This window comes from Varanus komodoensis, unplaced genomic scaffold, assembly GCF_004798865.1.
Source record: "Varanus komodoensis strain SLA01 unplaced genomic scaffold, ASM479886v1 scaffold11, whole genome shotgun sequence".
Taxonomy (NCBI): domain Eukaryota; kingdom Metazoa; phylum Chordata; class Lepidosauria; order Squamata; family Varanidae; genus Varanus; species Varanus komodoensis.
Genome location: NW_025335317.1, coordinates 24701865 through 24762812, shown reverse-complemented (window position 1 = coordinate 24762812; position 60948 = coordinate 24701865). Strand labels below are relative to the sequence as shown.

Below are 60948 nucleotides of genomic sequence, written 5' to 3'. Positions count from 1 at the left end.
TCAAAGCGTCTGATGGGGTGGGGTGTCAGAACCTTTCTTTTAAAAAATGCACAAAATGTTTTGAGAAAACTTTAAAAAAAGAATGTACTGTAGCTGTACTTGCACAACTGTGGCAAAGCTTCATCTGGGACAATGTCTTGGGGAATTCTTGCAGCAGATACCAACACTAGACATTGCCAAAATGAGAAGTTCTTTTGCCCCGCTTTTCTTAAGATTTGAAAAAATGGGAAAGTACAAAAGTGCTTCCATGCCCCATTTTTTAACTCCTTTAAAGGGGGAGTTTATAGGCCAATGGAGGCCTTGGGATTGGAACATATGGCGGTATATGTCCCAGTCTAAAAACCCCATTGCCCCATCAAAATCCCCTTTTAACAGGCTCCAGAGTTTTGACAGCTACATGTCAAGACTACTTTTCCCAGGGGAAAAAAAATGGTATCGAAGCACTTTTTCACCTTCCTGATTTTTCCAACTCTCTAGAAAAAAAAAGAGCCCACAACAAACCAAAATCTGCTCACAGTCATGGCAGGAAGAGAGGCTGCCATGTGGAGACTCTGGTGCTGATAGGGGCCTTGATTCACTTGGCCAGAGCAGCAAGAGTTTTTTGCAGTTCTTGCTTAGTGGGTTGATAGACAATCTTGAGCACCCACAAAGGGCTGTTCACCTGTGTTCAGAAAATTTGAAAACACACCCTTCAAAGTGGAAAGCCGAAGACTGTCCAACTGTCAAGGACTGGAAAAAAAGTTAGCTGGATATGCAATGATGGTGAAATTAACTAACTACATTAGCAGAAGGCCAATCAAAGTAGGTTAAGTTAGGTGTATGATCATCACACAATTTGCATGCGGCTTATTACAGTACAGAAGTAATGTTATAATGGCGAGGCAACCCTAATAAATATAATGGGCAATCACAGTATGAAAATGCATTTTGCAATTATAACTGTGTGATGTATGTGATAAATTGTGCTAGAATTGTGTCATACATTCACTGAGATGAAACCAGGGACTTTAAGGTGTAAGAAAGGTTTGTTTTTACTTTTTTAAAAGAAAGTTTATAATGCCACCCCTGCCACCCTGTTTTATTCTCACAACACTGTATCAGCGCACCTATACTGAGCGCCAGTAACGGCCCCACTATGACCTAGTGAGAATCAAGACTGATTAGGGATTTGAACCTGGGTTTCCCCAGCTGTAAATTCAACAGTCCCCAAACCTGCAGTAGTTTTGGATTTTCAATTCCATCAGCCCCAGCCATCATGGGTAATGATCTGGAATTATAATCCAAAAGAACAGAAAACACCAGGACTGGGGAAGGGTGCTCAACTTGAGACATTACATTGGCTTTCCGCTGCTCTTTCTCCTGGTTTGTCCTTTTCCTCAGCTCACCCAGATCACATTACTTAGTGGAAGATAAGGAATGTATGGCCTCTAGTTGGCTATGACCCTTCTCAAAACTTCCTGGATCCCGCATGGGGCCACCTCCTACCATGAAGTTCTTTGAAGGTTCATAGGTTCAGCAAGGCTGACATGCAAAGATGTACCTCTTTAGTTGTGAGCAGACCCCATTTTTAACCCTTTGGGTCAATGGCTTGTGATTAAGAGAGAAAAGAATCACCAGCTCAGGGCAAAACAGATGTTACTTTAAACTTGTTTCTGGCAGCTACCTCTTCCTACCATGTGAATCTAGGGATTGCACTATAGTGGAGGCACAGAGGGACAAATGAAAGCTTGTAGTTGCTTGTCACAAAGACAGAGATCTAAAAGTAATGCATTTAATTATTACATTTCTATACCGCCCAATAGCTGAAATTCTCTGGGTGGTTTAAAGGTTAAAACATTAAAAATACATTAACAAGTCTCCTAACCGTACAAACATGGCACGCGCACACACACATCTATATAAACATAATTTTAAACAATCCTCATGCAAGGCCAGATTAAAATCCTTATCGTGGGCTGCCCAATGCCTGAGAGAAGGTCTTAAGCTGGCACCTAAAGGACAGCGAAGCTGGCGCCAGGTGGGCATTGTCGGGCAGCTCATTCCACGAAGGGCCTGTTTTGAGCCCTTAGGGTGCCTCCTTCGGAAACAGATGCGACATGTTTGGGACCGTGGACCTGTGGCTCAGCTTCACCTTCCTGAAAGGGCTGCTGCGAGGGGGAAAGAAAACGCGAGGGCCAGGGAGCGACGAACGCGCGCTACCCTTGCGGTTTTCGGAGCAAAGGAGTCCTATCAAGACACCAGACGAGCCAGTTGCTCTAAGCGCGTGCGGGTAAGACGGAAGCAAACCCCGAAGAGCCGTGCAGACGACCACGTTGCGGCGCAGATCTGCCCGCGCTGCCACCGAAACGCTTCCTTCTCCGGAGGAGGGCTGGCACCGAGGCCAGGCTCAGCCTTGCCCGACTTGGCACCCTCCAGCTGGGCTGGACCGCAACGCCTATCATCCTCGGCCGCGCGGCCGACCGTTCTACATTCTGGAGAGTTAGGCGGGCGTATGAAAGGGAGGTACGGAAACAGCGCGCCCTAATTCAGGGTGGTGCCGGCGGAGAGGAGGCAACGTGTGCGGCGCGCACATGGGAGGAAAGCCGACGAGGGCTCGGCTCGCCCGTTCTGGAAGAAGCCAAGCGCTCTGCGGCTGCCACCGCCCCCTTCCCATCAGTCCTTCGCTTCGTGCTCGCCCCCTCCTTCCTCCTCCTCCTCCTCCTGCGGCGGGCAGGACGCCTGCGCCCGGCGCTGCCTCCGGAGGGGGATGGTGGTGGCCGCGGGAGAGGAGGAGAGGAGGAGGCGCATCCTGGGCGCCAGGGAGCCGCTGAGCGACCATGGGCGGCGAGCGCTGAGAGTCTCCGCCTCGCCGGGGTCGCTCGCGCACTGCAGAGGAGGACAAAGAGCGGCGGGCGAGAGCGCGAGCGGCCGCCTCCGTGTTGTCGCCGTCGGCGCCATGGGGGACAGGCTGCGGAGCCAAGCGGGCGTCTCTGCAGCGGCGGCAGCCGCGACGACGGCGGCCCCCACCTGCTCGCTGCGTAATGGGCTGCTGCACAACGGCTTCCACGCGCTGCCCAGTAATGGAGAAGCACCGCACCCGCTGCTCTTCCGCCAAGACCTGCCTCTGCCCAGCCACGGCTCGCCGACTAAGAAATGCCGGACGCGACGGAGGATGGACTCGGGCAGAAAAAACAGGCCACGTAAGTGCGGAGCGAGGCGGCCCGCCTTGGGCTGTGCAGTGCATTGCATTGGGTTTTTAGCATGCCTGCGTGGGCCTTGCACGGCGGTTTCAGGCGATGCTGAGCGGGCGAGGCTGCTTCCTTCGACTCCCAGGGATGCGGCTCCCAGCCCCGAGTCTCCGTTCCTCGGCCGTCTGTTCAAGGTGCTGGGAGGCACAGGGCGGCCGAGGAACGAGGTGGGAGCTGCTCACGTGTGCGGCCTCAAATGTGTAAAAGCACCTTCGTGTGATGAAATCCGGAGCTTGAACAAGCAACGGCTTCATTACTCAGCGGGATGCAGATTAATTAATAGTCTTTTTTCAACATTAACCAAAAAACCCTGACAAAAATTGATGGGAAAAGAACCCCCTGCTGATTTCTCCAGCGGAATGTGCCTATCCCATGTTCAAGGATCTGATCCTTCCTCCTGAGGAGTTGCTCTGGCGGTGTGCGCGACAACGGCTTGTTCCACCGCGCAACTATCAGTTCATTAAATAGCGTGTCGGGCCAGCCAATGAGAGACCCTTCCCGGGGAACACACCCACTGATCCCACGGAGGCTGGCCCTCGGACGACCAATCAGGAGGCTGGGAAGGAGTGGGTTTGTCTTGGTTTCTACCCCGCTGGGTGCAGAACGCTAAAATGAGAGATTTCTCAATTTATACTCTTCATAAATGTGACCTTGCTAGTCCAGATAACCATTTGCCAGGATGTAAAAGTCACACTGACTTGGATTGTCAGTCAAGGAAACCTCCTTCTGTGTCTAGTAATAACTCAGAATGAAGCTTATAATTGAGGAGAAAACGTGTAAGTAAATTATTGATGGCTAAATGAAGGATAGTCTTACACTTGTCGATACTGTGCTTCTCCTTGTCTCTGATTAAATGTAGGGAATAATTTGGGAAAAGGGGAAGAGTTGATCAGGCAACAACATCCAACTTTAGATAATACTTGAAAGATACTGCCTTTGGGTAGAAGAGTGTATTTGATTATCAAACCAATCTCATCTGACACTGTTTCTGTGAAATTTCTCTCCCTTTTCACTTAAATTGCAAATATTAACCTGAAGTCCTTCAAAAAAAGTCCAACTGATAGGCATGTTTCTTAGCTTCATGCACATGTGTGATCACCCTATAACAAACTTAAGGAGTTTATCATGCTATGCCATAATGATCCAGAAGAATTCGTGTTATGTTTGTAAGTATGTAGAAAAGAGAGGACTTAGAAATTGTTGACACATGAAATTAACTGCTTGATTCAAAGTTTGTTTACTTAATAGTCAGATGTATTCAGTGGGTCTTCCAGAGCCATGTATTTAGGATTACCTCTATTGAACTACAATGTTCAATATTGAGCTAGTGTATAGTAACTTCATATGTGAGTGTGTTTTGAGGAAGGTAAACCATCTTTCTGGACATCTTGTTGAGACAGAAGTGCTTATTCTTCCTGGCAATGAAGACAAATAAAGATTTTGTGAGGTCATTATATTATGTCATTACTATGCATAATCAGGAAGAACTAGAATGAGAGTTGATCTTTGAAGCATTTACAATCTAAAGCTAAATAAGGGGAGGAAAAAAGAAAATAAAGTGCATATGCCAAGACTGAGCACCTAGGAATTATACATTTTACTTACTTATTTGTTTAACTTGTATACTATTGAATCACCACAGCTCTCCTAGATGTTTACAACAGTTTCTAAACTGGACCATGATACAAACTAGAAGTGATTCTGTAAATGATTACATTCACTAAAAGTACACTAGATCTGAGCAACTGGAGTTTTAACCTCATTCAGACATGGATGTATTTATTATGATTTATGACTTAGGTGTAGAAATTGAATTTGTTCTAAAGATGCAGTTTGCCATTAACATTGGTAAATTTCCTTAGGTGTTTTGTGATGAAGAAATGACCTTTGCAGATGTGCAGCTGTGTTGAACAGAACTATAACAGAACATGTTAGAATTGTGTAGAATGATCCTAGGTATGTTTACCTAGAAGTAACATTTTAGAACCCAGTGGAAGTTATCCCTAGAAGCCTACATTGGCATTATTTAAGGAATAAAGAAATGCGATGATTCTCAAACATGTTCAATTTGAATCAGGAAGAGAAGCCAAAGTTTGCAAGTTTGCAAGTCAGATGCCAACTAGCTCCCCACCCCCACCTCTTTTTTGGAATTGATGGATATATTTTAGTAGCATTGTTATCCCAGTCCAATCGGGATAGATATGAGCTGTTTTATTTTCTAAAGGACTGTACTATCTGCAGCTTTCAGGGGCTGTCCTGTCAGAAGCTTCTTTTCATTTAAGTGCTTAAGGTACAACACATCTCTAATGGTATTACCCAGGAAAAACTTATGCATGGTCCAGTCAATGAGGTTATGCCTGTAGCTCCAACATGCAGTTTTCAAACTTGGCATGAGTAAGCAAAGCAGAAAAGACACTTTCTAATTTGTGAAATTGTTGGTAGTTTCATCATTCAGTAGTTGCTTAAGGAAAATAATGAAATGCAGTGTTCTGTTCTGCCTTCACTTAATATGAAAAATATAGCCCCAGTACATCTTTGCTTATTGCATTAATCCCAGCCTGACATGGAATGCCAAAAATGTTAAGATAATTATTTGTGGTTTCACTCAATTCTTTAGATTAAGAGAAACTGTGGATTTGCATTCATTTTTAGAGAATAGTAGGGCAAGAAATGGTGTAGAAGAGATGATAAGATCCTTAAAACTGAGATACATTGGAAAAAAAATACTTATGTAACTTCCTACTGAGTACTGAAATAAAATAGTTTGCTCTGAACAGATCTGAGTAGAACACAACAATGAATAATCCGGTCTTTCTGGTTTGATGTAGTTATTCAGAGGCCAGTGCTGAAGTGTTCTTAGTTATGTGTGTTAAAGGGTATATTGCAAATTGCATGAACTGTTTTCATGAAGAGAGCTTGTTCATGAAAGGTCTTGACAAAGCAGACCTTGAAGTCAGAACTATATCTTTTTGATCATTAATCCCTTATGTGCACAAAAAGTAATCATGTTTTTTATGTTGGGGGAGAAGAATACTTCCAATTACAGTGCCAGGCCAATGTATTTATGAAATAGATGCCAGATTTTGTTTGGTAGCAAGCAGCTAACATCTTAGCAAGTGGCTAAGACAGATGTGGAGACACTAGAAATCTAGAACATGGGAAATCTAGAACATGGGAGAGCCAGTGTGGTGTAGTGGTTAAGAGCATGGGACTGGGACTCAGACGACCTGGGTTCTAGTCCCCGCTCGGCCAGGGAGCCAACTGGGTGACTTTGGGCCAGTCACAGACTCTCAGCCCAACTTACCTCACAGGATTGTTGTGGGGGTAAGATGGAGGAGGAGAATGATGTAAGCTGCCTTGAGTCCTTTGTAGGAAAAAGGCAAGATATAAATCGAAGGGAAAAAAATCCAGAATCTAGTTCTTAGATTATGTGAAGTAATTTCAGATTAATCTTATTTTTAGTAAAGAACTTTAGCAGATTAAGCACATACACACATTGCTTTGTGATGAAATGTTTGGCACTGGTGCCAAAAGTGAAGTTGCAGTGATGATCTAGTGCTGAACAGCCCATGGGCAGCATTAATTCTTGTTGAGTTGCCAGAGTTTCTTTGGAGAGCAAGTTTCAGTTGTACTGGGAATGTCCTAGTTAAGGAGAAAGAGATCTGAGGCTGTACAAGACCAGCTTTTGGCTGAAATTGGCCATAGCACCACCTGCATAGAAGTGAAAGAACAGAAGAAGGCATCTGCAGTATTAGAATAGGCTTAATTTAGTATCTTGTTGGCACACCCTGAGAATTTCACTTCTGAGAGGTCATTTTTAATGAATTAGCCCCTTGAGCAGTTAGGTGCCAAACCATATGCTTCTCTCCTGCATGCACGATGTATACAGGCAGTCTCCAGGTGATGAACGAATTCTGTGCCTGAGGAAACAGAAATTTTGTCTTTAGGTTGAATTCAGATCACGTATAGTCAGCCCTCCACATTAGGAGCATAGGAAAAACTGTGACTATCTCTAGCCCACCTACCCCCCAAACTGACCAGCACCTGCTCTTGTAACAAGGAAATGTTGGAGAGATTTCTCTCTGGGCATACTTTGGAGGCCTCTCTCTCCTTTGACTTCCTCTCTATCTACAGTGATTCTGCTGTAAATTTTTCAAATTAATAGGCATTATAGTGGCTTGTTCATTAAGTATGGGTTGTTCATAACTTGGATGTTTGTAACCTGGGAACTGCCTGTATAGTAGATTCCCACAGACTGCCTTAGAGAAAAAATAAAAACATGGATTCAAGTTCTGTACCATGGATCAGAGCAGGCATGGCCAGCTTTTTAAGTCTACATGCCTACTCCAGTGGAGAGTATCAGCCATGAATATTTCTGTTCTTTCTATGCCTTGTCACTGCCAGCACTTTGTAGAGTGGCAGCAGGGGGCTGCTTTTTTTCTTTGTGAACATTAGACATCAAAGCAAACTCCTCTTTTAAAGTTTATATGGAATCTGGCTGGAAGCTGTCACATGTTACTAGGCATTGAACCCTCAGTTAGATGATCTGGCTTTACCTAAGTGAATAATTTATGATGTTACAGTTATTAATTTCCGCTTTTCTGCTCAAGGGATATAGTTAATATTGGTATTTCTAGTCAACTACCATTTTCTGTGTCTTTTTGTCTTCTTCTTTCTCTGCCTGATACAACCCCCTGAATAGAGCTTTTTTATTGATGTCGTTCTGTCCCTCAGCTTGTTTAGAACTATGTATGACTTCACAAATAACATAAAGTTTATAAAGAGAAGAATTGATAATAAGACTTCCTAGTGATTTGAAGTCATCGCAAAAGGCTGATTCTGTAGAAATCCCTACAAGCCTCCGGTCCAACTTACCTAAAATACTGCCTCCATCGCTATGTGTTACCATGACATTTATTGTAACAAAGAAAGTTATCTTAAATGTACCATTTATATGCAAAATTTAGTCCACAGGCTTTCCTTCAACATTAAAATGTCCTTCCTGGTGGTTTGCTTAAGACCAGTGATAGGAAATGGGGAGAAATAATGAGCACATTGTTGCCTGACCGTGTTCTTCGGAAAAAACAGACTATAAATTCAGTCTAATAATTGCTCATCCTATCGAACCTGAGCGGTGTTATACTGGGCATTCATGTATCCTGTGTGAAATCATCTAGGATTAATTCTCACATGCATATCCATTAGGTAGTAACTCACTATTTATATATGTATTTATCATATTAATATCCCTTCTTTGTTACTGCAAGAAACCCAAGGCAGTTTATATAATCTTCCTGCTTGTTCCCATTTATCATCACAACAGTCCTGCAAGGTAGGTTAGGCTGAGAGTCAGTGAATGGCCCAAAGTCATGGAGTGAGCTCAACCAAATGGGGACTAGACTCTGGAACTCCCAAGTCCCGGTCCAGTACTGTAACTACTATAGCAACAAACATCACACACAGTGCTATTAAAACAGTTAGGCCCCATGCTGTTCAATAGACAGTTCTTACACTCTGGTGCAAGTTGCCACATGTTGAGATCTCAAGTGAAATAGTTTGGACCCCCTGAAATGTAAAGTAGTATCCTAAATATTTTAAGCAAGTGGTCCCATTAGGACTTAAGGGGAAAACTTTGCCATCCCACATAAACCTGCTCACCTTATGAGAAAGGGCTTCTTACACTTCTGACTTCCTGTGGTTTAGGTGTTGTTGTGCACTGCCTGCAGTTGCCTTCAAGGTGTTGTGCTGCTATAATGGCCTGGTGTGGTACTGTCTTTTAAGTAATATCACATGCAACCTTTTTCTGTGTCATGTCCACATGTTCAGATCCAACAAATGTATAAAACACAATAATACAGTCCTCTGTTGTTCTCTTATACTAGGTTGCTACTGTGCTAAAACTGAGTTGCCCAGCAAGAAAGAATAAGTCTGCAGCTCCTACACAATCTCACAGTTTGCATTATCAAACAGCATGATTAAATAAGCCAGCATGGGCTATGGTATGTATGGGCACCCATATAGAATATTCAACTCCTGGCCACAGCATGTCATGGTGTGTGAACCCAAGGACCATGGGTTATGGGAGAGTCAACCCATACATAACCCTTGGTCCCTGAGTTTGTCCAACATTGAATATGCAAACTTTTTCTGGCACTTGCTGCAGGCTACCATGGCTTTAACAACCAATAGTGAGCCGTTTTGATAATGCAACACAGTCCAATATCTCTCTTTGGAAAGCTGTGATTAATGGGAGAATTATAAACTCCTTGTTAAAGTCATTTAGACTCCCCAACCTACTTTTTCATCAAAAAGTTAAAAACATTCATGCTTTTAATCTTTTACAGTTCTGGAAAATCAGCAGGACTAGTCCAATTTAAAATGCACTTGGAAACTGTGTTAAAGGTGGTCTCACATTATCCATGAATGAACTTTCCTCTGGATTGTTCAGCTGTTAGCATCCATCAAGTTAAGTGACCCTTGTAATCTTTTAGATACCTTATGTTTGCTTGGACTGGCTTCTCGTTGAGGTTGCACATGCATGTCTGGGCTGTAACTCTTTCAGATGAGCATGTGGAGTGCATGTGATCGACTCATAATAAATAAAGAAGAAAGTCCCTGCATGTAGAAAAGTAGATGTTGGACAATGCACCTAGTCTAGTCTTGTCCTTGACAGATTTATTTTCAATGCATAGGAATTTTTCCCTCACGAGGGAGGGACTTAATTGTTTAATGTTGAAATTCAGTCAGAAGTTTTCTACTTAAGTGAATGTTAAGCCATAGTCATTTATCTTTGAACAATAAAAGTGCCCAAATGGATCCTTGGTTTGATTTGCTATTATATCATAAATTAATGCTCAGCACAGTACAGCAGCATTACAGTTTGAAGCTATCGACTATTTTTAAATTTCATTTATTGGGTCGCTAACATCATACCAGGTATCTTATGACTAAGGTTACTGCATCCTATTTTAATATTGTAGTTCCTAGAACTGGGGTGCCTCATAGCAATGTCAGTTTTATAACCAGGCACACCAGCAAGCAACAGTATTGTTGCCTTTCTCTTCTTCTCACCTCTAGAGATTTATTGCAGTGATGGAACTGGGGAGGTAAATTGCTAACCAGTTCTTCTAAACAGAAGAAAATGGGTTCTGAACACTGGCATCTCACTGCAATTATTAAATATCGTGTGATAATTTTAGCTGATGTAAAATATTCAGTGAGTATTTTTGCTTTTGTAAAGACATTTGTAACACAGCTAAAGTTTTAATTGTATCTGTTAATAATGGGTCCACAGTTTTTTTCATAAGAAGCTACAAAGAGTGAGAAAATTGCTCCTAAAACTCTAAATATCTCATAGAGGTAACTGCTCTCTGTTTTAATCCCTTAAAAATCATGATAGATAAATACTTTAAATCCAAGAAGCCTATGTATCTTTAGTTGATTGATATTTGGTGCTGAAATCCACAACTGTGGCTTGTTCTGCTTCTGGCTATTCTGTAAGCATTAGTCCATATGATAGTATTATTCTTGAGCGCCTGGTTGTGATTTCTGTTTGGCCATGAAGCACTGGGTGGCCTCTGCCTTCATGATCTCTTTTCCTAGACAACCACGTGCCTTCCTGATCTGGTAGACAGAAGAAAATGAGTGCACAAATATGATAAGTAATGACAAACCTGCCATTATTATGGCTTGAAAGGAGTTCATCAGCTTAATACTTTTTTTGAAGGACGAAATATTATAAATACAGGGTTTTTTTTTTTTACTTTTGTTGATTTAGAGTGCTGATATCTTAAGGAGAACTTTTAGTTTTATGATCCTGCCTGCATCCTAAGATCTTCAAGGGAAGCCCAGAAAAATGGAGGGGGGAAAACAAAACAAAGCATCTTCCCCCCACAGGGTCTTTTTTTCTCTCTTTGGGGGTGAAGAATGGGGAATACGTTTTGTACTTTGCTGTTCCTTTTCCTCGGCTTTGCATCTCTAAGGGAAACTCTTCTCCAAACTTACATGGTACATTACATGACAGCAAGGGAGAGAGAGCCTTATTCATTGTGGTCCCCCATTTGTGAAGGTGCAACTGGCAGCAACATTATATTGTTTGCAGTTCCAGGTCATCACCTGTTTGTGGTTCAAACATTTTAAATTGGTTTAGGAAGCAGAGTAATGATGCCATGTGTGCTTATTGTTTTAGGGTAAGAAAATTACTAAATTTTATTAACTGCTCTGGTACCTTGGGATGAATGGTGCTAATATAAATATGTTAAACAAACGAACAGAGAATAAATAAAACTACTTTTTTAAAAATACGTAGCCTTACCACATGAACATCACTTTAATCTCTGTGGTTGAACAGATTCTTCAGAAACATTTGCAGTCTATTATTTATTTATTTACCCAATGTGAATTCTGCAAACTTTGCATCTGCAAGTGGGTGATGAGTGGGCAGAAATGAAGCATTTCTTGATGAACGAGCAGTAGATCCGCAGTTGTTTTTAGGCTTTAAAAATGTTCTAATGTACGAAGACCCCATATTGTCAAGAAGGTAATACTGATTTTTATATTGCTGGGAAATCTGGTTTTCAGACCAATTAAAACAGAAGTTATCTAGGGATGAAAGTAAACCCAAATAGATGAATATGCCAAATTCCCTAGAAAACTGCCATGAAATGAAGGAATGTTACTTTTTAAAGCATTGTGTACAACTCTGTGGATATCAATATACATCTCCAAGCCAGTGGAGGAAAATGCCTTAGCACTAGGAAAGGATGCGTTAGTGTGTTACCAGCAAATGTACTGATGGGTAGATGTGGTGCATGCTAATCCACAGCATGAACCAATTAACAGAACTGCAATACCATCAGCCAGTTTCTTGTTTGTGTACCATAATTTCTTTGCTACCCTCATGTGGATTTTAGAGCACATGTGCCCTTGGTAGGTCAGTCATGATTTTCTCTCTACACAGTTCAGATTCCTTTGCTGCATTAATGGCAGCAAGTAGCACAGTACTTAGCCCGGCGCTTTTAAAGCATCTAGCATTTATTTATGCTCTTATTAGCAAGGAAACTGACATCTGCTTCAGGATTTCAAAAGGGAGGCTGTGAAAGTGGAAGAACAAAGCATTTGAAAAGGGGCAGTATGCAAATCATGAGACCTCTATGAAAACCAACTCATGTAAAGGGCTATCTGACAAAACCCACTTAAGGATCACTTAGGCTGGTCTTTAAAAACTAGTGGCAAGATTGGCACAGTTGAGCCCTTGTGCTTCCTGTCCTTGACATACACATTCTCTCTGTGGCTTTTGACTCTTTGGGGAAAACATTCATCTTTCCCAATCTCCCCCTTTGCAGGGCTGAGAAGAAATGCAGGTCTCTTAAAAGTCCCAGCTGCACAGAGCATTCCTGCGTGGAGCAGGCTATTCTGCAACCCATGGCTATGAGCCAGGGATTCCTACTGTGCCAGTGCAAGCTGTGACGTCCAAGACCAAGGTTACAGGGCATAGCTGGGTGGTTTTTGTTTACATTGATCTCTCAGCGCGTGCACGCACATGTGCCTTTCTTCTCTCACATCTTTCAAAAAACAGAAGTTGTGTTTCGGAAATCCTGACTTTAAGAAGTGTGCTGGGACAGTGGAGAAGTACTGAGTTGCAGACATGAATATTTCCACCCTTCTGTACTGCAGATACAGAGCTCTCTCAGTTGTGGCTATAGATTTCTACAGATTAAGACAGAGTTCCCCAGCTCGATGTCCTCCATGTGTTTTGTGCTACATGTCCCAGCATTCCTGACTGTTGACCAAAGTGACTGGGAGTTGTTTGGGTTGGTCCAACAACCTGGAAGGCGGAAGGTTGGGGAAGGTTGGGTTAGGGTGTTCCACTACGTTTTCTCGCTTTTTGTTCTTACTAGTAGTAGATATAAGTAGCTTCCTCTGGCTCCACATTTTGGTAAATATAGGTTTACAGAAGATGCTTGCATTTGAAGGGCTTACATTTGTTAACCACAGATAACTAGGCAGAAATGGCAATCTAGAGGTGTGAATTTGCACCTGTATAAAGGCATATAATTAGAGTTCTCTATAGCTTAAAATCAGGATTTGTGTAAGTCTGTAATGAGATTAGTGTTATGAGCTTCAGTGTGTCTTGGTGGAATATGATGCGAGCCACTTGGCTTGCATTTGCAGTGTTGTTTCATCTGAATATCCTAAAATGCTGTGTTGTTCATACTGGCTTCAAATTTTCCAGGTTTTTGTTTAAAATATAAGATACAAGGTCCTGTACTTGATTAGTCATTTTTTTTGAGAGCTCTGCACAAGAAATACTTCCATACTTGTGGCTCTTTCATATGGTTTGTAGGTTAGTCCTCATATCCAGCAGGATTGCACATGTCATGTAGTTAGATATTTTTCAGAATGTTAACCAAACAGAATACTTTTTCATATTTGTAGAATCTACAGGAACGTAGATTTGTGTAAATGTTGGGATCCAGAAAGCTTTTGAACAACCTAGTTAGCCACATTACCTCTTCACAGGCTTACTTGTTGCAACCAGGTAAGTCTCTGAGAAAGTGCAGTCGGGAGATAAACTTTTGCTGGTTTGGTGCAGATCATTTGTGATTGGAAACGGCTATGCCTGGACTTTTGGTGAAGAATCTTGGTGGTGTTTGCTGGCAGTGGGGAGAATAGCTTACTGTTCTGCATCTCTTAAGGGTAGGCATCTTCCATAGGAAATGAATGCTTTTGTGAAATGGATCGCAAAATGGTTTGGGAGTGCGAATGAAAACCTTTCATTCTCAGGTCATCAATATACAGCAAAAAGACTGGGGGAAAATATCAACCAGCAATCCTCTGTACCAGGATTGGGACACTTGTGGCCAACCATTCAGTTCATCCTACAGCTTCTTGACAACTTTCACCATTAGCTATACTAAGTAAGGCTTATAAAAGTCGTAGGCTAAAACCTTTGGAGGTCCACAAGTTGCACACTCTTTCTCACTTACATAAGCCTAAGTCGTTTTGAGGCCTACCTCTGTGCAAATATTCATGGCTTAGAAACATTTAAACTATCATCTTCTTTCAGTAAAGGGGGTTCTTTTTCATCAGCATTTTTAAAATATTAGCAAGTATTTAAATGTTCTAAATGGCAGAGTACAAGGAAAATTCAAAATGGGAAGCTGCAGAAGCCAACTAGCCCGAAAAAAGAGTTTAACTTCTGAAAATTATGCCAGAATCCATTTCATAACATGGCTAATGTTTTGGCTGTTCCCATCCAGGCACTTATTTTCTTATTATTTCAAAACTGGTTATGTATCTTTTTACATTTGGATAGACATGTGGAGACATGGGGAAGAAAAACCCACAGTTGAGGAAAATCCAAGAAAAAATTAAGGAAAATCCCAATTCCCCCCCACAGAGATTTTAAAAAAAGAAAGGGGGAAACTTCATTTTTCTGGGGTTTTCCCCAAAACCTTCCGTTCATGTAAATATAGATGAAATGTTTTAATTAACTGGTTTGAGGACAATAGTTGAGGTTTGTTATTTTATCTTTATACCATGGCGGATCAGAACAGCTTAGCTATACTAAGAGTTTTCCATTTTTATTTTCTTTCTTTTTTTTCAGTCTGTGAGCTTTTTTAGGGCTTCCAATTTTGCATCGCTGATGTAAGTTACTAGGCTTAGGTTTCCAACCTCCCCACTGGGAAGACTCAGGGAGGGAATTCTGCTTATTTTAAAAAATGTCTTCTATAACGGCCAGCTAAAAATCGAAAGTGGTTCATTTCAGTCCTTCTTTCTCCCACCTTTCATTTCAGTATGCTTCTCTGAAAGAAGGAAAAAAAATGTTTTGCTCTTGCCTTGAAATTGTCCCAAATTTCTCCTTTTCTGCTTTTATTTACAAGACAAGAATGAGCATAACATGGTGCCCCAATTGTTTTATTACTCATGGCTGATTTTAAATATGGGAAGGAAAACCTCTTGGCAATATTGAGTTTCAGAGAAACTGTGGGGAGGGGGACTCCATTCCAGGAGTAAGTGGAACTGAAGGCAAAAGTGGTGGAGTCAAAGGCAAAGGGGGTGGAGCAAATAATTCAAAAAAGCAGCTTAAAGCTCTTGCATCCATTTAGCACAGCAGAATCCACCAAATGATTAGGCATGGAAGCTACTCAGAAGAATTGTCCCATTTCCGAGTTCAGCGCATTGCTACAGATGTAGTACTACAAAGATTCTTTCTGCTTCCACATTCCAGCGCAGCAGCTTTCTGAAATGCACAACTCTTGATAGCTATGCTGCATTAGCACAGACCATTTTAACAATGCCTTTCTAATATAAATCCCACTGCATTCAATGGAACTTGCTCCCTGGTTAAGTGTGGATAAATAGGATTGCATCCTAAATATTACCCCTGCCATATGAGCATGGATCTGTGGTTGCTGGCAACCTTGATGTGGGAAATGAATTATTCAAATTGACCCATGGATTTAATGTCACCCTGTAGTGAATAAAGCGTAGGACATTTCAGTAGCTGTTCATAAGTAATGCAAAGGGCTACTTATTATGGTGACAGACCATAAGATATTGGTAGCTTTTTTCTGTTTGACATGAGGCTAATATTGCCATGTGTTTCCCTGTTAAATTTGGAGCAACTGGTCATGGCAGGCATATTCCTTGCAGGGCCCCCCCTCCCCACAGCAGTTGTGTCAGTGCCAAAAATAGGAGCACACGGAACTATTTTGGGAGCATTGTTTCACAAGGGAGGGGTACAAGGAAAGAGACCAGGAAGTGTTGCTGTTCTCTTCCCTTTTCTTTTACTCTTGGCTCATCCTATTGAGTGATTCTAAAAATAGAATGTGATAGCATGCTGTTGATTTTCTGTGTGATGATACCGTGATCAAGAATTGTTTAAAACCTTACAAGATCTTTGTGATAAATTATTCACATTTGTGCTTTGTTCCTTTGAGTGAGAATACAGCTTAAACAGGTGTGGGCATGCATTTCCCTGAGTACTAGTGGGGATATTGGCATTTTTAAAAGTTGAATCGTGAGTTAGCTACATTCCAGAACACATTTATCAGTTTGCTTTCCTACATAGCCTAATTTGTGTTGTGTTTTACTTCCATCAAGCACAAGCGTGATGGAATCCTGGACATGGTGAAATACCATCATCAAAATCATCATTGTCATGAAGATGGTGGTTATTTTATGATGAAGTTAATGATTGTGGAAGCTGCTATTGGAAATAATATGCAGGCAAGAATGCCTTCCATCTTTCTCATGAATGAACTGCATGCTTGGTCTGCATTTATTTACATGTATTTAGTGCCATCAGTTTGCATGGCAATATACAGAGTACCATTAATCCAAACAGGTTTCTGTCGCAGGGATCTTAATAGTCCAAATTTTGGCAATGTTGAACATAGCAGAGAAAAGTGAAACTAGAGTTGAAAGTATCCAAAGCTTGCAAATACAGGAAAGGATGAGTTCTAACATACAAAGAAAGCATACAGCCACCATACCATGGGAAGCTGCCTTATACCAACTCAAACCTTTGGTTCATCTGTCACAGTGCTGTTGACACTGATTGGCAAAAGATTTCCCAGCCGTGCCTAGAGATGCTGCGCCTGCTCTCCCACTGCGCTACAATGCGTCCCCCATGGATGTCGAGGTATCAGGAGGCCAGGAAAGCCTTCTGTAGCTGGTTGAACTGATCAATACTCTGACCAGTGTTTTAAGCAATTGTATGAGTCTGTGTAAAGACCCAAACTACTCCAGACATGTTAGCTTATAAAAGGATGACCCTGACCTCTGTTGATAGCATTTTTGCTGTTGCTAACAGTGTGCATTATATTTTCAGTTTCCAAACAGTTTCCAAAAGTGTGCATTATATTTTCTTCTGTTATTTAGTGTGCAAAATATCTTCTTGGAATATATCCCAGAAGAGATCTTTTAAACCTTGCTGGGAACCATTGCCCTGCTTGAAATCTCTCTATTACAGCCTGAAATGGCATACTAACCTATGTCATCTGAAAAGCTAAAAACAAACTCCAGAGATTTGGGGTTTCTTCTGAGAGATAGGCAGAATTTTGAAATGTTGGGAACCAATCTTCTAAGTTTCATGTGATCTGTTACTGTTGAATGTCGCTTTCAGAAATTATTTAAATATGCCTAAATTAATCCATATTTCTCTGTTCTTATTCTGCTTCCTTAGCATTCCCATGGTTTGGCATGGATATTGGTGGGACACTTGTTAAACTGGTCTACTTTGAACCAAAAGACATTACAGCTGAAGAGGAACAGGAGGAAGTGGAAAACCTGAAAAGCATTAGGAAGTACTTGACTTCCAATACTGCCTATGGAAAAACTGGAATCCGAGATGTCCACCTCGAATTGAAAAACTTGACTATGTGTGGACGTAAAGGGAATCTTCATTTCATCCGTTTTCCAAGCTGTGCTATGCATAGATTCATACAGATGGGTAGCGAAAAGAATTTCTCAAGCTTGCATACCACGCTTTGTGCCACAGGAGGTGGAGCTTACAAGTTTGAGGAAGACTTTCGAATGGTATGTTGCGCTTGGGCATAGCGTTTCCCTCTTGCAGTGCTGCCGAATCAAATAGAGGAAAATGTTTTTGTCAATCAAGCTTACAGCTTGTTTCATTGGCTTGTTTCATTGTCCGTGTGGCTACTTTAAACCAACAGCTTTCCAGTGCAATCCTTCCAGGTTCCCAGTGCAATCCCTGTATGTGTCTACTCAGAAGTAATCCGCATTGAGTACAGTGGATCTTATTCTCAAGCAGCAAGTAACTAAACTGTTAACAGAGAGGGAATGTCTGCAGAAGCATGTCCTTTAAGGAGGGGAGGGTATATTTGCTTATCATGCTACATATATCCTGCTGATTGTCTCCTCATTACATCTATTTTGTTATATATTAAAATGATCTTAGATCATCCCTTTGTATGCTTGAGGTGATACACTGTGCTTGTCCAGTAGATAGCCCTTCTTTAGATCTGAGCTCAGTGTAGGCACCAGTGGGCAGAGTTGCCAAGCACTCAGGCTCCAGGGCCAGTCATTGCATGAGGGGGAACTACTGAATAGGGCTTTCGACAGGTGGGGCAACTCTATGGTTATGCTGCTGACTGTCAGGTCTTAACATTAATCACAAATTGGTGTATTTTAAGGAAAACTGGGAGAACTGATTATGTGGGTGAGTGGGATGAAAAAGAGTTTTCAGCTGGTTTCAGCTGAGTCATTTGAAGAAATAATACAGATGTTATGCTACTCCTACTTCACTTTCCTTCTAATGCCCCCCCCCCCCGGCAAGTGATCAATATTTGTAAAATTGTAGACAGAGATCAGTTGAATGATTTTTTTAAATGCTTTCAGATTTGTCAGAAAATGCATTGCAGGGCTACATATCCTTTTCATTTCCATCTTGTATTTATCTGTTATCATATTGAAAGCTTATGTGTTTTCTAAAGCAATTTGTGGCCCTCCAAATGCATTGATCTAAAACTCCTGGCACTGACTATACTGACTAGGACTGACAGGAGCTGTAGGCAAAATATCTGGAGGTCCATAAATTCTAATTAGGAGTGGAATTTACAGAGCTTTGAATATGATAGAATTTTTGTTTCTGACTTTTAAAGTTTGCCTGCACACTGGAAGATTCCTAAAACCCAAAGTTCTGAGAAATCTTTATGGCCAGTCCTCTGATGGAATTTCCTGCATGCCTGTTTAGTGCAAGGGTAGGGGTCCTGTAGCCCTCCAGATATTGGATTACTCTTGCCCATAATCTGAGACCATTGGCCATGCTAACAAGATCTGGAAGGTGAATAAGGGAAGACATGGTAGCAGGGTATAAATTTATGCATGATGTGGAGAAAATGAATAGCCCCCCCCCCCAGTGAATGGGAGAGACAGATATCAAGACAGATAAAAGGAAGTACTTAGTTAAACCGTGGAATTCAGTACAAATGTAGTACTGACTACCAGTTTGGGTAACTTGAAAAGGAAATTTTAAAAAATTCCTGGAGGATAAGACTATCAGTGGCTACTAATCTTAATGGCTATATGCTGCCTCCAGTATCAGGCAACAGGTCTATGTGCACCAGCTTCTGGAGAATATGGGTGGGAGGGTACAATTGTGCTCATGCCCTGCTTGTGGGTTTCCCAAGGGCAGCTGGCTGGCCACCGTGTGTATAGAATGCTGGACTAGAGTGGCCCGTGGTCTGATCCAGCACAGCTTTCTTATGTTCCTATGGCTCAGGTTTCCACCCCTGACTTTGTGTGATAACAGTGGTTCCCATAGGTATGGGAGAAGAGATTTTTAATTTTGCTTTTTTAAAAGTTCTAGTAAGAAATCAACAATTCTGTGCCTTTCCCATAGCATTACAGCAGCTTATAATTTTCAGTATGCTCATCCTGTTAGCTGTTGGCCTGAGGCAAAAGGTGAGGCAGGATAGGTAAGGCAGTACCTCCTTGCTGTGTTGCTTTGTGTGGGTGAGCGTGCCACTCTGGATTATGTAACACATGCACAGTTGCTGTTGTCTTTCAAGTAGCTCTGTCCCTGTTAAGAGGTCTTCACAACCCTGTTTGCTTTGAAATGGTATAGCCTGGGGAAAAATCTGCCATTTTTCATGGTATGCAAACAGTTGATTCTATAGCCATGGGTTTCAGATCATACTTAGTTCATTGCTGGGAACTAATGGATCACTCCAGTGTAGGCATGGCAATGCAGCTCTTTGACAACTGTAACTGAAGCAGTTAATATTTCCAGTTCTACAATGCAGTACAGTTTCCATTGTGCTCTCTTCATTCATTATACAAAACTCAATTGATTGCCTGTGTTTGCTGTAGAGGGTAAGAAAGGAAAACTGGTGTCTGAAAACAAACCAATGTATATCACCTGGACCCTGGTTTAAATTATAGATTTTGTTTGAACATGGTTTTGGAATCAGGGGCTATCCAAAAATTTGTAACAGGTACAGTTGCATTGCTATGGCTCTAGATGATAAGAGGTACGGCTACTTTTCAGTTCTAACTCGTGGGGAGAATGAATTATAACGGGAAATTTTGTCTGACCTGTGAAACCACTTAATTACCTGAGTAGTTCTTAACCTATTCTTTTGGAAAGATTGTCCCAAGGCACTATTCGAGTCCATGGTCACCCCTAGAGCTCTTACTTCAACCACAAAGTGCTGCCAGAAGTATATATGTTGATAATAGCATTGTTAAACAGCTCCATACCAAAAACTGGGCTTCAAGACTTTCCCATTTAGCGGGATTCTGGCATTGTAACTACATTTTAAAACTCTGATGTTTTTAAAGAGAACAGAAGGTAGCCTGAAGGTGATTTTGCTCTCCACAGAAAGAGAGACACAAACACAGAGAGAGTTTTCATAGCCTTGTATACATTTCTTTTGTCCCATCTTCAATTTTGAAAAAAACAGGTTATGCAGGTTTTATAAGAGAATGGGTTTGTTTGTATGTTATATTAACCCAGCCTAGCAATAAGCCATGGTAGGTTAGTTGTCATGCGAATAACATGAGTCTGACAGACAACTGGGTTTACCATGGGTTGTTGACCCCTTCCGCTTTCCCCCACCCCCCACCTTCCTGTGGGGCGATTCCTGTGGGGCACTTGGTTCAGGAGAACCAAGCTGTCTCTTGTACTCTACACCTCCCCCCTTACCTGTTTTTCCCCTAGAGAGTGCAGCAACCATCTTGACAGGTGGCTGTGATGTCCTCTACTTCGACAGCCACAGACAGCCTTTTCAGTGTGCCCAAGCAGCACCTTGCAGGAGCTGTCCATGACTGTCGGAACGTCCTAAAAAATCGCACAAGAGAAACAAAAGATGTGAATGATCTTTGCACAGATCCTTTGTGCTGAGATTCCCAGAATCCACCTTTGCAGCAAGATCCTCATCTTGCTGTGCCACATCTTGGCTAATGCACGTAAGGGATATGCATTCTTTGCCTTCTTCCCAACTTAAAAAGTTCACTCTCTAGGCAAAACTTTGGGTTCCTTTAAAAGGGTTTCTGACTGGGCAATGTGGGGTTCTTTCTGTTTCTGGTTTGTTTTGTTTTGGGCTTGAACATAAACAACACCCCTCAGCTATCTCAAAGAATTGAGAGGCTCGGGAAGAAATTCCAAACATGCATTGGTATGTGAACTACCTGGGGATGGGTGGAAGAAGATGAGGATCTTGCCACACCCCCATTTCATATGGAAAGATCCCTTGCACTTTTGGTTTCCCCTGAAAGTATGCTTTCTGACAGCTTTCAAAAGAAATCAAAGGAAGTTAAAACAGTTGGAGCCAGTTTTGGGCAATTTCCAGCAATGTTTCCTGTTGCACCTTTGCAGGAGGCACCCCTCTGGACAATGCCTCAGGCAAGGTTTAATCCCAGTGCTCACAGGTACAATTAATTTTTAGGTGCTTTTTTTTTTGTGCCAACCTTTTCTGCAATTCAGTTTTAACTTCTCCTTGGGCCCTTTGATAGGGATGTGGGCTGTCAAAATAGATACTGCAAAAACTGATTGTCAAGCTGACTTTCACAGTCTGTCCCCACCAGCAAAAAAAAAAAAAAAAGAAAAAATAAAAAAAAAAAAGTAAATACTAATCCACAGCAACTCCAAAATAGTTTGTGATTGCAGCAGGGAGAGGGCAGCTTGGACACTTTGAGGGCAACTGGCACTGCTGGCTGCCCTGGAGCTGGTTGGCAGAAGCATCAAGGGCAGTTGGCTGCTTTTGCTATGCACCTCTGCTGTTGATAATGGGGTTCCAAAGACCCAAGAACCCATTGTGGGTGCAGCAACCCCCACAAATAGCCTTTGGGTGGTTTGTGTGGCTTGCAGTGCTTGGACAAGGCACACTGGAGAAATCAGGCTGGGTTCTTGTGATGGTTTGTAATGACATGCAAACACAAGCCATTTTTAAAAGTCTGTCGGATCAGAGACAAAAGCAGAATGTCTGAAGCAGTGATCCTTCTTTTAAAATATCATCAGCTTTTTGAGAAAACAATTGTCAATGAGCATAGTAGAGAGATGTCTCCAAGGAGAGAAAAGACCTTGGCTCAGATTTCAAACATGGAACGTGTTGACCTGATGGTTGTGCTTGCTGTTGGAACAGATGGGCAATATGCTTGACTTGAAACTTCCTGTGTAAATACTGTATATTATTCTAGTGATGACCCATTGTGTAACTCAAACAGTACAAAGTGTTTCAGCAGAACCTTTTGACCCATCGATCAGATTTCTGTTGTTCCAACATGTGTTCATTTATTAACATCTCTTGCAGATTGCTGACCTTCAGCTTCATAAGCTGGATGAGTTGGACTGCTTGATCCAGGGCTTGCTCTATGTGGATTCCATTGGTTTCAACGGCCAGCCGGAGTGCTATTATTTTGAAAATCCTGCAGATCCTGAACGATGTCAGAAAAAGCCTTACTGCCTTGATAATCCTTTCCCTATGCTTCTAGTTAACATAGGCTCTGGGGTCAGCATCTTAGCAGTGTATTCCAAGGACAACTATAAGAGAGTTACAGGGACCAGGTGAATATATATAAACTATATCCTTTGCTGAAATGAAATGTTCTAGGATTGAGCCCAAAGATTCTGAATCTTTATTACAACAGGCCTCTTAACTGAAGAAAGCACCTGAAGTCAGAGGCTTACCTCCTCGGCATATGTGAGGTAAAAAAATCAAATGGCTTCTGAGTTAAATCTGGATTTTGAGCTCAGGTTTGTCCCCAGCTGTCTCTAGTGGAGCACAATGTTTATTGATCATGGATCTTTGAGAGGAAAATCTTTGGAGGAACAAAGTAGTGAACTGCCTCATTTAATTCCCCAGAAGTGCCAGTCTACATAAAATGTTTTAAGTAATCTGTGACTAAGAAAGCCACAGTGTAATGATACCAACAACTTATTCTCTTAACTTATTTTCAAACTTGGTAAGGTGCTTTTCAGGTAAACAACTTACAAGATATAAGTCAAATACATATTATCTTAAGCAAGTTAAAAACCATAACTATTCACTGGTGTTTATTACTATGCTAGAGGAAAAGGAATATAGCATGGGCATGTTGGTTCAATTTGATTTTAATTAGCCTTTCTTATGAGCTTGTGAAAACAGTTAAAATATGAGTAGCTACCAGTATTTAAGATGATCCAAGAAAAAAATTCTTCAGGCATTTTGGTCCTACCTCTCTATAATACACCATGGCATTTAGCACTACATCTTTGTCATGACTTATTTCCAAAGAAACAGATACAACATCATAAAGAAAAGTGCATCTGAGCATGCACAGATTGATTTTACATTCAACTTCAAACCATGGTTTAGTGCTATAGAATGGGCAGCTGCAATGCTATGGCTCACCCAACACTACTGTCCACCTCCAACCTTGGGACAAGGGAGCAGACTTTATTTAGTCCAAACTAGGATCAAACTGTCACATACGGTCCTGGTTTCTTGACCATACTTTAAACTAAATCTAACAGTAATTTCATACCATTGTTCACTGGTACTGTTCAAGGGGTGGATAAGGTTATACACATCCCTGCACGCATATGTTGCGTGCAACTTGGCATGATTAGCATGTCTTCACTGAGGGGAAAGAATGGCACAGATTGGGACTATACACATGTACAGCAGTGCCTGCCTTCCTAATTCCTTCGGCACAGGAACAGAATGGCACCTGTTTATGAACCAACCCATACTGAATTTTGTATAAAATAACTGTACTCACAGCTATCAAAACGTAGCCAGGTGCCTTCCACCACGGCTATCAAAACCAAGTAATTCCGGATGCAGTCAGCATCACCCCACCCTAACCCCTTCTCTTAACTTGAGGGTCTCTTTTGGAGGATGAAATTTGAGGCTTTTCTAGAAGACAGACATTAAGGAGCCTAAGCCTTTCCATGGTAGCTGAAACTGCTCCTTTCCTCTTCATAGTCTTGGCGGTGGTACATTCCTGGGCCTGTGTTGTTTGCTGACTGGCTGTGAGACTTTTGAAGAAGCGCTAGAAATGGCAGCTAAAGGAGACAGCACTAATGTTGATAAACTGGTGAAGGATATTTATGGAGGAGACTACGAACGCTTTGGTCTTCAAGGATCTGCTGTAGCATCAAGGTACATGTCAACAGGTCACCTGAAAAAAGTTCACTGTAGATCACGATGGACCTTCTAGAGCTGTGTTTATGGATAGGTTATACCTTTGACCACCAATATAAACACCACTAGTTTTTCATGTTATTCTCTTTCAGGGAAAAAATAAAGAGTGTCTTGTGGGGCCTCAGCGGCTGTTAGATAAGAGAATGTTTCATTAGATATGTAAAGTGGGGCAGTAAAAATAGCTCATGTATATTGAAATAAGGATGGGATGGCGGCAAGAGGAGAGAGAAGATGGACAGATATCCTGAAAGTAGTGATACCATACCTCACACAATTCCTTTAACCTCTGGTGTGATGTAGATTGATCACCAAATAGCAAGAGTTAGGTGTTTATGTCAGAACCTATCTAGAAATATCAGCTTGTAATTCTAGGCAATTAACCGTGGTTTGTTTCCTTAACCCTGGGTGAGAACCCAAAGAAATAGTACACGCTATCATTTAGCATGACAACCTAAACCATACCCTAATGAGGGTATAATGATATCAATGAGATTTGTTCTTCACCTTACAATTGAAGAGGCAGGAAATCTGCCTTAATGTTAAACCATGTTGAAGATAAATCAGGTTTGTAAACCTGCATCAAGTCATTACTTTGAATCTTGATTGCTGAGGGCCTAACAATATGCAGATTCATGCCTTTTCTTCAGGAAAAGCTGTTTCAAGAGGGGAGCAGTTTAGAGCAGAGAAGCACTGGAAAGGCAGGTGGAGAGAGAGGATGGCTGTTAAATTCTCTCCTTCCTTTCCACTTCTCTGTCCAAATTGTCCATGCTAAACTTTTTTTTTTTCAATTCACAAACATACATTTGAAAAGCAAACAAGGAAAATATGTCAGTGACGATGATGTGGACAGGAGAAGCAATATGTGGGCAAACGAGTTAAGCAGCCTCTGTGCTTACTTGAGCCACTCTGCTCAACTTCCCATAAAAAGTACATTTAATCTGTGTTGGCGACTAATGAATAGGAATACTGGGAATAGTTGCCTCAAACTGGAAAGTACCATGCTAGGGAAATTTGACTTACATAAGTAATGCAAACAAACCATATTTACGTATTTTGTTTATGTACAACCTTAGTGATTGAGGATGCTTACTTTAAATTAATTGATTTGACTCGTATATGGTATCTTTAGGTATATGGTGGCTTTAGGATGCATTGCTTTGACTTGACTCTTACCTTGAAAAAATGGTTCTGCCAACCACTACTATGTATATAATATCCAACGTATCCTGGTCATACCAAAATAAATGTGTTAGACTGTAAAACATCATGAGTCTCTGCTGCTTATGATTCTTGCTGACTGGTTAATGTTACAAAGATAATAATTTCTATTTATATACAGTCCAGTTGTAAGAAAGTAATGCTAACTAACTCTTAGTAGTTCTGACTGGTGGCATTTGCTGTGTTCATGTGTGTGGCTTGCATCCTGCATGAATGCCTTACTTATATATCCCAGACAAACTATTTAAAAACCTATTTTTAGAAACCTTGGCCTTTCTGAAAAATGTAAGAAAAATCATATCCTCTAGTATTATCACACAGCTTCGGCAACATGATGAGCAAAGAAAAGAGGGATTCCATCAGTAAAGAAGACCTGGCAAGAGCAACTTTAGTCACCATCACCAATAACATTGGCTCCATTGCTCGGATGTGTGCTCTGAATGAGGTAAGAACATGTTTCTAGAAAGCTATGAAAGCTTCTGTTGTGCCACTGAAAGTACTTGAACTTGAATTTACATAACAGACATAAATGCCAAGCTATTTTAGCAGGGCTGGACAACTTAGGAGTCTCCAGATGCTGTGGGATGCCGCTTCCATAGTCATAGCAAGCATAGCCAATGGTGATGGATGATGGGGGTTGTAGGCCAAAACATCTGACGATGTACAACTTGCTTACCCCATTTTGCAATATATTCCATACTGTCAAATGAAACATTTAGCAGCAGGTTTTTCTTTTAAATGATTAAGCTGTTCAGCAGAGTTAACTTGTGAAGCACTTCCACTACATATAATATCAGTGGTTCTCACACTTCAGATCACCAGTGGAAGTTTTGTCTGCTCAAGGTTTGCATATAAGATTTGAACCCTTCTGTTCTGCCACCAGCACTTACCATGTAAGGCTGTGGATTATACTCATTTGATTGTTAATGAGGCTGCATGGTAAATATGACTATCTGTGCGTGTATGTAAATAGGACCTTGTATTATTCTTTGGTCCTTTGTGTTTTATTCTTCCTTATCACTCAGAGTTGAATTGCGTATTCAAGTATTTTAGTTTTGACAGAAGAAACAGAACAACATGGCTCTGTTGATGTCCCTGCTAACCAGGTGACTTACAGACCTACTAAACCAAGTGCCCCTGAGGTTCAGTCGGGCGGAGATTCCTAATTTGTATTTTGAACCATGACACATTATAGACATTTCTCTATAGACTTTTCAAAGGAAACTCTATAGATTTTTCAAAGTAAAACCAAACCAGCTGGATCCTGGTTTGAGCATATCATGGCAACTTGAAGGTGTATGCATATTTTAAAAGTGTGCTAGTGTTACACCAGGTAATCTTGGGGAGTAATACACCTCAAAAGAAAGTGCTTGTTCTCCAGATTGCCTCAAAAGGTTTGGGATCTTTTCCTGGGGTTTAACACATGTGACCAGAGAGAACAAGCCCTGGTTTTGCATTCATATAAACACACACAACACTAGGAAAGGAACGGAACAGAATGAAACTATTATTCAGCAGAAAAATACAGAGCAAGGACAAGCTTTTAATTCGATTTTCCTGGACTACAAATATTCTTGTTGCATCCCAGTCTTACAAAGAGATAAATAATTCCTTGCTTAACAGAGAGAGACTAAATTGAGAGGGTGAGGCGGGGGTCTGTTACCTGTTCCATAGCAGTAGAGTTCAGAGCTCGTGTGAAGCTCTTGAGTATCCATAGCACCTGTGTTTCTTTTCTAAGTCCCTGATCCTTATATTATTACTCCCTGTACTTGTGTCTGTGGAGAAGATGAGTTTCCCAGACTCATGCTAGTTGTCGGAAAGGTGCTTGATTGCTTCTTGATGACCTTAACTACTGTTTCTCTGGGTAAGAGGTACATTCTTTGTCTGTGTTTGCTGGGTACTATGAATGAGGTAATTTGGGTCATCCTCCTTGCAGGGTTGTTTTCCTAATCTTTTAAAGTCTGACCCTTTCTCTACAAGAATTCCAGCATTCATCCTTATCTCACACTGGCTAGCCCAAGATTTCTAGGCTCCTTTTCCTGAATTCAAACCTACCCAACATGGCCTATTGCCTAAAAACCAGTTCTGGCCTGGGAACTTATTGTTATGATGTTCTGTGCATGTTACACTAGCATGGTGCCATGACTGGGGTGTTGGACTTAATTAAGGAAGACCCAGGTTCAAATTTAAGTTCAGCCATGAAGTTCAGTGGTGCTTTAGACAAGTCACCATCAGCTGAAATGACTGTACATGAAGATTGTATGGCTACTACACTTTGAGGCCAAAATTAGCAACAGTCCATATCCTACTGTCCACTGGTAATCAGAGAGCCAGTGTGGTGTAGTGGTTAAGAGCATGGGACTGGGACTCAGGCGATCTGGGTTCTAGTCCCTGCTCAGCCATGGAGCCAACTGGGTGGCTTTGGGCCAGTCACAGACTCTCAGCCCAACCTACCTCACAGGGTTGTTGTTGTGGGGATAAGATGGAGGAGGAGAATGATGTAAGCTGCCTTGAGCCCTTTGTAGGAAAAAGGCAGGATATAAATCGGGGGGGGGGGGGAATAAGTGTTATCACGAGTTTAATTTCTGCCATATCTTCACTTCATCAGTCAAGCCACTTGTGGGTGAACAAGAAAATCAAGAAAATACCATATGGAACACTTTACACCATTAGACATTACCAGGAGAGAGCAAAAACACAGGTCTATTACAGTTAGCAATAGCCATGTGGAATTTGGAGGGGCAGGATGCTAAAATATCAAATCAGACAAAGTATTTATGCATTTTTATTGCTCCATGACTGAGGATTCCTTTTAACACATAGAAACAAAAACATTGCATAACATATAACTAGAAAGCCTCTTCAGTAAGAAGCAGCCCTAATCCTCCTTCTCTTTGCTTTCAGCTTCTTTACAGTGTTGCCTTGTGGCATGGAGTTCAAGCAGCATTGTACAGGGCTATCAAAGCGTGGAGAGTTAACTGCTGTGAGGCTGCATTTAATATGAAGAGATTGACCATTACTGAATAGTATGATGCAGTTAGTTTTGAAAGAGGATTAAATCTTTGTGGAGAGATGGGGGTTGTGAAAACATGATGTTAATATAAATAAGTGGAAAACTTTGGACAAATTATGCATTTCTATTATGTCTTTGACAGCAGAAATTGACTGTATTGTTGTATACTTTCATATCTACCCCAGTGGTCTTTTAGTCACCTAGCCACAGTTTCCAAAGGCTTATAATTCATAAGACTGATCTATTTCTCATGCAACAACAAACTGTGGTTTGATTAACCATGGTTTGTTAAATTGGGGTTGTCATTATGTAGGAACTTGGTAGTATGGGTCAACTATGGGTGTTAAACAACCCATGAAGAAAATCCATGGTCTGTTGTTAGGTTGTAACTATTGATTGTTTAAAGCATGGGTTGTTGTGAGTAAACCCAGAACAATGGGTTCCTTTACCAGATTACAGAGGCAGGAAGCAAAAACAGTGAAAAATATTAGCTTCTTTATATACCGGTATTGGAGTACAGAAAAGGCAGTAGGGGATACAGGGAAGAAGAAGGCAAAAGAGAATGGAAACAAGCCAGGACCTGAGAAAACAAACCATAATTTGTTTGAACTTCTTTCAGATAAAGCTTGGATAAGGCAACAAACAATGGTTTAAATAAACTGTAGACTGACATAATGTCTAAACCAGACCTCTGACTCATTTCAGATAGGCATCCAAACCCAGTTAAGCCTTGAGCTTCCAAGTGGCTTTAACTTTGGTTTACAACAGCTTTCCCCCAGTTGTTTTGGATTGCACCTCTGATGTTTCCTGTCCATTGACCAGACCATGATGTCCAAATTTGCAAATTGTGGTTAATGCTTTCTTTCAAATAGTAATTGCAAATCCATTTCAGACAATAGTGGTGATTGATAGGGCACGTGCTAACCATACATTGCTGTTCTTGAGGTTATGGTAAACTGTGGCTTGTGCTAAAGTGAACCTGCGCAAGAGCAGAGAAGGAAGCATACCAGGCTGTAGTCTGTCTTCTGTTCCTGCAAACCATAGTGTGAAGGAATCTGAATTGATTCTCACCAAAAGCTATCAATAGCCCAGCATACCATAATTGTTGTGCAGACCATTTCATGAACCAAAAGTAGTAGTCTTCAGAAGTCTCAGCTGACATTTGAATGGAAGAAGCTGCCTTATGCTGACTAAGACCATTGTGTGTCCTTTAGGCAAAAAACAATTCGCAGAACAATTTTTCTGCCTTAAGTTCCCCATTTTTCTTATGGTATGGCTCAGCCACCTCTTTCATTAATGAGGCAGGTAACTGCTTATATAGTACTGTAGATCCTTAAGAGTCACCTGAGAAATTAAATCTTTATTGCAAGTGGTCTTCTAAAATTATTATTTTCAAATAACTCCTAGGAGCTTGTGTAGCACAAGGATTAAAGGCATGATCAATGACCCAGTGAGGTTCCAGCTTAAATCTCAGCTCTGAATTCACTGGTTAGCCTTAAACAAATATTTATCTGTCAGTTTCAGATAATCACCTACATTATGAGGTTGACAATAATGCATCAAGGGATTCCAGTAATGATACAAATACTTTGAGAGAAATGTACAGAGAACTTTAGAAAAATGCCATATAAATGCTAACCTTGGCACTTCTTAATTGAACTAAGAATATGTTTGGAGTACAGGGAGAGCATGGAGTTGTCAGAACAGGCAGATGTGCATGATTAACACTAGCCCTCATCATATTAGCACCTTGAAAGCTTTCCAGGCAAAAATAACTTGCACTGATTTTTAAAAAAATGCTGATGCTTATATAGTTACCAGTTTCAGGGGTGTTAATTTGACTGTCAGTTTTAAGACAGAAACTGCACAATTGTACTAAAGCTTTGAGTGCCATAAATAGTGCACTCCTGAACCATTTTTCTTTCCAAAGTAGTTCCTTCTTGCTAAATACTGATTGCTGTCATACAGTATTTCAGCCAATTTCATGCAGGCAGAACAGAACAAGGATGCCAACTTTCTAATAGGTAAAATATACAAGATAGGAAAAAATAACAAAGAATGAAATGACTTTGTATCTGATACCTTCCTTCAGTTACCACCTTCAAGGTAGTTGGAGAAAGTCTTGAAGACAAGGAGGAGGCTTTCTCAGTGGTGGCTCCCCTAATTCTCCCCACATGTTGTCATCTTTTTGGTGTCATGTTAAAACTGCCTTCTACTCCCAGATATTTAATGGCATATGATAGTATACATTAGTTAACAGTTCTAGTTCTTACTGAAACTGTTTTAGAACTTTAAACTGTTTTTAAATTTTGTGTATTAGAAATTTACACAATATTTTACTGTATCCATTTTTATTATTGTACATATGATACATTCTTGTAAACTGCCAGAAAGGTTTTCGCTATAGAAAATGGCATTCTAACTCAGAAATGTTACCTCAGAGTATTTTCCTGTGGAAATAAGATCATTCATTTTTGTGAAACTCTGTTCTTAAGAGACATGGAATAAACATTTTAACTGTAAATGCTACTGGAAAACATAGTATGTTTTAAAGGTGAAAATTGCAGCCTATTAAATGTGTATCTTTTTCTTACATTTTACAGCACATTGAGAGAGTGGTGTTTGTTGGAAACTTTCTGAGAATCAACATGGTTGCCATGAAGGTGCTAGCCTATGCCATGGACTATTGGTCAAAGGGACAACTTAAAGCTCTCTTTTTGGAACATGAGGTAAAAACTGCCTCCCCTTCCCATGCCGTTACTCCATTAGTGCATCATGATGATGTTGAAATTGTTACTTATTCTTCCCTCTTTAATGTATGAATGGGAAGAAAGATCAGTATCCATTCAAATATAGATGTGACATCTTTAGTAGTAGTAGTACTATCATTCCTAGTATGATACGGGGTTTTATGAGCTCAACCTTTCCGCAATTCAAGTTTGTTGGAAGCAAGTTCATAAGTAAACTTCTAATTCATAATTCAGAGGTCCAAATGTGAACAAAAATACATTCTGGCTGTTGTATCTGAGTTTGCTGTTTTTGTAAAATAAGTGAACTGCTTCATCTTTTACTAGCTCAGCTGTATTTGCTTAAAATGCCTAAATGCTGGGAAAGTCTTAGAACAACCAATTGTATTTGCAATGTTCTTGTTTGCTGTTTTGAGCATTCATGAAGATGAGCTAATGAAGACTCTCCTCCCCTCCCCCCCCACACACATTCTACATTTTATTCTACAGTATCGGTAATTATGGTTTATACTTTGGGTTGTTCACCTTTTAAAATAATATTTTTGTGTTACTTCTGGAATGCTGAAAAGTCACGTTACTAACGCTCCTTCCCACACTTTTCTCTCATTTTGAAGGGTTACTTTGGTGCTGTTGGTGCCCTTCTAGAATTGCTTAAAATGACAGAGGAGCAGTGATGACAACCGCAAGGACTTGAACGCTTGCTGCAAAAGTGTCAGTCGCTAGGAGGATGGAAAAGAAGCCATGATGGACATTCTAACTGCTGGATTTGTAAATAATAATTTAAACTTGGTTTAGCTGATCTTTTAACTTAGGGTTGGACGTTAATGTCAACATTCATACCAGGAATCTAAAAAGGCATTTTTATCTGTATACAACTTTTTTTTAAGACAAAATGTGCAATGTGGCCAAACATGGCAGATTTTTATGGATTGTGTCTAAAACAAAAAAAAGTGAATACTGTATGGGAAAAGGACCTAAGATATGAGACACTGGTTTTATTAATATTATTTTTTCTTCTGGGGTTTACTGATCTAGTGTGATAATTATTCATTTAGTAATTGCTCTAGGAGATTTTTTTTAATCTTTCATGACGTTTCATGATCGCTGTTGGTTTCAAATGAAACTGAAAAACTGGCATTTAGTGTGAACACTAAAGTAATGAATCTTGTTGCCTTCATTTTTCATTGAACTGTTTTCTCATCTTGCTCAAACAGACTGTTTTTTCTTAGGGAGCCCTTGTTGGCAATAATGAGAAGTGCTGTCAGCTGTGCCATCGTATCTACTGGAAATAGGGAGGACACCTCAAGCTATCCTTTTGGAAATGTGTACAGTATTGAGTCAACCATTGGCCTGATTACCTGAAGGAATGTCTTCTTCCATATGTGCCCACCTGCCCCTTAACATGTGGGGCAGACGCTCTTCTCTGGGTGCCCTCCCTGCAGGAGATTAGGAGGATGACTACCCAGAGAAGGGCCTTCTCTGCGGTGGCACCCCAATTGTGGAATTCACTCCCCAGAGAGGTTTGTCTGGCGCCGTCACTTTATTCTTTTTGGCACCAGGCCAAACCCTTTTTATTTTCCGAATATTTTAAGACCTGACTGTTTTAATTGGGGTTTTATTATTGCTAAATTTTAGGACGCTGTGTTTTAATTTTTTCTTTTTTCTTTTCTTTTCTTACATTTTGTATTGTTAAACCGGGACGGTCTGCAAAAGTTTTAAATAAATAAATAAACCATTCCCTGTGCATTAAACACTTTTTGTAGTAATCCAAGCTGAACACATTTGCTTATTGGACAGGAAAAAGGTTGAGTTTCCACAAACAGCAGATAAGATGGTAAACCTGTGCTCACATAACTGAATGTTTTTCCCCATTTGAGGGGGTGGGGGAAACTTCACATAAGCTGCCTTTCTATTTGCATGGATTTTCCCCCCATATGGGAGTTGATTCAGTCATGTGGGGCCCCACCAGCAGTCTGAAGTGAAACAATCCATAAACAGGTCTACCATTGATCAGCTTTTGTGAAAATTAAGCCTTAAAGGATATTTTTATTATGACAAATGTATTTGCAAATGGAAATAAGAAGACAAATGTTAGGTAATCTGTTGACATCTTCAGATATGTCAAATGGATGTCAGTTTTTATGTTGAGAGCTAATGAATACTAATTTGTGAAAAATTGTGCTCTTATTAACCACAAGAATGACTAGTGGTATTAAAAATTCATATTTTAAAAAAGAATGAATAAATCTACAATCAAGTGAGGAACTTGAAATGTACAAACTTTGCAAAGAATAGCATTAAATACTAAATGCGATTGTTTACCTAGTTGACTGGCATTAGAATAAAAGTTCTGCTGTACAGTGTTCATGGGGGGGCGGGACAGCATTTTAGGGAGCAAAAGTTCTTTAATATATTGTTTTTTTAGAATACAGTATTTGATTTATTTACCTTGAAACCCTTAATAAATTAATACTAACGGTTCACTTTTCTGGCTAAAATAAAAGTCCATTCCTGTCTTCTTTTTCATTTAAGTTTTAGTAACATGTACCTTTTTATTCTGGGGTCACTTTTTTAGAACAATGCCGAAGAAAAAAGCATCAGCTTACCATTGCAGCCAGATGTAGCCAATCCACTTCTACCTCAGATTCCTGGTACTGAATCTAGAGACCAGAATACAAGCAGCACGTGTCAACAGAGTTCGATAGGGTCATAGAATAGTAGAGTCCGAAGGGGTCAGAAGGCCTCCTGCTGTTGCAGGGCACTAACTCACATCATCCCCTGAAATCTTGTAGTAGGTGTGCAGCTGGGAGGAAAAGCAGTTTCAACAATATCACACATTGGACAAATAACAGGGTTTCTGACTAGATAAGCCACCTATTATTTCTTACCAACATTTTTGTTCTTGTTTCTCATAATGGATGAAGCAGTGTTTGGTGGGGACAGCTCTTCGGCCTCCAAAGCTTTCAGGAAAAGAGCAGGAAAATAAATTTCTGGCTTTGATTTTTGCAAGAGCTTTGAAACAGGATCACCTGGATATGTAGTCACATTTCAGCTGAGTGAAATGAGGTCTCGGGTTTCACTAGAGTACTTGGCATTGTATTTGTTGGTTTGTGACACAATAAACAAATTTTACAGATTTTGGTGTACATTCCAACTATTCAAGCTCAAGCCAGCTTCAGACCTTTGAGTAGTAGGTGGCATAGAAATGGAATAAATAAGCAAGCAAGCTGCAGTCTGATTTCCATGCCTATTTGCACTGTTGTTTGATCCCTTCACCCGTTTTAACACAGAGTAGAGGACAGTAGGTGGTGGGGAGAGAAGTTGAGCTATGAACAGCAGATTTGGGAGTAGGTATCATGGGCTTTGCTATCACAGTACTGCATGGGGCAGCAGGATTTATTGATGGAAGAATTCTTGCTGCCAAGATGTCTACCACAGTCATTGCCAATGGTAGAGGAGTCCCGGTGAATGATATGTGCCAATACTCTAGTCTGTAGAAATCTGGATACTACAGCAAGGCTTTTATTGTTCACCAGACTTGATGCAGAACCTGCGGCAACCAGTGATGAGGCAGCTAATGATGCCTTCAAGAAACAAGGCCCTTCTGACACTTGAGATCTGCTAATGACTCCATGCTTGATCCCATCAAGCACACCATGTAGTTGCTGAGGCCTCTTCTAGGAAGAGGTTCTCTATCCAAAGAGGAAGGGGCCTGTTAACAGTGCAACACACTGTCAAGCACAGTTCCCCAATGCCTTTATCAGCCAATGCACATAAAAATGAATAAGGAACTGTGGGTGCACTAGTGTGTCTTCTCCAGGGCAGCATAAAATTGCATTCAGACCAAGAACAGGATATTTTCAAGCCTGTGGGGTTTACATCTCCAGTTTTTCACTTATTTCTTACCCATATTGGCTGTTACTGGCATGGGGCGCACAGTGCTTGATTGTAGGCTGTGTGCAAACAAACTTGGCTCTGTTCCTGATTATGTCAGTGGAATATTATCTTGAACATTAAAGGCTCAAAAAAAAAAAAAAAACCAAACCCCAAAACAAAACAAAACCCTGTACCCTAATTTACCACAAAACATCCCACTGACTCAGTAAAAGCAAAAATGTTGAGTGGCACAACTTAGGGTCATTCAGTATAATCTGGTTTTGTCTTGTCAAAGAGTGTGGTGAAGTGAAGTGGGTTACAAACTGACAGGGTGAGATCGCATTTATCCTAATGTACATGCAGTTGCCAAAGGGCAGTTACCAAGCTAGCAGCTGAAAAGTAAACCTGGGGGGGGGGGGGCAGCAAAAGTAGGTGCAACAATGGAGTGGTGAAAATACTACCTGACTGGTGATGGGATCTTCTGGTTTTAAAGAGTTTTGGTGCCCACTACCTTTTCAACATTTCCCTGAGCATCCAACTGCTCCAAACAGAGGAGATAGTAACTTTTCCCTTGTGTTTTGATTCTCCTTTTCACAGCACTTACTATTGTGGTTTCCCAGAAGTTCTAAAAATGTGTGTTTTAACTACAAAATGGATGCAAATGTAATGGCCGGCAAGTAAAGGGAGGAGAAATCTGCAGGCTTGCATGTCTACTTTATTCTCCCCTAATTCACTGCCCTGTCCTTAAATCAGTGCATATCCTCCCTCCGTGTCCTTCCCAACTATTAAATTTATATATATTTCCTAATCCAAACAAATACATATTCCTGACCATTCAAAATGAATGCTTTAAAAGGTGGCAGAACAGAATAGAGCAAATTGGGCAGCAGCAGTACTCTACACACACGCACAGAGAGAGAGAGAGTTGGGCATCATTTACTTGGTTTCATTTAGCTACTACCTCAGTTTAAAAAACAAAACAAAACTTCAGGGCATGCAGTAATACCTGCAGTAAGTGCTCTACAAAGGAGGAGGGGAACGAGTACTTTGCCTTCCTGCAGTAGCTGTAAATTTGGAAAAGTGTTGAAATGGTAGAGGACACTAAGAACTTGAAATTCAACACAAAGCTCAAGGTTTTTCCTTCTTGTGCCAGTTTTCCCCCTCTACTTTTGAAATGATAGGCAATCGATAGCTAGCAACAGTGCAAAAATTAGCATATTGGTAATCTTCTGTCAGGCATGTACAGTGTTCTGCTTTGCTGCACCTTCTGACAAGAAACTTGCAAAGCCATTGACAAGGCAAGACTACACATGTTGGACAGCTTATTTGTGCATCTGAAAGACGGACAAAAAAGGTAATTTGAAAAAATAGTGACAGCAGTTGGGAAATTTGGGGAGGGTGGCAAAACACCAAATGACCTAAATCATGCTTCTTCGAAGCTTCAGAGAATTAACAATAGCAAATGAAAATGTAAAATAAGAAATGGTGGCTAACCAGTGATCAGTCATTCCAACATGTTGCTTGGGCATTGATGGAGAAGCTGTCACCAGTGGCAGAGACAGAAGGATCATAAAAAGTGGCTGGAGTTTTGCTATTCTTGCCAAACAGCTTGCTAGCTGATGCCTTCAATCCAAAGATGGAAACTGGACCAGGTTCAGACAACACCATGGATTGAACAACCACCTAGAACCGACCATAGATTATCAGATGGGCTGCTTGCCTTAAAAATAAGCTATGTGGGAAATGGTCTGGATTTTCCATGCTGGGTTGTCTTGTTGCATGAAACCAGACTGATTTGTAGTTTTTTAAACTATTTATTCAAAGTTTTTATATGCCGTCCCCATTGCTACACAGCCTCGGGACAGCTCACAACACAAACTAGTCTGAATATTCTCTCTCTCAGAGGGACAGAGAAAGACAAAAAAATCACTTTCCTTTTGCAATTAAAAGTTCAGCCATATTTTTACTAAGCTAAACATTATTTTTACTGAACTTATTCACACTCCACTTCAGCCATTAATAGGTGTGCATATCTTGGAAAAGATTATGGCTTTTCCTTACCCCATTGCTTAGCAACTGCCAGCTGGGCTTAAGGGAGGGCAGAACAGAGACTTGGGGGTGGAAAGATTTCAGGATATACTGGGGAAAAAGAAATATCTAGGTGAAACAGTATGTCAAAGAATAGGCAAGAATGGTCTGGAGTTTGAGGGAACTACCAGAGCATTGTGGGGTGGAGGGTGAGAACCATGAATAAAGAACCCACAAGAGAGAAGCAGAATCTGGCTGCAGTGCTTACCAGGTATTTCACTTGGGTGATTTTGCCTTGAGTTCAATGCTCATTGTAGTTAATTTTATCATAATATATCAGTCAGCTTTATTTTGGTATTAAGTATCCCAATGAATGCCAGGTATTTTGTGCTAGAAAAAAATAAAATTACAAGTTGCTAAGCACCAGGAGGGGTTAAGGTTGAAAATAAAGATTTCAAAGTAGTAAGGCACTTTTCTTACATAGGATTTTCCCTGAACTGAACGTGTTGTCAAAGTGGGTGGGACAGAGAAACATGAAGGCACCTACAAGCTGAACAAACACTTGAATCCATTATTTATTTTACATACTATCTATCAAGCACTCTAGTGCTTAGTATATGCCTGGTAGGCCATGAGAGAGTAATGCAAAAAGCAGTAAGCTTAGATGATACAAAGCAGTTCACTCTGGCTTTTCATGACATTGGTCCACAGTTAAAAACCTCAGCATGCTTCCCTCAGGCAACACTTATAAAAGCAGTGACATAATTGTTTTTCAGAACTCTTCCTATCATGGCTTGTTCTCACCAGTAGATGGCACAGTTTGCCTGGAGTTCGGGTTTAACATGTTCGGGTTTAAAATTTGCTTTATGAAAGCTGTCAAAATGCTTGATTTGAAGCATATAGTTTATATTCATTAAATCCTTAAAAAAAGACCAATCAAGTTTCCAAAGCAAGCACTATGGGGTTCACTTATCAGAGAGTTTATGGTTGTGCCACCCACCATCTGCAGTCATTATTTGCTTCCAGTATACTCTGCTTGCATATTTGTAGACGTAACAGAGGCATCCTATTTCTAAAGTTTTCTCTTATCCAAAGAAAACCAGTACTACATTTCTAAGACATTTTACATGTCACAATCCTGTGTGGCTTCCAGGGTGTGCAGCTTTTTGTCTGAATGTGCCTGACAGACAATTCAGAGGTTTCTGTGCTAGCATGGTTTCTACCCACCCTGCTCAGTCCTCCTGCTCTTGGCATGGCTCCTACCAGCCACCGTGCCTGAAGCATGGATGGATGGCTAGCAGGATGGCTGGAGCAGCTCCTGCAGCAGGTGTCACTCTGGTAGTACCATGGAAGCCACAAAGCTACAGTCAGATGATTAGGGAAACCATAGCGAAGCACTGAAACCATAGAGCAGACCGTTGCTCCTTATCATGGTTTCTAAAAAACAAATGTATTGAACTTTAAAACTGAAGCACATCCTGAAACAGCATTGATGTTAATATTTTACGAAAAGAAATGGAAATAGAATATTAAAGAATCAATAATAAATTTGGTAACAACAGTAAAACTGATAATAGCAAAGAATTGGAAGGAGAAATGGGATCTTCCGTTAATTGAATGGTATAAAGAAGTTTGGAATATAACTGTTAATGGTAAGTTGACATGTGGGATTAGGATGAAGAAGGATTGACAAAGAAAGATTTAATGCTATATGGGGTCTGTTTATTGAATATGTAATAATAAAAGGAAAAAGTATTAAGTCTTCAGTTGCTGCAATACAATTTTGGATGGAAGTGGGTATTTCTGAAAGAGCAGAAAGTTAGAGCTAGATGCAAAGAAGAAAGAAATAAAGGAAAATATTATACAGCCATAGTCCCAGTGGAGGGGTGCACTATTTTTTTTTATATATGGGGGTTGTTGTATTTTGTGTCGTTTTTTCTTCTATTTTATTATGTATTTTATCTTTGTATTATTTTGTAATAGTTTATTAATTAAAAATAAAACAAATGTAGCCTGCTGGAATACCACAACAGGGTTCAGATGACACAACAGACCAATCTGCACAAAAAACCACTGTGGCTTGTCATGTCGTGTGAATCCACCCTATAACAGTTTACTCAGAGCTAAACTGGATTGTTTTCAGTGACTCTTACTCTCTCAGGTAAGTGTATGGGGTTGCAGCCTAAACCCTGAAGCACTACTCATGGACAGGGAAAGTGTGGCATGCCAAACCATACTATATAAAGAAACATCCAGGTGACTGAATAGTTCCTAGTGTTATTAATATCCACCTGAAACTTAAGGGTGCGCTTCTTCCATTGGTTAGTCACCAGTTGCACACTGTAAATCCACTGGCAGGCCTTATGCATGTCACTGTCTCCTTGCAGTAGTTCATACAATCATGTACATGCCTGATTCCTTAATAGCATATTCTAATTTCAGATTTGCAAATGTCTTAGAATTACCTCTAAGGCAGGGATGCAGGGGTCTAATTCCCGAAGACTGGATGTTTAGCAGCTGAACATGTGAACCAAGTTCACCAAAAGTATTACGACTGCTGTGAAATGTACAGCATAACTATGACAGCCCATTCTCACATGCTACCTACCCCTTGATGGGAGAGTCATCGGCTGATGAACACACATGTGAATCACTCCAGTGTAAGTCACCGTCTGTAAGGTCTATAGGATATTATAATATTTATCTTCCAAAAGCTGAATCTTCCAGATGATTATATCAAGTACTATGAGAAGCAGGAGAAGGCAGCACTTAGGAAGAGAAGTGCTGAAGAAATCCTTACATTTTATTACTGGCTATACACAATCCCTATTCATTTCAATGGGACCTGCATAGACGAGCTTCTACTTCAACTGATATTCAACTGTTTGGTGCTTCATCTTGTCTTAAGCTGAGTGCAGTTTGAATAAATCAGACCCACTTTTGTACACTCAAATGCCACAGAAAATCCTTACTGGGTATATTATGTGCTGTTGATGCGTGCAAGAAAAATCCTGCAACTCAAGCAAATAAAACAAAACTACAATGGAATGGCTTTCTTTAGAACATTGTAATGGACATGCCAAGTAAGAGAAGTTGATAACACCAAAACTGCAAAATGAAACATGCCAGGAAGATTTGTATTGAAGACAAGACCCAACAATACACCTAATTGCCATGGAGTCACTGAATTAATATATGCATTGTACAGATAAGTAAGATATTTACCCTTGCCATTATTGAATACAGTGGTCCTAAAATAATTAAAGTTATTATTGAAACAGATGTTTCTTAAAGCAGGTTAAATATAATTTCTGTTTCATACCATTAGTGTATAAAGGATTAAAGAGTATAACCTTTGCCTCAGAAAGCAACTTCACCTGGTTTGGAAGCCCACTTGTAATAGATGGGCTGGGGATGCTGGAAGTTGTAGTCTGGCACATTTGGAGTATATCAGGTTGGAGAAAGCTGCCATATGGCTTTTTCAACATTGTTATTTCAAATCCTTCTAGAAGTCTATCTTTACACCTACCCTTCAAAAGGCTCTAAGAAATTCTACAAGTGTTTTCCAAGCTCTTTTAGGGAACTGCTTCTTTATTTTCTCTAATGTATTTTACTTTTTATCTCTCCTTTCATGACATATTAGCTTTTTATTGCATTAGGAAAGCCAATATTGGTTTGTTGACAACATTGACAACAGTGTAGTTTGTCACTAGGATGCCAGAGTAATGTTAAGAAGGCCCATTGGGTAAGATACATTAACTAGTGCTACTGAGCTGCATTCAAATGCTCATCTCTTTTCTCCTGTGCTGTGAAAGAAAACTCCGGGCTTTTTAAGGAAAGGAGCCAAGGTAGCAAATAATAGCAAAACACAAAAACAAAGAGGATGTCTCCCATCTTTCATGACATCAAGAAGGGCAATGTTCTGAGATGATGCTCCCAGCGCTCCCCAACATGGTGCCTTCTAAATGTATTTGCTTGTGAATTTCCAACAACCCCAATCAGCATGGTGAGGAATGCTGGGAGTCATAATACAAAATAGCTAGAGGGCACCTGAGAGCTTCATATGGGCAGCAATCCAATTTTGAATTGGCACCAGCCGGCTCCGCTCACAACATGCCCACCATGTGCATGTCCAGCCTATCTTTGAACACCCTCACCGATGGGGCCTCAACGACCTCTCGTGGAAGCCCATTCCACACCCTCGGGGTCCTGAAGTCAGGAAGTGCTTCCTGGCATCCAAACGAAACCTTGGCTCCCTGAGCTTTGCTCCGTTGGAGCGCGTCCTGCCTTCCTCTGCAGGGGAGAACAGGTCTCTACCCACTACCCATGTGACATCCCCTCACATACCTGTATGTCGCCAACATATCCCCTGTGAGTCTCCTCTTCTCCAGGCTGAAGAAACCCAGTTCCCTCAGTCTCGCCTCATACGGCATCCCCTGCAAACCGGCCACCAATCTTGTGGCCCTATGCTGCATTGACTCCAACCTGGCTATATCCTTTCTGTAATGAAGGGCCCAAAACTGAGCACAATACTCCAGTTGCGGGTGCACCAGAGTCGTATAGAGTGGTAGTAATACTTCTCTCAATCGTTTTTTGAAGACAATAATTCAAAAGACAATCAGTTGATTCTCTAGATGCTTCAGCCTACCAAGGTGCTCCATGCCAGAACTGTGATCCTACTTTGTTGTTAAATATAGTTATACATATATAGAAACCTAGAAACAGAGCAAGTCAGAAGGGGCCTCCCAGGCCATCTAGTCTGACCCTCGGCTGCAGCCAGCTCTGCTCACGACATGGCCACCATGTGCATGTCTAGCCTATCCTTGAACACCCTCACTGATGGGACCCCATCCACCTCCCATGAAAGCCCATTCCATAGCCTCGGGGTCCTAACTGTCAGGAAGTGCTTCCTGGCATCTAAATTGAAACCTTGGTTCCCTGAGCTTCACTCCGTTGGAGCGCGTCCTGCTTTCCTCTGCAGGGGAGAACAGGTCTCTACCCACCTCCATGTGACACCCCCTTACATACTTGTATGTTGCCAACATATCCCCTCTGAAGCTCCTCTTCTCCAGGCTGAAGAGACCCAGTTCCCTCAGTCTCGTCTCATACGGCATCCCCTGCAAACCGGCCACCAACCTTGTGGCCCTACGCTGCACTGACTCTAACCTGGCTATATTCTTTCTGTAATGAGGGGCCCAAAACTGAGCACAATACTCCAGTTGCGGGTGCACCAGAGTCATATAGAGTGGTAGTAATACCTCTCTTGATCTAGAAGCCACACTTCTGGCTATGCAACCAAGGGTGGCGTTCGCCCTCTTGACCACCACATCACACTGCTGACTCATGTTTAGCCTGCCGTCAACCAGTACCCCGAGGTCCCTTTCACAAGTGCTGCTCTCCAGCCACTTGTCCCCTAACCTGTACTTATGACACCTATTCCTATGCCCCAAGTGCAAGACCTTGCACTTATCCACATTGAACGCCATCCTGTTGTCTCCTGCCCACTTCCATAGTCTGTCCAGATCCTTTTGGATCTGGAGTACCTGCTCCTCAGTTGTGGCCACTGCTTCAGTTTTAGTGTCGTCTGCGAATTTGATCAGCAGACTGTTCACCCCTTCTTCCATGTCATTAATGAAAAGATTAAACAGGATCAGCCCCAGGACAGAGCCCTGGGGGACCCCGCTTGTCACTGGCCGCCATCCCGATGATTCCCCACTAACGGTTACCCTCGGCTTTCGGTCAGTCAACCATGCCCTAATCCACCGGACAGTGCTTTGGTGTATCCCAAAACTCCTCAGTTTCTCCACCAGGATATCATGGGGCACTTTGTCAAAGGCCTTGCTGAAATCCAGGTATACCACATCCACTGCATCCCCTCCATCTAGCCATCTCGAAACCTTGTCATAGAATTCCACAAGGTTTGTCTGGCAGGACCTGTTTTTGCGGAAGCCGTTTTGTGTGGCTGTCAGCCTCCTTTCCCTATCTAGCATCACTAGATCTCTCTCTATTATGACCCTTCCCATTGTTTTTCCTACAATGGATGTAAGACTAACAGGTCTGTAATTCCCCATATCCCTTCTACTACCCTTTTTGAAAATTGGGACCACTGATGCCACCCTCCAGTCCTCTGAAACTTCACCCGTTCTCCACAAGTCCTCAAAAATGGAGGTCAGCGGGCGTGAGAGAACCCCTGCCAACTCTCTAAGTACTCTGGGGTCAGGGCCTGGCACCTTTGTAATGTCCAATGCCCTGAGGAGCCCCTTGACTTCAAGGGGGTGACTCTAATCTGTGCCCCTAAGTCCCCAACCTCATCTAATCTCCTATGCGGATATCCCCTGGTCTGCTTTGGGGAGAACACAGAGGCAAAATAGTCATTTAGCATCTGTGCCTGTTCCCTCATATCTCTGGATCTCCTTCCTCCTTATTTAGTGGTCCCACCACTTGTCTCCCCTTCCTCTTCCTATTTACATGCTGAAAGAAGCCCTTTTTATTGCTCTTGATATTCTTGGCAAGTCTCAGCTCGTAATCAGCCTTAGCCTTTCAGAATCCTCCTGCAACTGGCCTCCTCCTCCCGGTATACCCTTTTGTCTATTTCCCCCAGTACCCATTTCCTACGGAGGTTCCTCTTTCATCTAATCCCTCTAACCACCTCCTTTCGCATCCATGGCGGTGCTCTCCTCCGCCTCCCCACCTTACTAACTAGAGGTATCGTCAAGGCTTGTGCCTCCAAAACCTCCCTTTTGAGTGCCATCCATCCCTCCTCAACTCGCTTACCTTCCAGTAACCTATCCCAGGAGACTTTCCCCAGTCTAGCCTTCAGTTGGCCAAAGTTGGCCCTCTTGTAGTCCCAGCTTCTAGTGCTCAACCTGCTGCATGTTCCCAGTCCCCTGATCTCAAAGCAAAGAATGGAGTGATCACTCACATCCAAAGCTCTCCTAATCTGTACTTCATCTATCAGCTCCTCTCTATTGGTCAAGACCAAGCCAAGGATGTTTCCCCCCCTCATTGCCTCTCGGACCCTCTATGTGAAAAACCCTCCCTCTATAGCTTCTAGGAAGCGACGTGACCTGGCTGTCACTGCCGAGTGAGTCTCCCAACTAATATCCGAGAGATTGAAATCTCTCATAATTACTGTGTCTCTCCCCCAATATATCCTTAGAATCTGGTCTGTCAGGCCATCATCCAGGGTCTCAAGTTGACCTGGAGGGCAATAACATACCCCCACTGTCAGGTCTCTTTCCCTGTCAAAACCCCTAAGTTTCACCCAGACTGCCTCTACCGAATCCCCATCTGTGCTGCATTCTATCTCACTGCATCCTATCCCTTCCCTGGCGTATAAAGGCACGCCCCCACGCCTCTTTTCCTTCCTGACCTTTCTAAAAAGGTGATACCCCTCTATGTTCACATTCCAGACTTGCCTTTCATCCCACCAAGTTTCTGTGATTCCCACCAGATCATACCCTCCTATTCCCAGGAGAGCTTCAAGTTCTTCCTGCGTATTACCCATGCTCCTAGCATTGGTGTACATGCACCTCAACTCCTTCCCACCGCTTCCTTTCCTTGGAGTTCCCAGCCTCCTCCTTCCTCCCATCCTCCCTGATACCTGGCCCCTCTCTGTAGGAGTCCTGTCAGTCCCTGCAGTACCTCTAAAACCCTGCTCCCAGAGCCCTGATCCTCTCCCCACATTTGACTCAAATAGACATTGAATATTTTATCTGAAAGTAACCTTCACCCCAGCGTCTTTTTTTTGGAGTTCAAAATGTTTTTGTTGCATGCAGAAATAAAAATTTGCTTTCTCTGTAACAGTTCATTGATTTCATAAATGCAACATACTATAGTATTTTTATACATAGCATAAAGGTAAAAAAACGATATATGCAGTGTTATCTTCATTTTAAATGTCAAAAGGGTTTTGTGGCTCCCAGTGTTTTCTTTTCTGTGGGAAATGGGTCCAAACGGCTCTTTGAGTGTTTAAGGTTGCTGACCCCTGCATATGGTTGATCTCGAAGGAAACTGAATGCTGGACTAGGTAGGGCTATGGCCTGATCCAGCATAGCTCAGTAGCTATTTCCAGGAAGTAAATACCAGAGTGTACCAGGATTCAGCCTGAAGGCTGTGCACTCTGACCTGCCTTGGTCTGAAATTCCTGAATTCCTGAAATGTCCTGAAATTCTAGATTATGCATGCTGAAAGTCTAGCTTAAGTAGGTAATAAGGATAGAGGTCCTTGGTATTTTGAGGCACAAAATGGCCATCAAAAACATCTAATATTTTTTGTATCAAAATAAAGTTAAGTGGTATGTTTTCTTGCCTAAAGGCAGCAGACCAGGCAAAGAGACAGCATGGTAGGCTCCACTGTATTGAATGTGCAGCTTAATATATTAAACCACATTCAAACATTGAATGCAGCTGATGTGAAGCAGAGAATTTCAAGCATTTGGTATTCTACAGTAGCACTCACATGTGCAGCTGATTTGCCAGCCCCCAAACTTTTGAGCTGCTTCAAGATTATTTATTTCTTAGATTTATACCCTGCTTTTTTCTTATAACAAACTCAAAGTGGCTTACATAATACTCCTCTTCCTGCTCTCAATCTTATCCCCACAACAATTCTGTAAGGTAGGTTGGGCTGAGAGTGGCCAATCTAGCTCACCCAGTTGGCTCCATGGCCAAGTGGGGAAAAGTTGTAAGAATAAGACGGGACACCATCACCTTTACCTTAAGCTAAAGGTAGCTGAAAGGCTGAATATCAGTGTAATAGTCTGAGATGTATCCATCTCTGAGCAGTAAAAACCTGGCATTTCTTGAGCAGCACCAGGTGAAAGTTCCACAGCTATTTTTTTCTTAGTCCTGGTGTTGTACTTTCCAAGAAGGGGCCAGAACTGAAAATCTGTCTTAAACAATGGAAATTGCTAGTTGTAACTTTCATGTGGCTCACTCTGGTTGCAGTGCAGAAAACATTCTGTTCTGCACATGCTCAGAGGGTCTTTCATATTTATAATTTCCATTCTCAGGATGTGCTCTGGCATATCACCCAGAGTTCATAAAACGGGTACCCGAAGCAAACTAGTGGTTTGCGTCTCGTTCTATATGAGAATAAATACAAAGCGCTATAACTACGGTGGGATCTTGAAGTTAAGCAACGTAGGGGACGTAACAGAAACGCCGTCCAGAACTCAGGCTTACTTGCGAGCAAACGTGCTCCGTCTCGAGCTGAGTGCCTCCAAAACTAAGCGCACTTCCTCTGGGAATGAGCACCATGGAAATCTTACTTTAGGATCCTACTTACTTCAGGATCGGGGCGCGTTTGCAAAGGCAAACCTGAGCGAGTCCCCCTTGGAACTCGGCGCGACTTTCTTCCAAGTAAACGCGCTCTAGCCGAACGCCCGCCTCGCACCGTGCCCATGCCTTCTTCACCGCCCCCCGCCCCCCGCCCTCCGGATTAACCAGGCGTTTACTAGTCTGTAAATCCCTGCAGTTCACAGTGCCCCAAAGAAAACCTGGGGAGGGAGTGTGAGTACGTGTAATCCGCTTGCCAGGAGCGAGCAGGGGGCAAGCCTTCGGGCTTTCCTGAGGGTGCCTCGCTTTGATCCCACAACGCAGTGGCTACCCAAGCGCACGGCTTCGCAGGCGGCTCGGAGGAGGAGCCTCTGGAAGTGGGTGACCCCCTGACCCTCGTCCCCTCCCCTCCCCCTGCCCGCATAGCCGGACACGCGGGGCCAAGGCAGATCGGATCTAGGGGGCCGCCGAGCTGCGGCTGCTGCAGCGCGGCCATCCCGGCAGATCCGCCGCAGCGGCGCACCTGAGAGGTAGGGGCGGGCGCGCGCGCAGCTCGGGAGGGCAGATGGTGCGCTCCGAGATCCAGGGCACGGTCTTTTTCGTGGGGGGACATGGTGCCTAGGGCTCTTCGCTGCTCTGCTGGCGTGACTGGTCTAGGGCTCTTCGCTGCTCTGCTGGCGTGACCGGTCTTAGTGCCTCTGCACCCGTCCGTCGGGCAGAAATTCAACAGGTTCGGCTTTTCACAACTGGCGGTCTTGTGCGGAAGGAAAGGGGCAGCGGTTTCTTGTTTGTTTATTGATTATATTTAGATGACGTCTTTTTTCCTGTAAGAAACCCAAGGTGACTTACATTAGCGCCCTCCTTCATTCCGTGTAAGTCTCACAACAACCCTGTGAGGCAGGTTAGATGAGAGTGAGGGATTGGCCCGACGTCACCCCGGGAGTTTCATGGCCGAGGGACAAGTCCCAGTTCGGCACCCGAACCAGCGGCCGCACTGGGTCGTCGCTTTAGAGGCGTGCCGTCGATAGGTGCGGGAAACGGCGGGAACATCTTCGCTGGCAGGAAGACGGGTCCCGTAAGAGGTGCGGGCCGGAGGAGGTCGTGGAAAAGAGGGGGCGTTTCAGTGCTGGCTGTGGAAGTGGGGAGAATGCCTAGGTTACGGCAAGGAAAACTTTGGCGTAGCGGTGGGCAACTGACAGACCAGCTCTCAGGCGCCCCTCAGCCCCACCCAGTTCCTTATTGTGCTCCCTCAGTTTTGCTCTCATCTGAGAGGGAGTCGAGATACCGACAAGGCGTTGCAGTGAATAAGGAGACAGCTCCGGGGGACCTTTTGCTCCACTTGCCATAGATGGGATAGAGTGGTAGTGGATTGCGGGGCTTGCGAGTGGTTTTGCCCAGAGGCAAGCAACCTGGAGCCTTCTATAAGTTTTGGACTGCAACTCCTATCAAGGTCCCAGCTCTCGTGATCAAAAGGATGATGGGAGTTACCTTTCTAAACATCTGGAGGTCGCAGCAGATTGGAACCTCCCTGTCGTTGCGTGTGCCTCGCAGAACTGCTAATGTGCAGAATAAGGGAAGCCTCTGCTGCCCACCGGAGAGGAGACGGTCGAAAGGCTCTTTGCTTGTGTCTCTCCCAGCTTTTGCCGGAGTAAGGTAGGGTGGAGCCTGCACGGCTGGCCCTTCCGCCTTCGCTCAATGCAAAGTATCCTCCCCAGGTTTGAAAATTAGTTGCTAAGAAAGGTTCTAAGGAGGGTTAAGGAGCAAAGGTGTTGTGGGGGAGCTCAAGTGGCAAGAAAGCAGATTTGTGACTCTTACAGCATGGCCTGGACGGAGTTCAGTACTCCTAATATAGGGGAAAGGTATCAGCAGGCTCATAGGCAAGCCATGGACTCCCTCAGTTTTAGCTGAACTGTGCTCCCTCTCAGTCTTTGAAGGGCTCACGCAGAAAGGAGAGGGCCTCCTCCCATATGTTAATTCTAGCATTGCTGGTAGATTTAGTATCTTTACATAGCAAGGTACACAAACACTGTGATGTTCAGTGCAATCTTATATTCAGAAATAAAGCCAGGGAAATTCAATAGGTCTTATTCCTAGTCCCAAGTATAAGGATGTTGGAAAAATCTGCAACAGCTTCAAATGATTTCAAGTTTCTATGAATCCAGCCCATAGATTCAGTTCATTTTGCAGCGGACTGACCTCTTCCAAATTGTGGAACATCTTTTTTTAACTTCTGGGGAGATTTATACTAATATACATTTGCATTAAGTAGAGCAAATTCATGTACAACCTAAAAACAATCCAGTTATGTTAAGGAGTGGACAATGGAACAAAAGAGACCAGACAGTCTGTGAAATACAGATGGAAGAGATGAAACCAATCACAAGTGCCTCAGATTCTCCCAGCTCTGATCATCTTATTTCCACGGTTAATCTGTAATAGAAAGTCCCTTGATTCTGAACTCCCAATTGCTCTTTCATCTCTTAGCTTTATTCTGTGGCTGAACCAGGAATTTTAGTTTGTTATGGAACTTGAGAATCAACAGTAATCAGATTAATTAATGTCAAGCACGGGCTTGTGAGTGTGTGCCTTTAAGCACTACGCAGGTTGCATCGAATACAACTGGATCCATTGCTGAACGTGCATCTGATGAAATGGGGCCTGTCCACAAAAGCTTATCCCAGAATGAATGTGTTAAGACACAATCTTATGCTAGTCTAGACAGGAAAAAAGGGCTGGAAACCCACTCCTTGAAGATGTAGGTCTTTTTTCTGTTGAAACTTGCATAGGATTGTGCCCTTAATTTAAACAGTGCCATAAGACTTGTTTTTGTGATTATTTATTTTATCTGCTGGTTATCTATAACTTCTATTAGACATGCATTTTCTTTATTTCATTGTTTCTTTTTTAATACCACTGCTTCCTGCCTTGGATTTTTAAATGAATGGCTGGATTATAAATAGCAATGAGTGAAAACTGCACATTCAAAATAACCTAATTCTAGGCTTTTACTTGTGTACACTCTTGCAACACCCCTGTCAACCATGACATCAGGATCATTAAAGAATAGCAAGACATTTTGATCTTTGAGAATATGAAACCAAGGACTTATATGTAAGATTGTTCAGCAAATAGTATTTTAATTTCACCCATTCAGAGGATTGACTAGCTTCAACCAGGAACTCATGGTTTTAGGGGATCTGAGACAGCACTTGCACCTTCTTTCTTGTTCCTCTCTTTATCAGTCTTCCTGACATCCTTCTCCTGTTGCACAAACCTAAATCCTACTTATTAAACCTAGCAGGGAAAGAATCTGCCCACATATGAGGCACTGCAACAACTTTCTTCATAATCTGTACTGTCTTGGAACAAAAACTTGAGCTCTAGTGATTCTAATTCCGTAACGAGCTGTTATACCCAGGCATAAGGCTACAAAAGGACACACCTGTCCCAACTGTTGGACTTTCTGTTCTCTGCATCCTCACTCAAGAGCTGTTGCTTAGTGCTAAAGCCAATGTTTTCAGTCCCTGGAATCTCCAGGTTGGGCAGGAAAAATTCACACCTGTAGCTTGGAAAGCTCCTGCTGGTCAGTGTCAACAATACTGGGTTTGATGGACCAGTGGTATAAGGCAGCTTTCTAAGTTTCCACTGAAGTTGCTGGTTTGTACCATCACTGCAGCTCAGCACAACTTACTGAAACCATGGTTAGTTGTGCTGCATGTAGGTGACCATCTTGAATCTTTCCTTCCTTGTTACCAGAAACCCTTGTTGCCCACGTTATCTGAGCCCAGACAGCATAGCTTGTTGGAGGGGAAACTGCCTTCCAGTAACCTTACCACAAGCCATGGGTCATCAGAGGATTATTTTCCTCTTTCAAAAAGCCACGCTGCCCAGGTGTGGATGACACAACAACCTGGATAGGTAACCTGGAGCCTGCAGGTGCTGAAGCTCATCATGGCTGAAATAAGCCATGGTGGAATGTGGCAATTATACACACCAGGACAGCAGGATACGTTCAGCAAGCATGGACTAAATCTGACCAATGTGAATGCAGATCTAGGAGAAGGTGCTTCTATTTGATGAATGTACTACAGCTATATAGTTGCGACATTTGTGTGCATGTGCCCCAGTCAAGTAAAACAGATCCTTTAGGAAAACATTGCAAAGGAAGCTTTGCTTGTTTACAGCCAGGAACTTGGGCCTTCCACCTACTCCCCACCGGGCTGGCCCTCTGCCTCTCGTTCAGTCATTATTGTTGTCAGAGCAAAGGCACAGGAGAGGAATCACAGTGCAATTCTTATTTGAAGAAATACATGGAGAAGGTGAAATGGCTGTCCAAATATTCCTTTACCCGGATGTGAAGAAAACGTTATCTGTTTCCCCTACACAACCTACAGCTTGTATCAGGTGTTAGAAGATCAGATGTCAAGGAGAGTACAGATCCATACTTCTTCACAGCTGCATAGAACAGGGAATGGAACACTTGTCACTACATGAAAAGCTGCACATGTCAGCATTTCCCTTTCTATTCAATGAATTTGTGAGGCCAGGAATGCTTCTTCCTTACATAGTTTGCTTTATCCCATTTCTTCTTCACTGCCCTTTAAGACAGGAGTAGGCACCCTGAGGTCCTCCAGATGTTTTGAATTACAACTCCCATAATTCCCAATCATTTGTCATGCTGGCTGGGGTTGATGAGAATTGAAATCCAAACATCTCGAGGACACCAGGTTCCTGGTAAGATATCTAGAAGGGTCACTATTACAGTGGAGATGAGGAATTGGACTTTGTGTGGGGATGAACTTTGTGTGAAATGCCAAGAAATCTTTCGCTTAGAAGTTGCCCACATGGTATGTTTTCTTCAGCTCATGGGCTAACAAAATGTCAAACCTTTTAACTAACAAGCACTGTCCCTCACTGTATCCACATTTACTCAGTGGTAAATTCCATGCCGCTTCCTCTGAATTAATTGCTCATGGAACTGCTAATGATGATTCTAAGATTTTTAGCTGCCTAGGAAGGCCTCGGCAGTTATAGGCAACCTATAAATACATGTACAAATAAATAAGTGGTAGTGTCTGTAGGGTTAGAGAGGGCCTGGAATAGGTAAGGAGAGGAAGAACCAATGAGGAAACAGAAGTGGGGCAATGTCACAGGGATATGTGCATGAACAACAGAGGAGAATCTGGAAGGGAGGTGACTGTAGATTTGAGAATCTGGAGGTTATAGGCACAGTAAGGCTAAATGTCCTATATTGGTTTTAAAAATACTAGCCAAGTCGTTTCACAATCATGCATAACTATGCAGCATTTCAAGATATGGAAATTAAAAGAAGGGAAGTGTCCTATTTCCTCATTCCCCTGCTATGGTGGCCATGTGTCTTCTTTTACAGAAGACAGTCCTCTGTTTGAAGGGCTGTCCAGTCCAAGCCCAGTTTAAAGATAAAGGACCATCAGAAGGAAGATACCTCAAAGTGGCCCATCAACAACATGTGGTCAGCAGATGGACGAAGGCACACAAGCCATGTGGTCACAGTCTTCCATACTATGGTGAGATGTATTGTATTTTTAATTATCTCTAAATGTGTGGGCAGGGGATGCAGGTGGCGCAGTGGTTTAAACTGCTGTGCTGCTGGGCTGGGTGATCGAAAGGTTGCCGGTTCGAATCTGCACAATGGTGTGAGTTCCCGTTGCTCCGTCCCAGCTCCTGCCAACCTTGCAGTTCGAAAGCATGCAAATGCAATTAGATAAAAAGGCACCACTTCGGTGGGCAGGTAACAGCGTTCTGTGCACCTCGGTGTTTAGCCATGCTGGCCACATGACCATGGAGACTGTCTGCGGACAAACGCTGGCTCCCTTGGCTGGGAAATGGAGATGAGAACCACCCCCTAGAGTCAGACATGACTGGACTTAAATGTCAATGGGAAACCTTTACGTGTACCTGTAAATGTGTGGGTAACATACAGGTAACATAGCTTACGGAAATTGTATGCACATTGGTGTTATCTTCATTCTCTTTTATGGTGACACATGTCCTCTTTTTTTGGGGGGGGGGGTTCATTTGCAAATCCATATTCTGCCCTAGCCACCAAAAACTCACACTGGAAGGCTGGGAGGTCATCCCATAGTAGGATGAACTGTGGAACTACTGAAGGATGAAGGAGTTACTCAAGGAATTACCTATGTTTTCATGAACAACTGTCCAATGTCTGATTCCCCCCTCCCCCAGCAAGTCCCTGTGCACCACCCCACCTTGTTCAGGATGGAAGGCTGCCTTTCTAGAGAGGGTTGGTGTGGGGAAGCACAGGTCGCTGCAGGCCTATGGATACAGGTAATAGAACATTCTCTCCAGATAAGAGAACATACATGACAGCCATTTTGGCACTGGTAAGCATCCTCTCATTAATTAGGCTTCTCTGTTTCCTCAGACTTCTCCACAATGCTTTCATGTTTTTTAGACCTTAGACCAGGGGTAGGCAACCTTTCGGACCAGTGGGCACATTTTGCAATTTATGTCCTTGGCACCAGCACAAAATAAGCCTGCCGTGGAAGGTGAGGCTAGTCACAAGGGCAAGTGCAAAAGACTGAGTACAAAGGAGAGACGAGGTCTGAGTTCCAACACACTCAGCAACTTCCTAAGGATGGCTTTCAGCTCTCAGCAAGTACAGGTAACCTAAGGTTTAATCTTTTCTAAGGCTATGTAAACCAAGCAAAATTTAACAGTGCTTGGCCCATTGCCCTTTCCCCGCATAACCATAGTTTGGCCTAGTAACTTTTAAAAGATTATAGCAAAACTTTCTCTTAATTGAGGTTTTAGCTGAGGGCCTTATCTTTAAAGTGAAACCAAGATGATTTGTGCCAAACCTTCTTTTATTCCTTTGTTTGGAGCCTATTGCTTAGGATATAAAATCACCCCATAGAAGTATTGTTATGGTTATTCTGGAGTACTTTGGGGCTTTAGGCGTTTGTTAATTTATAGGGAGAAAAACTAACAGGTAGGAGGATGCAATCTGAGGACATTTAGATTAGGCACTTTGTGACTATGGCTTAGAAGGACAAGTCAGTAAGGCTGTTCATGTGTAACTTACAGTACAGGATGTGAATCAATCCACAATGCAAGATGAACATTAAACCCATAGATGGTAAGAAATGTGTTAATCTTCTTAAAAAATGTGGGAGGGGCAGAGCACTATGAAAAGTAGCCAGGGCTGTACAGGTGGGCACAGTGTCACCTACCCCTGCATAAGGCAGTACACTTGCTATTTTACTCTGAGGTTTCTTTTTATCTTAAGTATGCACGCATTTTGCATATTTTAAAAAGTTGACAGTTTTAATTGTTTTCTAAACATCACTCAGAGCAGTATAAAAGCAAAGTACTAAAATACTAATTAACTATCATAGATCTCACAGTTCCTTTTTTCTTTCTAATTCTTAATGGGGTGAATTGAATTCATTGCTCAGAAGTAGTAATGAAATAGTTTAGGAGGAACTGGTCGAAGCAAGCTCTCTTGCAAGGAGGCCGAGCACAGTGATTTGATTGCATTAACAAGCAGACTGGGGTGGCCACTCCTGGGCCTTGCTATGCACCTGTTCCCTGCAGAGCTGATGGGGGAACATTTCCTTTAATGCTGGCAAATTACTAGGAAGTTAATGAAGTGTGGCAAGATTAAAGGCTGCTGTAAAAGTTGTTCTGCCTTCATCACGGGTAACACCATGATTTATAAAACCCTTTTCATTGGTATAATTTACTTTCTGAAATAAAATAAATTCCTGCTTTGCAGTACTTATCTGTCCATAATTTTTTCTGCATTGGCCTTATGTGATACATTTTTCATGAATATCTGCTATGGTTATTTAGGGAATGCCTCACCCTAAGCCTGTAGCTCAGACATTAAGAGGTTTAAAAGCATGAACTAAAAATTGGCAGAAAGTGTGTGTAATCATTCAATATGTATGGTTCACATGATCGCAGCAACATGGCTTGTGACAGCTGCTGTGTGTGTCACATTTCCCTCATTACCCACACTGGGGTGGCTTGTCATGTCCCAATCAGGATGGGCATGGCTAGTTTGGGGTGACAGCAGCCTGCAAGTAACCCAACAACAGACTTCTTTCAGCTGCCAGACTGTGCAATCTGAGTCACAGAGCTGGAAAAAACAAAACATGATTTGGGGTAGGAAGACTGTCCTTTTTTCCCATGATACTCCTGTTTTCCTCCATTGCACTTTTGGGGAATTCTGGGGAAAAACCCTTCAGTGAAAACTTTCCTCTTTTGGATTGAGTAAAATTATTTTTTTCAGCAAAATATGTAATATAAAGATTTTTATGTAATATAGTCTAGAGCAGCAATTCCCAAAGTGAGTGGTACCACTCCCCTGGGGGCGGTGGAAAGTTCTGGGGTGGGAGTGATTGGTAGTTTTAAATTTGCAGGAGAGCAATAGATGTAATAGAAAGAAAGTGGCATGGGGTCACTGGGTTGTCACCCCGGAGGAGAGGGGGCAGCAACCAGGAAAAGTTTGAGGACCACTGGGCTAGAGCAATGGTTTTCAACCACTGATCTGTGGACAGGTGCCGGTCCGCAAGAGATTACCTGCTGGGGGGGGGGGAGGCACACCCCACTCACTGTCTCACTGTGGACCAGTGTGGGGGCTGGCTGTGCTCCCCCACCTCTTCCTCGGTTGGCATCATGTTCACAGGGTTGGGGGTGCTGCCACTGCCATTGGAGGGCAAGGAGGGGAGAGATGGCTTGGTGGGACCATCTGAGAGCCACGCTGCCCCGATTTCTGAATTTTGTTCATTTGTTGGCATTTTTTGTTGCCTAGGTTCTGGTTGTTCTGGAGGATTTTCATTTTTTGATACTGTGTTCGGAAACTAGTACATAGAATACTGTATTATGTGTACGGTGCTTTTGTTTCTGCCTCAGTTGTCCCCAAGGTAGTTCTCCTGTTTTCTCCAGTCCCCAGTTGTGGAAAGGTTGAAAATCACTGGTCTAGAGCATTAGTTAGATAAATCTGAAAGATAATTGTAGTGTATATTCTAAACATATGGAATGCTGAAATTCAAGATCCTTCACCTAAGGTACTTCTTTGTTCCTGACTTGAGAGTATACAGCTTTTGTTTCTTGTAATTTGCTGCTTTGACCTAGTGGTTTTGTCCTACCTTTCAACTGAGGAAAACTCCAATGCATGTCTTTCATAGAGAGTAGGATCCAGTCTGAATCTCTTTTCCACCAGTAGTGTGTGCATTTGCGATTTTGTCTACACAAAACTTTTGAGGCTGCATTCCTGTGTGTGTTTACCTAGGAATGAGCTTTACCGCACAGAGTGGGTCTTACTTCTTATTTATTTATTTAAAACTTTTCTATACCATACTTAGACGTCTTGGGATGATTTACAACAAATTAATACTAAAATAGAAATAAGAAATATTTCTGAGTAAATATGCATAGGATTGCTTCAAAAATAGCATGCATATATCAAACAGTACATGTTTATATGCTCAGGAAGTTTCTTTCTTTGCATTGTCAGAATCATTCATCAGGTAAGTTTGATAAGGAAGTTAGTATCGCATATCATTTCTTTTCCTTTTTTCCAGTTTTCAATTTTCTGTCCTTAAAAAGTGGAAATTCCACTTTCCCTCCAGTTCAAAACAACTGACAACTTCATGTATACATACCTGTATAAGGATGATTTCAGATGGTGGTACTTGCAATACCAAGATATCATGGTACTTGTGGATATTCACCATCTTGACTCAGAACCCTCCAATATTTTCTTATTACATCTCCCATCTTTTCCTTTAACAGAAAATCAATTAAGTGGAAAAAGACAACACGTGCAGCCTTCTGATTGCTAACACTAGGAGCCCTCTAGCTGGAAGTACCCTGTATTTATTTACAAAAGCAATGCACTTTTACCATAGCATTTAATTAAAGTGTTTCAGGTTATTGCTCAAAAGCATGGTTGTTGTCCTCTTGGATGCTGCAATCCAGTGGTGGATGGAGCAGATGACAAAAGAGGCAGGGCCAAAGGCAAAGGCGGTGGAGACAAAATCAGAACGCATTTTAGTTTAAAGCTCTTACTGCCGGTAACTCAGCCTTAGTAGAGGCATTTCAACCATTCAGAGCAGGAGACAAGCTGCACAAAAGTTGGAAAACAACAAATCATAAGTAGTTACGGGGAAATGAGTGAGGCCAGGGTAGGAGTATGGCTTTCTGGGGAACCCAAGGTTGGAAGCACAAGAGGGCTCCATGTGCCCTCACCCCAGACCAGAGGTTCTCCCCCCTGTTGTAAAACGAGTTTCTCAGAATGTGGGTGCCCGTATTACCTTAACACAGTGCTTGCTGATCTTGCATGGTTGGTCCCGAACCACAGTGGCCACTCGTGTCTGGCTGCTTCTCACGCCAATACAACAATACTGTATGCTAAGGAGAGACCAAATAGGAGGAAGTGAAATGCACTGTTTCTCCCATCGCCCTGACAGTTCACCTCCTGAAGCTGATGATGCTGGCGCAATAGATAAGGCTCCTGGCCTCCCAGTTATGTTAATTGCTGCAGCAGAGTGGGGCCCAGCCAAGCAGAGTCGGCCAGGCCAATTCGTTTCTCAAAACTCAACCCTAGGATGGAGGCAATACCTCTTGCTTACAGTCAGTCAACAAATATTTCAGATTTCCCTCCAAATAACAATTTGGACTAGAAAGTGAAATGATTAGAGCAGGATCCTGTGCCATTATCTTACAGTCAACTATAATTTGACTGCCTGCCTAAGATCTGCATGAAGCCACAGATGTAAGAAACCTTTTATGTATACATGCAATAAATGCTATACATCTCTTTAAAATAATGTATAGGAAAATTCTTGTCCCTGCTGTATATTTGCCAAAGTGACTATACAGAAGGAAGGTGTGGGAGCTTTTGCAGGGATCATTGAGGAGTATAATTTCTTTTTTAATTATGATCGCACATTCCTGTAGTCATGAGACAGTGAACAAGATCCAGAGAGTTGTTTTACTTTGTTATTAAATAAATAATAGAACTGAGTCAACAGTGTTAGCTTTAAGCTATTTTGCCTTGCACTTTGCTCTATTTCTGAGTTTTTTTTCCAGACCTCCTGTCTTGCTTAGTTTCTGAAAACAGATTAGGAAGCAATATTATTTGTGTCTCTTAATTTCCAACCATGTAAACAGCGAGCACATGTGACAGTCTCCTATACTATGCTTTCTTAAAACAAAAAAGTGTAAGTTTACACACTTACACTTTTCTTCTGTCCAAGTCTCTTTCTGATGTGCTGACAGCTACTTCAGGCATAATATTGCAGTCTTGATTTCATTAAGGCAGACCATTTTCATTCTTCTCTCTGTATAGTGCCAGTTTTCATTTTATTCATTATTCATCCGATGATTGATGAAGAGTGTGAGTGATAGGGTGTACTTGACAGATGTTTTTCCCATAATGCACCAAAGCAGCTAAAGGTGAACGTAGCCCAGCACAGAGATCACAACATAATCCATGATAGAAATCACAAAACAAGTGGATGGGTCACTTAAGAAGGTAAGCTAAAGAACATTGCTTATGAGAACAGAAGTCAGAACATGGATTCAGCATTCCTCAGTGGCTGTTATAGAACAGTCATATTAATCACTTCCGATATGGATTCACAAAGATTTGCCCATACCATTCCTGCTAATGAAAAATGTAGCTCACCCTTTCCCACCTTAGTGCCCTCAAGGTACGTTGGGTTGCAAGTTCCATCGTTCCCCACCTCGAACATGACCGGCAAAGGCTGAGGTAGCTTCTCAGATGAGTCTTTAAAATGCTCAGATATCCAGGCTAAAGCATCATGAACGTTTCAGACAAAGAGGACTTGACCTGCAACAAAATGTTGCAATGTAGAGCACCCCCTGTTCAAGATTCCAGCCCCTCCATTGAATTCCATTCTTATGTTTCCCTGTGTTTTCGATTCTTTCCCTTCCATTCCACAACCGCTTTAACTACTGAGCAATGTCAGTATCCATTGGACTAGTTTTGGTTTTCTGCTTCTGTGGTTTTTAAAAAATCTGCACTGTTTTGCCTTGGAAAGTTCTCCAAGTTCTCCTAAGCCCTGTGATGCCGCCATCTTCTCTGTGGATAGTGCCATTTTGGCTTCATAAGCAACTCACAGGACTTTTCTACATAAGGCACCTATTCTTCCCCACTCATGTTTGTTCATGGGTTCATTAGATGACTTTGTGACCCTCCAGTTTTGCATCTATGCCGAAGCAGTACTTTTGGTAAGGTGTGGGGGTTTTTTGGACCAGGGAAAATGCAACATTTAATTGTTAAAGTTAATCCTCCCCCACCGCCCCGCAATTTCCTGTTGCGTATATTGTACCACAGTGCCAATGGGAGGTTATGTAGTAGAAAAGCAGGAAGCTAGGCACTCCTAAAGTCATTTTCAGATCTCAGTTCAGTGGTGAAATATTTCCATGCTGAGAATAATTGTGTTCCTCTAGTAGCACTTCTTCGATCAGTTCTGTATCATCATTTTATGGGTAACTATTTAAAATAGTGAGCAATTGCATATTGGTATCCAGATCTGAGACGTATCCATGGCTCTGTGAAGCTGAAGACCTGCACTGGCAGCATCCTTTGAGATGTTGGGAGTGGGTGTGCAACAACACAGCAGCTCAGCTGTGGCTTGGGATGCTGGTGCCTGTACTAAATCGAGGGCTAAAGCAGGGTCCTACCCAATTGGAACAAGTGGCCATGCAGCCCAGTGCCGTATTCCCCGGCTGACAGCCAGCTGCCCCAGTGGGAACCCCACAGTGGGGCACAAGTGTTACAGCACTCTCCCAGCAACTGGTACTGAGAACCATATTGCCTCTGATATGGGAGGTAACCTATAGGCATCTCAACAAGTAGCCATCCATAGCAATAGGATGAATGCTTATGGATATTGTGTGATACTGGTATTCTTAATGAAAGCAGCTTTGGAACCTATGGCTTAGAGTTTGTTGGAAGAGAGTGTTGTGTGTACCTCATGGCTTACTCTGCATGCCTTGAGCTAGTTCGCCGCCTTTGGGTGGAGGATACTGTCCCATCACCAATGTTGCAGAAAGATTGGCCTGGCAGACAAGCCAGGTTTTGTACATGGGGTGGGTAGAGACACCATCTGGTCCTTTGCCTCAGGCAGCAAAATGTTTTCAGACAGTTCCTACCCAATTGTTCTGAGCTAGGGAGTGAGTTCAGACCAATATATCATAGAAAGTTGGAGAGACATTTTGTGGACTTCTTGTAATTGTTCCAGCTTGACTAGGCCACTCTTCACTCTTTAGCAGTCAATAGTCTTTCCTGCAATGCCCTCCCCACAGTCTCCTGGTATTTTTCTGAATTGGAGGCACATTTTGAAGGTAGTTGTGGGAAACTGTGGTTGAATGATGTGGAGCTAACTTTGAATCGAACTTCTATTTTGCTGACACTATGATGTCAGCATCTGTAAGCAATGCTTACATGTTCATGTTGAGCCAGTGAGTTGCTGGGAGACAGTGTGGTGGAGGCCTCACCTAGGGTTGTTGCTGTGAGGATTAAATGGAGAGAAGGTCCAAGTTCTTGAGAACCATCTTTCAAGCACCTTGCTGCTTTTCAAATACATGAAGCTGGCCTTCTTAAAATTGAAACTTCAGCCTGGATCTACATCTTCTCTTACTGGCTCAAGCTCATCTTTTTTTCCAGCTGGTTTGGTCCATCAAATTATGACTGATAGCTTCCAGAGCTCCTGGAGCCAGGCAATGCAGGCCAAATTGCAATTATATGATTATTCCTGGCTAGCTATCAGCTCAATGGGCTATGAATGGGCATTAGCAAAAAAAAAAGTGGGCCATTGATTTAGAGCTTCAAGCAGATTATCCAGTTCTATGCAGAAACACTTTCCTGTACCATTCTCCACATCTTCTCCAACCAGCCAGATATCTCAGTCTCATAACAAACCTGAAATTCAGAAGGGCTTTATCTTTGACTAGATTCAATGCCCTTCCAACAGCTGTTACCAAAGGGAGATATCAAAAAATCCCCTTTGAGCAGAGACTGTGTCCATGTGGAGGAGGAATGATTGAATTGCTGGAGCAGGTTATTCTTTATTGCCTTCTCTATGCAGGTGCTCTCCAGGAACTGTTATTCCCACTCTTTTCTAAATATCCTGGTCATTCATATTATTTTTATCTTAAGATGGTTTTATCTGCTCAATCTGATTTTATTTCTTTGACCACAGTCAAGCGCTGTTCAAAAGTCTGTACTGTCCACTGTAGAATCAACTCTAAATGTTGTGAGGCTTTTATTAGAATACTTGTATTTTCCCTATCAACTGTAATTTTAGAATCACTGTATTTTCCTTATTTTAACTATTTGTAATTTTGTCTTTTACTTGCTGGTCAATG

At 42.1% G+C, this 60948-nt stretch overlaps 1 protein-coding gene across 3 annotated transcripts; it reads left to right on the top strand.

Annotated features, from left to right (window-relative positions):
- The first annotated feature begins 2810 nt into the window (after positions 1-2810).
- Positions 2811-32818, top strand: PANK1 (pantothenate kinase 1). Of its 3 annotated transcripts, none has more exons than XM_044420625.1 (7): positions 2811-3179; positions 17419-17771; positions 22508-22761; positions 24164-24340; positions 25922-26045; positions 31217-31342; positions 31975-32818. In XM_044420625.1, the coding sequence occupies exons 1-7, from the start codon at positions 2936-2938 to the stop codon at positions 32032-32034; spliced, it is 1338 nt and encodes a 445-aa protein (XP_044276560.1). In that variant the 5' UTR covers positions 2811-2935; the 3' UTR covers positions 32035-32818. The 3 variants fall into 3 exon arrangements, 2 of the variants coding, with proteins under 2 accessions (XP_044276560.1, XP_044276559.1); XM_044420624.1 differs by lacking the exon at positions 2811-3179 and adding an exon at positions 3714-4003; XR_006413782.1 differs by lacking the exon at positions 31975-32818 and having other exon boundaries at positions 2885-3179; positions 25909-26045; positions 31217-31326.
- The last annotated feature ends 28130 nt before the right edge of the window (positions 32819-60948 follow it).

What these genes read in the sequence shown, in the direction of transcription:
- PANK1 (XM_044420625.1), top strand. Translation starts at nt 2,936, where the DNA reads ATGGGGGACAGGCTGCGGAGCCAAGCGGGCGTCTCTGCAGCGGCGGCA. An exon ending in GGGCAGAAAAAACAGGCCAC is followed by an intron (nt 3,180 to 17,418) that starts GTAAGTGCGGAG and finishes CTGCTTCCTTAG; the next exon opens with CATTCCCATGGTTTGGCATG. An exon ending in TTGAGGAAGACTTTCGAATG is followed by an intron (nt 17,772 to 22,507) that starts GTATGTTGCGCT and finishes CATCTCTTGCAG; the next exon opens with ATTGCTGACCTTCAGCTTCA.